General features: G+C 36.8%; 2 protein-coding genes across 2 annotated transcripts; one reads left to right on the forward strand and one right to left on the reverse strand.

Annotated features, from left to right (window-relative positions):
• The first annotated feature begins 9,311 nt into the window (after positions 1–9,311).
• Positions 9,312–46,331, forward strand: PPP4R4 (protein phosphatase 4 regulatory subunit 4). Its single transcript, XM_062494699.1, has 23 exons — positions 9,312–9,377; positions 15,974–16,121; positions 16,855–16,928; positions 17,541–17,647; positions 20,073–20,180; positions 22,227–22,348; positions 23,869–23,991; positions 26,205–26,374; positions 27,406–27,525; positions 29,304–29,381; positions 30,211–30,294; positions 31,286–31,468; positions 32,165–32,270; positions 33,017–33,164; positions 35,894–36,038; positions 36,922–36,963; positions 37,055–37,129; positions 39,044–39,119; positions 39,544–39,624; positions 39,962–40,055; positions 40,490–40,560; positions 41,327–41,462; positions 46,307–46,331. Exons 1-23 carry the CDS (start codon positions 9,327–9,329, stop codon positions 46,329–46,331), a joined length of 2,367 nt encoding a protein of 788 aa, XP_062350683.1. The 5' UTR covers positions 9,312–9,326.
• A 3,560-nt stretch (positions 46,332–49,891) lies between these two features.
• On the reverse strand, positions 49,892–56,198 carry SERPINA10 (serpin family A member 10). The gene is made up of 4 exons (XM_062495340.1): positions 55,475–56,198; positions 54,236–54,509; positions 53,382–53,529; positions 49,892–50,083 (listed from the first exon to the last, which is right to left on the reverse strand). The coding sequence occupies exons 1-4, from the start codon at positions 56,178–56,180 to the stop codon at positions 49,892–49,894; spliced, it is 1,320 nt and encodes a 439-aa protein (XP_062351324.1). The 5' UTR covers positions 56,181–56,198.
• Between the last annotated feature and the right edge of the window lie 15,891 nt (positions 56,199–72,089).

The following is a 72,089-nucleotide window of genomic DNA, read 5'->3' on the forward strand; positions in this document are numbered from 1 at the left end:
GATGTTCGTGTCTCACTTTACCTGTTTTTTGTTAAAGGATTTGAGTATTTTTCCATAATTGTTATTCCTTTGCCTTTCTTTCTTTCATTTTCTTTGCTGTCATTGCTGAGACTGAGAGTTTGCCTTAAGCTCATTATTTTTGGGGGACTGCACACTGAATACCAGCTGAGATGGTGTGTGTAACATCTGTAAAGACTATGTTAGCCCAATGGAGGTTGTATAGAACTTTGGAGTTCTTTATGCACTAGAATAACATTGATAGCTTAAGCACTGTGGGCTGTGTTTTTGGTAAATTCTGCCAGTCCATATCCATTTGCATGGATGCCTCTTCAGATAACTAATAAAAGTATTGTTCATGAAAATAATATATTGTGTTAATATGGCACCATGAGCATAGACTAAAAATTTCTTGTCCCAAACCTTTTAGTGATCAGTTAATAAAGTTCTTTTTCACTAACAAAAACCCATAGGGAGGAGGGCAGGGGAATGGCATGAAAATAGTATTGTATCAGTGGATGCTTTTCAACATAATTTTTCTTTTTTTCTGTGTTACTTTTTATTCCATATAATGCTATTGATATCTACATAGTAAATAGATAAGCCAGAACTTCTGGTGGTTAACACTGAACATATTTGAAGGATCTATGCAGCTGAGCATATTTCCTCCTCTGAATGCATTCAAAGGAAAGAGATACTTATTTCTTGAGATGATTCTGGACTAGTTTAGTAAATGGGAGTGAAATTACTGTTAAATGCTTATGTTTATTCTTTCCATTGCAGAACGTCAAACTCTTTCTCAAATAACTCTAACACTAGATGTAAGTTAATATGACTATGTGAGGAAAAAGTAGTGTAACAAAAGGCTATTTAAGATTATTGTAGTGATTTTGAAGATAAGGAATGTTACTAGGACTACAGTTGCCTAAATGTAATTGAGTAGTGTTGTGGATTAAACCCAGACAGCTGCCAGGCCCCATGCAGCCACTCACTCATTGGGGAAGAATCAGAAGGGTAAAGCTGGAAAACCTGGGGGCTGAGATAAAAACAATTTAATAGGGAAATCAAAAGCCACACACACAAGCAAAGCAAATTCACTGTTGCTTCCCACAGGCAGGCAGGTGTTGAGACATATCCAGGAGAGCATGGCCCCGTGGTGTGTAATGGTGACTTGAAGTGAAACACTGTCATTCTAAATACTCCCCTTTCCTCCTTCTCCCCCCTTTATATACTGAGCATGGTTCCATGCGGTCTGGAATATCCCTTTGGTCATTTTGGGTCACCTGTCCTGGCTGTGTCTCCCCCCAGTCTCCTCCCTAGCAGAAAAGGCTTTGGCTCTGTGTAAGCCCTGCTCAGCAATAACAAAAAATATCTCTTTATTATAAACCCTGTCTTCAGCACAAACCCAAAAGACAGCCCTATACCAGCCACTGGAGAGAAAATTTTAAGTCTACCCCAGCCCAAACCAGCGCAGGTAGGCAGGTGGATTCTGATGGAGTGCTGATAATGATTTTAGGAAGAATACAGATATGGCTTAATTATCTGTATATGTAATGCTTATTTTTATCTACTGTTTGAAATTATTCTGTCACAGAGCTGGAAATTTGAAAGGCTTGTGTCACCACTTCAATTTATTTATTATGTTAATTGTATTACTTGATTTGATCATCCATTCCAACATGGAACAAATCTTAGGTTTGTTTGAGAGACATGACTCTTGCTCTTCTATTTAATTAAGTAGCTGAATTTTATCCTACTTTCCAAAGTGTACATAAAGCAAGTAAACCACTTTTTTGTTTGACAGAACATGAATCAGGAGCAGCTTGAAATTGAAGCAGTTTTTAGTTATTTGTGTATTTACCTCAGGAAGCTGTCTTCGGTCTCTGGTTGCTTTTGATATATGAGAAAGCACAACTAGAGTCAGCTGTTTGACGTTGTCTTGCTGATGCATGGAACTGCATCAGTTTGAAATAGCTGTCCAATATACCTGAAAATATGAGTATTACTGCTATGTATAATCCTTGAATAATGAATAGAATGTGAACTAGCAAAGCTTTCCACTTCTAACTTGTCTAAAACCTAGCTCTTATGAGGAGTAAGTTCACTGTTTTGTGTTAATTTTCTAGTTTTTTTTTTTATTTTTTTCTTTGGAGTCATCAGGCCCTTTGAGTAAAACAGCAGTAATTTGATAGAAATTTAATATGAACTGTTGGAATTCATTCTGAGCCCACAGTTAGATTTCCTTGGCTGAGAATAAAGCTGCTTCTTCTACAGCTAAAACTTCAAATTGTTTCTAGAATTTCAGATATATTTTTCAGTGCTCACAATTTTGCTCCTGTATTTTTCAATTTAGAACATAAACTTAGCTTGTATTATTAGATATGATGCCTATCTAGTTACACCATCTAGATATCTATATAAAATATATCCAAGATACCTAATTATGGTTTTCTTGCATATGGGGAAAATGCTGGGATCAAAAGCTTCAAACACTATCTTGACCCTTTTTTATTTCTATTTTCTTGTGGCTTTTCCTTCAGTCACTGTATTAATACCCTGTACTTTCATTCTGTACTCAGTGTTATTTATAGTGTCTCTGTGGGTCTTTTACATTTGCATTTTGTTTTAATCCAGTCTCTGTGATTTTGATAAGGGCTGGTCAACTCATTACAAAGTATGTTTGGTTTACCATTTGTCTGTGTTTTATTGTTAGTAAGATTTTGTTTTGGGGATTATAAGCCTATTCTGAAAGGTCTGAATTTTTTGAAAGTTTGGTAAAAAGTTCTACTTGAACTTTAATTCTTAAAAGGCTAGGGTTGTTCAGGCTTTTACCGTGATCTTCAACTCTTGCATATGCAGAAAGGTCTTTTTTATGAAGCCAAGCAGTTATAGGCACAAAGACCATTTAACAGTTGGTTTCCTAACCTTTAATGTGCTTTTCTTAATAGTATGCAGAGGAATTGCTAGTGGATTTAGCATAGCATAATTTTTTTTTTAAATGATTGAAGAGACTCATAGCAAGGGTTGAGGTAGAGTGAAAGCTTCTGTTAGAGCTGTCAATAAATCTTGAAAAAACAAACAATTTTTTAGACATATGAGTCAGTTTAGAAAGGAGAGGTTGAAATGTACAGCTACAGCTTTCTTTTTTTTAAGAAATTCTCATCAACTTTTATGACTATTAGGTTAAAGCTGCTATGAAAAAAAAGTATGAAATTGAAACAAGATGGAATATGCTATAGTCAGAAAGGCTGAGAAGGCATGATAGAAATACACACAGTAATAAAGTGGGAGCTTTGGGAACTGTTGTTTTTAATGCTCCACACGGGTAAGACCCACAAGCTGAAGAAGATTCTGAGTAGATTTTAGTGCTTATTAGGTCATTTAAAGTTTTCCTCTCTGTGTGCATGAAGTATACTGATAGGAAAAAAAAAAGATGGGAAAATGAAAAGATACTCTGCGTCTAAATTAGGCTAAGAGAAATTTAGGTGGACAGAAGAAATCTACCCTTCTAGAATTCAGTTAGCATCAGTGATTTTTTTTTTCACTTTCAGTGTAGAAAAATTACAGGCCTTGTACATTTTCAGAAGACTTCTTATAGCACATAATGCATGCTGTGAACATGACAAATCTTGTTGAATGTGAAAATTATAAATTCTGGGTCAGTGAATGAAGACTGGCAGAATGAAAGATAATACCAGCTCCTAGCTCATTTTTAATATATCACCTAGGAGTGGGGAATGGCATTATCTTGGTCCTTGAAGTAAAAAGACTGGCTTTACTTTCCACATTCAAACTCAAAATAAAAAATGCCAAAATGAATTCTACCCAGAAACCGTGCAAAATGCAATGTGTGTTATAAGCCCTCTAAGGAGGAAGAAACATTTGTCTTTTAGGAGACTGCGATGCTGATATTGTGGTAATATGTGAGAGGAAAAACGTGTTCCTTTGAGGCACTTCTTAAATTCTTGAAATTTTTCTTAAAATTCAAGTGAGAAAACCTCAGTGTTTACTCATAATAATTGATGTATAAACTCACAGAAACTGATGATATTGGGAAGAAAGAAATTATTGTGTCATTATAATGTATTTGTTTTGATTCAGAAACAGAAAGGGGTATCTGCATGAGTTAGACATTCTCCTTTCTGTCTTTGACAGATATTCAGCAAGGAAACAGAAATAAGGGACTTCAGTTGACCAAACCTGCCCCTGTAAACAAGGCTGTTATGAACACAAAACTGCTATGTCACTAAATCTTGGGTTTTGGTTCTTACTTTAATTGCAGTAGAAGTTTCACATGTAGTGGTACAAGTCCAGCTATGTACTAAAATCAGATTAGTTTCTTCTTATTTAATATATAGACCATGTAGATTTTATTCAGATGTGCTCTTAAATGAGCATGGGCACATATATCTTAAATAGAAGATCAGAATGAGAAAGTGGTTTTGAAAATTAGAATTTACTAGGAAAAGACTGCAGTTTCAGTTGCAAGGAGATATTCAGCCTATGATATTATTAGGACTTCTGATGTTTTGAAAATTTATATTATTATGAAGTTAAATTTTCAGATTAATTTTATTTTCTCTTATTTTCAGCAAAGGTACGGAAGCCTAAAAATAAAGTTTCTTCTCTTAAAGAAAAATCTTTAAGTCTCTTTTTCTAATTTACTCTGGATTTACTACAGATTTACTCCCTTGTATAGTTTCAAGGCTCTGCTAATAATTACATTACTCACAATTCTCTGTTCAACTGAGGGCCTTAAAGGAAGTTACTTTAGCAAAATGACAGACCTTTCCATGGGACTGAGTCTGTTTATAATATATTTAGTACAATAAATGTCAAATAGATGACACTCCTGCTACAGACACTCTCATTGCATAATTTATGTTTAAAGTATAATTGAAATGTAAGCATACCTCACATGAAATAAAAGGAAAGTTACTGCTTTACACCTGTGTAAAGGAAGGGTTGTACTTTTGCAGAAAATACTATTGTATTTTATCAAAGGAATATTCACTTCAGAATAAAATGAAAACTAGTCATGAAATGACATATCAGTATTTGTGATTTCATGACATTTTTGTAATGAATTTCTAGATTCCCCCCCCCCTTTTTAATAAAAACCTAAAATTATTCAATAAAAGAAGAAATGTAAACCCAAAAACACCTCAAAAAACCAAAAAATGTATAGAAGTGTTAATTTTTATTAGCAAGAGCAGTACCTAGAAAGCAGTGTAATAAGTTTGTGTTTACCCTTCTGCATAGGAAATATTGCTATGTAAAATCTTCACAATAAAGGTGATTCTCAAAGGAAGTCTTATGAGCCACACACTTTATATTATTGGGAGAAAGATTTATCTGGGTTTTGAGTTTGCCTTGGCAACAGTAGATTTTACAGGAAAACAGAAATCCTGGAGGGAGAAATTGTAATTGAATGACTCTGAAACGGCTAAATCCTGTCAGATACTGAGCTTTTATACAAATAGGAAATTAAGTCTAGGATTTGTGAATCTCAGTCACAGTATAGTTTTTAGGTGGTTTGGGACCTCTGGAAGTCATTTGGTCCAGTGCCCTGCTTTAGGCAGAGCCAACTTTCAAGTCTGATGCCATTGGATGTCAGAGCATGTTGCTCAAGACATTGTCCAGATGAGGTATGAATGTGTCCAAAGATTCCCACAACCATGGACACACTTTTTCAAGTTTGAGTGTTTGTAAATTCCATTTTCCTAATACCCAGTTCGTTACTGAATACTTTAATAGATTTATTCAATCGTGCTATTCTGGTACTTCACTCATTGAAATTGCTAAACTTTTACTTCTGTCTTCAACAAATTCAGATTTGGACAAACACAGAACATTACAGAATCTTGCACTGAAAACAATGTCACTTAAGGGGTGTTGAGTTAACACTGTAATTCCCTGCAGCCATTCATCACAACTTCTGTGTACAGAGAGCACAGACTTGAATGGTTGATTCAACAATGGCTATTCAACAAAACATTTTTGCCTAACTGGTGCAGTTACCACTAGCCATGGTGTGAAAGAAAAGCCTCTACACAAACAGAGCTTCAGTTAGAGCTTGGGTAAACATTGTCCCTTGGTCTTCTTTATAATACTGTATTCTGCTCCTGCCTTGTGTTTTGTAGGCTAGTGTGAATGAAGGAGAGAGGAATGTAAATCTGTCTTCTCTTTTTCAAAATCCTTTGGTAATACTGTTTTACAGTACATCCAGTGGCTAATCTTCATTCTTCAGGCTTCAGATGGAGTCGCAGTCCTTCCATCCACTTCCAGATAGAAGTGTTTCTAATTGAGTACCCAGGGAGTTTTAACATTTTCTTTGTTCTTATCTTGTAGAATCTGTTTTTAAAAACGCTTAAAAAATTAATGTAAGAAATCTTACTGTCTTCCTTGAGCTTCTTTCAAACTTCAGAAAGTTTGCAAAATTGGCAACACATACCCTGAACATAATTGTAGTTATAGTTGTGGGAAAGGACCTCTGGAGATCATCTGGTCCACCTGCCTCCTCAAAGTAGTGTCAATTAGAGCAATATATTCAGTCGTGTCCTGGACTCAAGATTTTGAATCCTGTAGATAGAGACTGCACCACCTGTGTGGGCATCTCATTCCAATATTTGAATACTCTGACATAGAAGAATTTGTAGTTTTTTTAAGGTTTAAGTGGAATTTCCTGTATATTGAATTTGTTCCTGTTGTTTTTCATCCTATCACTGGGCACCACTGGGAAGAATCTGCCTCTGTCTTCCTTCCTATCTCACATCAGAATTTTCTACATGTCAAATAAGGCTCCCAAGCTTTCTCCTCTCAAGATTAAAAATCCCTGTTGACCAAGCTTCTGCACAAATATTGCAATGAACTTGCTGCCGCCTGTCTGTGAGATTCTTGTGTTGAACAGAGAAGAATAATCATGTTCTTTGAGCTGCTGGAGATGCTTGAGTGCAGCCCAGGATGTTGTCAGCTACCCTTCCTGCAAGAATGCATTGTTGGCTCTGGGTCAGTTTTGTGTCCACTGGGACCTCCAGGTCATTTCCTGCCCAACTATTTCCCCATTGACTGGCCCCCAGCTTCTACTGGTGCATGGGGCTGTTTTGCCACAGCTACAGAACTAGCATTTCCTGCTGCTGATCTTTGCAAGATCCCTTTGGGTTTGTTTCTCCAGCCTGTTGAGTCTCCAGAGTCTTCTGGTCTGTCAACACCTCCTCCTGATTTTGTGTCACCTACATCTGAAGGTGCACTCTGTCCCATCACTCAGGCCATTAATGAAAACTTTATTGCCCTCAGTAGGGTAAACCATGAGGTAAACCACCTGTGGCTGGCTTCCTTGTCACTAATCACAACCCATTAGGTCCAATAGTTCACTCAGTTTTCAGTCCACATCACTTTCCATTTGTCCAGCTTGTACTTCATCAGTTTGTCTATGGGGATATAATGGGAGACAATGTCAACAGCCTTGCTAAAATAAGTTAAACAAGTTCCACCATCTCAGCCATTCATCATATTGTCAAGTTTTAGGAATGATTTCCCTTTCACAAATCCAGGCTGACTACTCACAGGCACGTTTTTGTCCTTCATATCTTTGTAAATGGTTTCTAGGAGGATTTGCTTCAGTCTCGAGACATCACAAATATTCTGTGGACTTCATTTTGTGGTGGTAGAAGAAACAAGTAAAAGCCAAGGGAAGGGTTAGAAGGAGAAGGCTTAGTACTGTGCTTGTGCTTGAGAAGTGTTTGAAAAATGCTTTGCAGTGGGTCTTGCAGTTAGACCAGGTCTGGTACCACTGGCCAGCTGTCACAGAGGAAGGAAGTATTAGGACAGGAGTGTTGGGGCTCAAGAGCTTCCCTCCCTGCATAAGGATTCCCAGCATTGCTAAGTCACTGGGATCTCCTGCAGGATGAACTTCCTTCTTGGAGGATGAACTTCTTCCTATAGAAGATGAGTGCTGAAGTTTTATACGTAAATGGTATGTGGATTTTGCTAGCACAAAAGAGGCTGAGCTAAATTGCTTCTAAGTATAGGGCTCTGTTGTGTTCTTCTATAGTTGGCACTGTTAATAAAGGAATAGTGCCTTCATAACACTGAGCTTACCATGACTCCGAAGAAAAGATTTAGCATTTATTTTAATTTGTTTATTAGTACAAAAATGTGTACATCTGAGCATTTAGCAATAATTCACTATAATTCTGAAATCTTCAGTATTTAAAGAAAATCTATGGTGCAGCTCATTTAGTAGAAATAGAATAAAAATCTGCTGTTGGAAAATTACAGATTGTGTAGGTGTTGAAATGCCTCCTGCTTCACATTGTTAGATGGCAGTAAGCCAGATACTAAGAATTTCTAGTTTGAAGGGAAATGCTTCCCCTTTTTTTTACATCTTCATATATAATGCATTTTGTTTGCATTGTTTTTAGCAGTTAGGGTTTCTTGCATCTTGATATAAAATGAATAAAATTAAATATCTTCTCCAGGTTGCCTTGGGTTTTTGCATTGCTGCTGGATAACACGAGATATGTATGCCTTGCCAACGGAAAAGGATGTGTTGATGTTTAGTTTTAATTTTGGCATCCAGACCCTCTTGCTTAATGATTCTATTCTAGGAGTTTATCCACTTGAGTAATTTTTCATTTCACCTCATATTTTTTTTCATTGCTGCCTACCGTTTTGTTCCATCCTGCTTTTTTTCCATTTCCTTTTTCAATTATGGGATACCATTGAGAGAGACAGAATGAGGAGAAAGGTACAAGGTCTGTAACTTAACCAAGTTTTTGCATATTTTTAAAATTATGTTTGTGTGCATATGATTATACATCTGACTGCTTGCCCTACTAAAAGGAAATGATGCTAGATTTCTGTTAAAATCTTGTGCGTTGTGTGTTGTTTTCCTGTATATCTGATATTTACCCCCTTCCTAAGGTTTATCCCTTGTATTGCTGTAAGGCAAAAGATTCCACAGTGAAAGCACTGCCTTGATCATCTGCTTTGAAAAGATCTTTCAAAAGTTTCATATTTTTATGCAAAACTAAACTAAAAATTAAAACATTCCCTGTGGGAAATTATATATAATAGCTCGATAGGTTGATATTTTAAAATGTGGTCTTCTGCCATGTATTATTAAAAAAAAAAAGCCTTTTTGCTTGCATGAAAAACCTGAATAGTCTAGGTTTATTCTAATTGTTGTTTTTCTTTGTTTTTTTGTTTTTAATGAAAGCCATGAGCTCGTAATCATCTTAGTGAGTAATGTCTTGTATGTTTATGTTTTTGTAAGTTCTGGTCAGGATATCCAAGGAACAAGTGTGGTGGCAAATCTTCCAGTTCTTATGCGACAGAATCCTGCAGAAACACTTCGTCGGGTTTTACCAAAAATCAGAGTAAGTTTTGGGTATTGAGGTTTGAATGTTACTTTTTCTGCCAGTTTAAGTACTTTAACAAAGGAAAAAAAAAATCCCACTTTTGCTGCAAACTCAGTCTTCAGGAGATGTGTGTCCAGATGTGTGTCCAGTTGTGTTCACACAACTTACAAAGTATTACAGGTATTATAGTTTAAAAAAAATTGTTAAAACGGGGTGGGGGGGGGGAAGCAGAATTAGTACTACTTAAATGTTCCAAATATTTACCAGTGTTTTGACAGCTTTTTGAGAATTCTTTTTGAGGAGAAGTTCATAATGGTTGAGTCATAATGGTTGATTCTGATGTTCTTGACCTCCTGTCATCCAAACATAAAGGTCTTCATGGTGCTGTCCAGAAGAGTATAGTTTGCGTTTAGCTGTCTGTGCAATTTCATGTTCTGCCTTACACATTTTTAATAAGTCATGGCTAGTTGTGATAAATGCATGCTGACCATGTAATGTTATAGAGTAATTTTATATAGAGATATGTATTTATAAAGGATATTTGGGTTGTTTAACCTGGAGAAGAGAAGGCTCTAGGTACACTTTATTTTGACTTTTCAGTTCTTAAAGGGGGGCTTATAAAAAGATGAAGACAAACTTTCTGGCAGTGCCTTTTGTGATCTGACAAGAGGCAGTGGGGTTAAACTCAAGAAGGATAGATTCAAACTAGATGTAAGAAGGATATTTTATAACATGAGGATGGTAGAACACTGCAACAGATTGCCCAGAAAAGTTATGGATGCCCTGTCCCTGGAAATGTTTAAGGTCGGACTGGATGGGACTCTGAGCAGCCTGGTCTAGTGGAAGGTGTCCCTGCCCATTGCTGTGGGGGTGGACCAGCTGACTTTTAAAGGTCCTTTCCAACCCAAACCATTCTATGATTCTGTGATTATGGAGAAGATACCTGTCTCTGTATTTCCACTCTGCCCCTATGAACCCTTCCCCAGAAGAAGTGTACAAGTTCATTTAAGGTGTGCTTTAAGGAGCAGCCTTGGCCAGGTGAGAGCAAAGTAAATCATAAATACAAATGCAAAACTTAATAATGCTAAAGAAGAAGAAGAAGAAGAAGAAGAAGAGGGTTGGAGCGGGCCTTATCAGTGTATGCAGAGCAAAGACACACACAGACAGGCTCTTTGCAGTGGTACCCAGTGACAGAACTGCAACTGTTGTTGCAGTGCACACAAACAGAAACACAGGAGGTTTCTTGTGAACATCAGCAATCACTTTTTCACTGTGAGGGTGGCTGAGCAGTGGCACAAGTTGCTTAGAGATGTTGTAACTTTAGAGAGCTGTAACTGGCCCTGCTTGAGCAGGGCGATTGGACAAAATGCCTTCCAGAAGACCCTTCTGGCCTCAAGCATTCTGTGAATATCACACATCGCCTCTCAAATACGTTATCTCCTGAAATATCTGTGATCTCAGGAGACTTCTGTTTCTTAAGAAGAGCTGTTACAACTTTTTTCAGATTATTTAGATTCAGCAGATGGTCAAGCAATAGTTTCCCTCAGGACTAAGGGCTGGTATAGCCTGGCAGATTGTTTAGAAAACATTAAAGTGCTTCTGGTTGCATTCTGTGCTATAGGATGGAGGTCAATAGACATTTTGCTTAAATATGTATGAGTTTAAGAGTGCTTTGAGAGGAATAACTTGAAGTTGCAAAGTAATTGGTAACCCTTCAACTTGCATGAAATAATCTGCATGTACAACCACATTGTTGTGGCATACATAATGTAGTCTTTCTAAACCAACCTACTGGCTTCAAGAAAAGTTGGTTTGGTTTTTTTATGCTTACCATACTGAATCCACTTCGGCCTCTGGTTTTCTACTTTTAGAGCAGAATTCTTCCAGAAACTAAGGAGGAATAAGAAACACGGAATTTTCTACCCTTATTTTTTAGAATGTAGATAAGTGCTGCTCTTGGCCTGTCTTCAATTAAAAAGTCTAATATGGGAATACAGATTTTGATTCTAGTTTTAAGGATTTTTATATAGGGATGAAGAAAATATTTGAAAGTATGATCATTTGCATGATTAGGGCCTAGAGCCTGGAAAGTATTTGTACAGTGGAAGTTGGATCTCAGTGTGATCTTTGCTCAGGCTGTACTTAATTACTTTGTAAAAGTATCTTCCTGTATAATATTAAAGACATTCAACTGAAAACAGTATATGAAAAAAAAAGCATGAGGAATTGAAGATCGAAATATTTGAAATGAGGCAGACAACTTTAATAATAAATGCAATCAATCTTTGAGCAAATTACTGAGAAAAGTAGTGTGCTTTTCATCTTACAGTGTCATTTAAACCTAAACTGGATGCCTTCCTAGATGATAAATTAAATGAAACCTAAGTTAATGGCTCCAGACAGAGGTAAAAAAGTAAAATATAATGAGGTCAGTCTGAATCCAAGCATTCCTTTCAAGTTTAAGCTTTATAAACTGAAACTTTTTGGGATGTATTGGAATTAAGTTAATTTGTGTGGCAATGGTCTTATAAAGTCAGTTCTTCAATGGTGTTCTGTTATGTAATATTACTTATCTGTAATTGAAGTAAAGTGATATTGTAGCCACATGCACTGCACTTTTAACTGCAAAACAGCATCTGACATCATGAACTTGAACTGGTTTTTTTCTTAACCTTGTTTTTATTGGAGGAATCATCCTGACCATTAAATTGAAACTTTTATAGACTGTAAAGGCAGAATTGAACTGAACTGTGATTAGAGTCTTGCAAATGTAATCTGCCATTGCAGGGAAATAAACTCATTTAAATTACTGCACTTGGTTCTACTTCTTTAGGTTGGGAGTAATCATTTGCGAAATCAAATTGGCACATGAAGAATGAATTGTGTAGTAGTTTCAGAGGGCTGCTTATTTGAAAGTATTGTCACCATATAATTGCATAAGGAAATTAGTTTACTTATTTAGCATACTTGCAGACACCCAAAGCAAAATTAGTGTTTTTATTAAAGCTGAGGGTAAAGCAGATAAAGAAAGAAATAAATGCAAGGAGTGTTCAGTCTGAATACATTGCAAATTTGTATTTAATTTGTGAAAAATTGATAAACCTGGCTACTTCTAGAAATATAGAAATGGTGTATGGAAATTGCTTATCATTCTGTGAAATCTAATTAAATTTAAATTGTATCAAGGACACATATATATATAAGGGTTTTAGGTCTGAGGTGGGTAAAATCAATGCAACAATAAACGTGACATACTTAAATAATTCTTGAATTAAGTGTCAGTATTTTGGTTATTCTATTTAAACAAACATGCAGTTTATAATTTAGATATTGGTGTAGGAATGAGATTAAGAAGTTGTATTTTTTTAATTCTGCTGTTAAAATGAAGTTGCATCCTTATATATGTTCTTTTGCATAGAGAAACCCACTCTGGATTTCTGCATGCACCTCCTCATGAACCTTGGAAGTCATTGAAATGAAGATTTAGGGGACGCTTAGCCATTCTTACAAGCATTTCTCTTTGTGCACAAAATGGCTCTTTTCAGAAGATGTTAATAGTATTTTTCCTGCTTTCCATCTTTGGGCTTTGCAACCAAAAGTGATGGAGGGAGATTGCAGGTGTCTGTCCAAATGACTAATAGGACATTTTTCCAAATGCTGTGATTGCAGCAAGCTATGCTTATTCTTGTTGTTGTGTATACATCAGGCTTTATTCAGTGTTGTCTGATTAGTTCCAAACTCATTTTCCCAGTTACTTATTTTTCTAATATATCAGCCTCCTCTTGTAAGCTTTTCTTTTCCATAGCTGATTATATAATTTAAGAAAAGGTGGGGTGATTTTCATCTTTCCTTATCCTTAATATTAATTTTAAGGTCCATTCTCATTGTATCCTTGAGCTTCTTTAATTTCCATTGCTTCTGTGTCTTTTGGTCTTAAATGAAAATTTCTATCATACCAATGCAATTACTAAAATTATTTGAGTATGTCTCTGCTTGCAGAATTCTTTCAAGAGAATTCTGTTGTTGCAGGACAAAATATGCCTTTAAACTAGAGGTGGATTTTCTTTTTTCCGATTAATGGAATAAACCAGGCTTTCTAAATTTTAAGTTTTGACGCCTGAGTTTAACTTGTAGACATTAGAATAGTTAAGAACATGCTAATACCCTTAAATTCCATTAAATACGCTTGTCTGAATAAGATAGAAAAGAGAGCTATTTTAATCTGGAGTGAAAATTTGTGGAGTATCCATGTATAGAAAAATGTATTACTTTCACTAAGTAAATTGAAGTTACTCAGTTTGGGTTCTATGAAAATGGAAAGAGGAGACCCATACGTTTCCAAATGCGGAACTGTACAGTTCTGAGTGCAAACATCAGTGCAGGCAGGTGTGTAAGCAGTCTAGAAATTTATATTTCAATGTCTCCCGAGGTCCATGAGGAGGCACATCCAGAGAATGTGTTCTCACACATGACTATCCAGAGTTATGTGGATCAGTGGAGGAGACTATTTGGGAACTTTGTTTGTTGGTAAGTAACCCTGTTTGTATTGCGTACAAAGTAAATATGTACGGAAAACTGAATTCAGAGAATCACAGAATTATTTAGGTTGGAAAAGACCTTTAAGTTCATCACATCCAACTGTTAACCTGGCACTGCTCCATAATTTTCTGGTCTGCACTTCTGTGTTAGCATCTACGGTGTGTAGATAGTGCTCTTGGTTCTCTTGATGATGTTTTTTTTTTTTGAACAAGCATAAGCCAGAGTCCCAGAAAAGTATGGACAGGTATTCTGATCCCAAAAATATTCAAAATACAAAATTGCTGGGTGTCCTTATTCTTTCTTTGCTGTGGCTGTGAGAGCAATACCAGAACAAGGACAGAGTCTGAGGAAATAAGAAGAAGGAGGTTTCCATGGGTGTTGAATGGAAATATTTTGTGAAAAGCAGCACAGTGCTGTCCTTTTTTTCATTTGTGGGAGCGTGGGCACAGAGATTCCTTTTAGAAAAAACATGGTTGTAAAATGTGACAGGTCTTGAAAGATAAGTTATGGTTATCCTTGAAATAAGATAAGCTAATAATTGTACATTTGCATGTACAAATTGTTTGACTTTTGTAGAATGAATTTTTTTTTGTTTTTACCAAGCAAAATAGTAATTTCTTAGATGTTCTCTACAAACTATTTTCTCAGCAAAATTCCTCTGATGTTCAATGCTTAGAGTCATGGAATTAAATTTGGAAAAGCCCTAAGATTATCAAGTACAATTGTTTACCCAGCACCACCATTTTCACCATGTTCCTATCCATATGCCTTTTGAACATTTCCAGGAATGGTGGTTCCACCATTCCCTGGCAGCCTGTTCCAGTGCCTGACCACCCTTTCAGTGAGGGAAGCCACTCTCCAGCCTCTCTGTCCCCAACCTGTAGCACTTCATGGGGTTTGTGTGACCCAGGTGTAGGATCCAGTGCTTGTCTTTGTTGAACCTCAGACCGCTGGCCTTGGCCTTGATATTAATTAAGATATTAAAGAGGACTGGCCCCAACACAGCTCTGGGGATCCCCACTTGTGACTGGCTGCCAACTGGATGTAATTCCATTCACCAACACTCAGGACCTGGCCATGCAGCCAGTTTGTAACCCAGTAAAGAGTCCAATCCATAAAGAACCATGCACTTAGATGCAAAATGAGTATTTTTATAATCTGATCCAGGGTTATTTTTATTTTCAATTAAAAGTCTGGCTTATTTTTGATTTTTGGCAGGTGATCTGAGAAAATTCTTTTAATATCAAGCGCTTTAAAAAAGCTACTAAACAGTGAACTTTTTATTTTCTCATGAAATAAGACACACTTAGAAAAGTAAACTAATGGAATGTTCACTTAGTTGATAGATATTTACTGTTATTAATACTTACAGTGAATGCTATGTCAAAGATTGCATCCTGCAAAGTCTGTGCATAGATCTGAATTTTAAAATATAAATTGCTTGCTTTTAAATTAAAAAAGAACAGTAATATTTAATTTAATTTCAGCATACTAACTTTGCTTAACTTTTGAATGGATGATTTTAAAGACAACCTAATTGATTACATTCTTGTGTGTCAGAGCTCAGAAGTCTAAAGGTTTTGTTAGCTAGATAAATATTCTAGTGTATCTTGCTTTATTCTTAAGAATATATATTTACTTTTCATTTGCATTCCTTGTTAATCAAGGGTTGAAATTTAAATTACCTTCTGCTATTTTAGTATCTCTTACTGGATGAATGAATGAATGAATGAATGAAATATTTCCTCTCAATTCATGTTCATAAACAGCAGAAGTGCATTTGTTGGCTGGACTGTTCCTACCTCTCATTTTGTAAAGTAGAAAAATTTTGCATTGATGAAACTTGAAGTCACAAAAATATAAGTATCTTATTTTTCTTAGAAGATTGATGATATGGCATAAGAAAGTCTAATGTTTGCAATAAATTGCGGTTAAGAGAAAATAATTTTTCAGCAAATTTTGTGGTTTACCCAGGTTGTTGCATATTAATTCTAAAAGTGAATGTAAAATTTTGGATGTTCTTTCAGTACACTTCTGCCTCACACTCTAAACTGTTACAATTTGTAATTGTACAGGAGGTTCTACACGTTGCAGGAGTGGAAATGCAGTTAACAGCTGCTGTTTCTTTTTTGACTGTTCTGCAAGAGGAGTCAGTGTCCATTCATACGTACTCCCACTCCTTCCTACACATCATTCTCCAGAACCTGGAACACAGAGATGCAGGTCAGGGCCCTACAGCTACTCTGATGGCTGATGACCTCTACATGTTTTGTTCCCTTAGTGACCCTACAGTACTGTGTCAACAGTGAGTGCAATCACTGTGACTTTGTGTATCTAGGCTTGCATGAGTGAAAAGATTTTTGCAGGACAACCACTTTCGTACTGATATTTAAATGTAATTCTGATTGAAGCAAAAAAACAAAAAAAAAACAAAACAAAAAAACAGCCTCTCACTTTGTCTAAAGAATTAAATCCCAAAGTTGTTTCTGAGTCTGAGCTTCTCCTGAAGTACCAACATTTTGTGGCTGTGAAAATGGAGGGAGGATGGTTGGCATTTGTTTTGTGTTGATTATTTTTACTTAATTTCTTTGACGCTAATTTTAGAATACAAAGGAAAAAAAAGGCCTGTTGTGCAGCTAGAAAGTTTCAGTGGGCGTAAGAAAAGAATATGCTTCTAAGTGAGGGAAATTAGCTTTATAAAGCAATCAGAGTAGTTACTAATTTTATATAGGAATTGGAAAGGAAAAAGAAATGGGGGCAGACTTTGCTTCTTACCTATCCTACTTCTTACTGTGAAGTTTTGAATGTTAGTATTTCAGTTTACAGATTCAGATGCACAGCTGCTTAAAGATGTGCGTAAAAAGTTAAAGCAGTTTTGTAAAACTGTTGTATGTTTTGGTTTAGCTGTTGTATGTACAATATAAGATATCATATATAACTCATTTCTTTTAAACAGGTGTCAGCAATGCATGGTTAGAAACTCTTCTTGCTGTAATAGAAGCTTTACCAAAAGAAACTGTCAGACATGAGGTAATACTAATCTCTCATGCTAACAAAGAAACATTAGGATTCTAAGATTGTAAGATGTATTTCCCTGCAATTTTTATTCACCTCAGTCAGATTTATGGCACTAAGTTATAATGCCAATCCCCTTTATTTAGCTAATTTATTCACTTTTAAGTATTCATATTTGTTAAGTTTAAAAGATTTGCAACAGACATATTGACTGTGTTTATAATTTAAAACAATATGAAGATTTAAATATGTGATTGTTTATATAAAAGTTCTCATTAAAATAAGAGTAAAATCCAGAACCACTTAAAAATCACTTTTAAAGGGTAAAAACTTAGGTTGGAAGAAACACAGAGAAATTATTCTAGTCACCTCCAAAATGTAATTACACTTAACTATAATAGTTAACAGTTAATTAGTTAATAATAAACTAATTGTAATTTTAAAGATGTTGTTTAAGCAAAATCAACTATTAATATGCATAGGCGCCATTATTATTAGTACTGATTAATTCCCTGAAAAGTTTAATTACGTTTGGAATATATTTTTCTATATCTTTTTAACGAAGACAAATACTTTATTAAATACTCAAAATTTTTCTGCTCATATTTCTTCTTTCTTTCTTTGTAGATCCTGAATGCACTTGTTTCCAAAGCACAGCTTTCTCAAACACTTCAGTCCCGCTTAGTTAGTTGTAAAATCATGGGAAAAGTAGCTAACAAATTTGAAGCCCATATGTGAGTACATTGTCAATATATTTTCAATTTATATTTGTAAACCAGTATTTCTTTGTTAGCAGACAAAAATTACTACAAGTAGATTTTATTGCAAAAATGAAATGCTTTTTTTTTTTACAGATTCCCTTAATTATTTAAATGTCGTGTTCAGACTTGCAGATGTTCATAATTCTATAACTTGATTTTTTTTATGTTCTTTCACAGATTTGAATGGATATCATTTCCATGCTATTCTTCCATATTGTTTTTCAAGCCACACAGTGGATTTGCCTGCAAACTTACAGGCACAAAACACAACTTCATCTCCTCAGTGTTTCTTGTCATAAAAATTCCATTCTTAACTTTTTATTATGTAACCAAATTAAGCATGTAGATCTTTTTTTTTCCTATCCCTAGTTAAAATGTAGATATATCAGGAACTACTGCTGTTCCCTCATATTATCCAGCCCTTAGGTTCAGCATCTGTGAGTCTGGACAGAAGAGGGTGCAATGATGGAAGTAAATCTGAGTCATTCATCTGCCCAAAGCAGTTGGTGTGATATTCCTTGGTCAGTTTATCCAGGACCACTTCACCTGTGGTTTCAAATGCGTTTGCTATCTGGGCAATCCAGCACAGCATGGCTTTGAATTACAACAGAAATCCACTGTGGGCCACTAAATCCCCAGAAACTGTCTAGCTGAGGAAGTCCACTCTAATAATGATTTTGACCTGCCCCGAAATGTAAGAATTCAGTATAACAGAAAAAAAGAACAACAGGACAATATGACAAGACATTTAGGAATAAATTTCTTTAGCTTATTTTTTTTTCTAGAGTAGAAAAAGAACTAGAAACACCCAAAAGGAAACTATCTAAATCTTCATTTGCTGTTTAGACTATACTTGTTGGGCATTCAGAAGTTAAATGAAAATGGTAGAGTAGTATTTTTTGAGAATGTTTCCCAATCTTTATATTCCAAATCTCTAGGACTCTGTCAGAATAGCAGTTCCATTTATTTATTATTATTTATTTATTTTGATGTTACATTTTCATGGAAATAAGTGATTTTACGGGTTATTTGGAATCTTGTGTGAAAGTATAGTAGTAGTTATTAGTAGTCATAATAATCACATCTTTTGTGGTGTTTCTTCAACAAGATTCCTTGGTGTTCCAGAGTAGGAATCCCCTCATTTCAGTAAACAGGTCTTGGCACCTTTTCTGCACAGCTACTACATTTTAAAAAGATAACTCAGAATTTTCTGGGACATGTTGTTCTTCTGGTAGAGAGAGCTGAGTGCAGTTCAGAGGCCTGAAAAGAGAGCTGGGTCCCCAGGTTTAGGATGTGGCAGACTGAAATTCAGGACACTCTCTTTTTCCACTTTCAGAAGGGCTCTTGGTACAAGCCCAGAAGACATATCTGTCCCCTTGAGTAGGCAATTTATAAACATATCTTCACTTTCTTCTACAGAGTGGCACAGTTTTTCCTCATAAAATTTGTACTGTAATTTAAAACTTTGTGTTTGATGTTACTCCCAGGTTATTTTATATCCTGTCCTTGTTATGGAGCACTAGTTTTTCTGATTCAGTGTATTCAAAAATGTTGAATTTCCAAGACTGTAACTTTTAGAAACTTGAAATTTTTGAAACTTGAGGCTAAATTTTTATGTAAGAAGTAAATTAATTTTCACTGGAATGAATTGAGGCTGTGCAAGCTGGCTTGAAAATTTGCTTGTCAGTGTCTACATGTTACTGTTTGTCTTGAGTTTTGCAATAAAATAAGGATTTTTATAGTGATATTTTATGAATACTTATGACAGAACCTTGGGCAGTGAAAGGAAGCACAATGGCTGATTCTGCCAAGTTGTGATATGTTTTTTTACTGAAGTAGGAATCAAAATTTTTATTTTGTATCTGCCATTGATTTACATGAATACTCGGTCTGCTTGCCTAAAGGCATTGCAATATTCAAGCTTTTAATCTTAAATTCTTTCTCTCCTTTCTTCCTAATTATGTCTTGGGTGATACCTGCTTATCAAAGATGAGATATTGCAGACATTTAATTGGGATTTGCATTTCCATTTATATAATCATTTTATTCTTTCAGTGGCTGTTCAGTAATTTTACTGAAGATGGTTATTAAATGAGGACAGCATTCTACTACAGTAGCCTACCTACTATTTTTGTAGTTTATAAGAAATAATAGATGAAATATGAGCAAATGATAATGACAGTAAATATTCCTTTTCCTGTTTCTTTGTAGCACATATTGGCATCCAATGTACAATATTCTTTTCTAATTGGTGATTATCAGAAAAAGTAATTTACTGTATGTGATAAATTAGTAATATGTGGGATAAACAAGTAATATGTGAGTGAAGTTTAGTACTACTCAATAGATTTTATATATTCTTGTTCTATATATTGATCAAAAATGTTCACATTTTTAGCATTAAAAGAGAGGTTCTTCCACTGGTAAAATCACTGTGCCAGGATGTGGAATATGAAGTTAGAACTTGCATGTGTCGGCAGCTGGAACACGTAGCTCGAGGAATAGGGTGAGTGCAGTTTGCCTTATTGATCTTAAATGCAAAGTATTGCTCTAAAATGTTAACCTAAAAACTCCTTATAAAATTGCTGAATTCATGAATACTCATTAATGAGTTGGGAATGTACAGATGTGTTCTTAGTAGTTGGCTCTTGGCAGTTGTCTCTTTTCCAATTTTAGATTTTTCTTTCTCTTTTATAGAAAAATTGCTGAACCATGAACCCAGCAGTTTTTTGTAAAGAATGACTTCATCTGTAGCTTCTTGAAATAATCTCAGTTATCCATTGGTGGTATTTGGCTTATTTAAAAATTCTGACAAGTGTCAGCAGTTTTAATAATTACTGTGCTGTGTTTTGAGAAAGGATGCTAAATGGCTTTTGTAAGCAAATTTCAGCTCAGTATCAACTTTTACTCGAAGCTTGAAGGCCTTCAATATTCACACATAGGATTGAAAAAGTCTGGAACTTTAATAAAAGAAAATGTTAATTACACACAGGATTGGTCTCTGAGAGAACAAATATTTTAAAATTCAAGATCTCTCTACCTGTTATTTTGTCAGGGAGGAAAAAAAGCAGTAACTTCTTTTACAGAATTGAAAATTTATCAAGTAACATTCCTTACCCAGTGTTAAACATTATGTAATATTAATTATTATAATATATATTATATATACTTACTAATTATATTATTGTACTTATAATACTATGTATTCTAATATTATCTTATTAGTATAAGATAAATACCCATACTGGAAATGAAATTTTCTTAATTCTGTTTAGTGTCTTTAAAATGAGCTAAATTTCTCTTATTCTGCCTGGGAGTTGAAAGTTTAAAAAAAACATAGTTATTGTGCAGTGGCAAATGACAGCTTTACTGGTAATTTACCCCACCTTAGAATAGTGGGCTTGATAGGGCTAAATACTTTGTTATCAGCTAGTGGTCTGTTCTGTGTATTTTTCTTTGATTCTTTCCTCACCAACTTTTATTTTTAGCATTAATGTAGTTTTTACTTAATCCCTTCTCAATGCTTTAGATGATTTAATCTCATGAGAAATGGTAAATATTGATTGCTTTCAATATGGAAGCTATTCCAGTGTGTCATGTTGAGGATCAGTAGGTAATAGGTAAATAAAAAATAACTAAACAGACATGAGCAAGTTTTCAGGTAAATATTGAAGGTATAATGTCACAACAGTCCAAATGCTTATTTTTTCTAGTTGGTGTTACTGCCACTAAATGTTCTATCATTTTCTCATAATTTTATTTGAATTTTTAATTTTTTGCTTTGAAGAATACTGTTAGCACCTTGATTTGCTGGTAGGTATAATAAACTCTGTGAAGTGCAAATCACTTTGATGCTAATGATAAACATTGGAAAGGATTATTGTTTATATTGACTTACAGAAGGGACAGTTGTTACTGCATTAGTCTGATTGGAAGGGATATTTTGAGCATTTTTATTTCAGCACCCTGGAGTTAAGTATTAGCAGTATGTTAGTAGGTCATTATGTGCCAGGGTAAAACAGGAGAAGCAGAACCCTTTCTTTACTACTTTAAACCAAAACCCAATGTTTAGACTAGTTGGGAAATCATATTTTCTCTGAGCAGTACATATTCTCTGCAAAGAAGGCTCATCTTTGATATATAAAATTTCCAGACACTCTAATCCAACATAGCTCATACTTATTAAATTTTGGCTTTGGATCATCATATTGAGCATATTTGATCATAAGAATTTTCTTAGTGATACAGTGAAATAGCTGGAACCCTTTGAATTTTTTCAGACTACATTTTCTCTAATTTATTTTGAGCTAATTTGAATGTGTTTTTAATGATGGAGTTTTGCGTTTAAAATGTTTCTTTGGTTGACGAAGAAAAGTTCTGAACTTGACTGGAGGTTTTTATTTATCTTCAATTTCCTTAGAACTTTGTCAGTTTTTTCTTCTTGACTACAAAAAAAAAAATCTAAATCAGTATTTCGAGGACGAATTCTGTTTTGCAGCGGCACTGTTGTTTCATTGTAAGTTTTCTTTTGACTGCTTGCTTCACGTTGCAGGACAGAGCTAACAAAAACTGTGGTGCTTCCTGAGTTGGTGGAACTGGCAAGAGACGAGGGCAGCAGTGTACGCCTGGCAGCTTTTGAGACCTTAGTGAATCTGCTCGACATGTTTGATGCAGGTAAGAATTTAATTTAGGCTTACTAGCCCAATTCTTAGTGCTCCAGTGCATCTTCTAATTGTATTTAAGTGCTTTTTGTTCCAAATGCATTATTCAGACATTTCTGATTTTATTTTGTTCATTGCTTTGTCCTTTATATTTCCTTATATTTCATGTCTCACAGTGCTTTATATGCAGAAAGTTTTAAGGGAGGTGAGCTAGTTGTCCATTAAATCAATTATTATATTCCAAGTTTCTAATTTAAATGCTGAAATGGAATGAGTAAAATTGCTGTATAAATTATGGGAATATTGTGTCACTAGTATTTAATTCACGTAGAGCTGTCAGTACACAGAATACAAAGTGTTAGCTCAACAAAAATGTACTGTACAGGAACTTGGTGATGAATTATTACAATATATGGTTGTGTTTAAGCCATGTAGAGGAGTGGGTAAGGAACGGAAAAAAATAATGTAGTTTTGGGGAGAATACTGTAAATAGACTTTTAGCAGTTGGTGTTTATATCAGTAAGTATGATAGTAGGTTAATTTTCTAATTCTTGAGCCTCTGTATTGATGCTATCAAGTTTGTGCCTCTGCACCTCTCAGTCTTCACTCCTCCCCCACTCCCTGCTGTAACCACTTTGAGTTACTGTAAGAAGCTTTGAGAAAGCAATCAGAGGTTATTTACAGGTTTTTAAGGATTGTTTCTAAAAATTTGGTTTGTGTGGGTTTTACTTTCATGGCTGAACTAGAAAATTAACACTTTTGAAGGTAAATGACCCAAAATTATATCCTAGAGTTTCTCTCCCACAATATCAAAATATTTCTTCAGGCCAACCTTATTTTGTTCAGCAACAATTATGTGCTGAATTTTGCTGTTGATCTACCATTAAAAAATCATGATCCCTTTAAAACACAAACATTTTAATACAATGGTCATATTTAAAATAAGTTCAAAGATGGAAATTTCTTCAAAAATTTGCTCCTTCATTTTATAAAGACACACAGTGTATGGATTTGGCATTAGTTTCTAAATTATTTATTTCCAGTGTCCTTAATTATTTTGTTTCTCTGTGAATTTATTGTATACCAAAAGATTTTGAAACACTTCTCAGTAGGTTTAAAAAATTAACTTGAAGCATATCCTGATTTTTCTATTTACTGTAACAGTCACGTTCAGTCTTGATCTCCCTGTATTCCTGCTGTTGTAGGAAATCCTGTTGCAGGAGTACTGCAGTATGCTTTCTCTCTATATATTTTTAGTGAATGGGGAAGGTAGTGACTGTTTATTTATTCTCTGTCTCATCCTTTACTGGGGGATGCCTTTTCACTAACAACAAACAAAGAAATGAACATAGCAGGAGAGGTACTTAATTTAGGATCATTCCTTCTACCTCTTGTACATTCAGTGAGTGCCTGCCAGAAGTAATCCTTAGACTGTTAAATGAAAATTTTCTCAATTTATTACAGAAGTTCAGTCTCTGCTCTTTTTGAAATGTTGACAAATGTCTAACTCTAAAAATTTCTTTTGTTTTTCAGATGATCGGAGTCAAACTGTTCTCCCATTAGTGAAATCATTCTGTGAAAAATCATTCAAAGCAGATGAATCTATCCTAGTTTCTTTATCTTTCCATTTAGGGAAACTGTGTAATGGATTATATGGTATGATTTAATTTCTTTTAAAAAATCTTAAAAATAAGGGAAGATTGGAGAATTTGAACTCCTTGGAAAATACCCAGATATGAGTGTATCAAATGAAATGGTAGTTAGTGAGAATTTTGGAAAATTCCTCTTAGGGTGACCATCTGCGTATTATTTGTTGTTGTTTTTGTTTTGTTGAGACAGGGTTAAAGATGGAAACATGGTGTTTTATTGGTTTGACTGATTTATTTGGGTATTCTGGAGCTTGTTATTTGGATGATCGGATTTTTGAAACTAGAAATCTTCAAAAACATTATGATAACTTTTTTTGTTTCTGTACTTGATCTCCTTTTTAAGGCGCTGTGCAGAGTGTGGCCCATAAGGAACTTCAGGGGAAAAAGGAGATTTAACACCTTGTGGATTCCCCAGCTTCAGCTGAGGCCAAATCTGTACTCAAAATTTTTATACCCATAATTTTTGCTTCAATTTTCACTTGAGCACAGCACAACTTTCCCTGATCATTCTGCCCACCATGTATTAACTGTGGAGGAGCAGCACAGAATCATGGCTTTACATTATAATTTCCCCCTAAACTCGTAAAACCTTTGATCTTTCCTACAGCTCTTTAAAATGAACCTTCATGATTATGTTAGAGACTATCGAAGTGACTGCTGCTTCACTACAGATTACTTGAAATGGCTGTTCCACAGTGTCAAAATGTTATTTTGAAAAACAGAGAGCTAGGACAGCCCTTGTTGTGTTTATAATGTTTTTCCAGTTTTCTTTTCTCTAGGTTGAATGACTAATTCCTGATCTTTCCTCACCTCTGAACTCCATCTGACAAGTTCACATTTTTCTTGAAGTGCTTTAGAACCATTGAATGAAGTGAAAGGATTACTTCACATGTCTTGCCAGATACATTTCTGTTAATATATTTCAGTGTGAAAAATTGCCTTTTTTTAAAAGTCTAGCAGCTAGTTAGTCTTTCTCTTTCCTGGCCTTGTGCAGGGGATGCAGATCACGCATGGTAGCTTACTGCTGTTCTAATGGAATAATAGTCTAAAGTTTTAAGACCATATGTCCAGTTATTGAAAATAATTTTAAATTCTGTCTTCTGAAGAATAAGCAGTCTCTGTCCTTGGTTGATGCTTTCAGAATACTGAATAAGCAGACTCTTGTCTAGCATCCAGAAAATCAATGAAAATACTGAATAGTATCACAACTAGGATAGACCTTTATAGAGTTGTCTGTCTTGTCATTAGTACATGGGTAGTTTTCTCTTAGTTGTTTTTCCAAGCAGTTTTGGAGTACCTTTATAGTTTTTAATCTATCATTCCTGTTCCCTTGTTGGGAAAGTCATGACATTTACTGCCTCTTGTTTCACAGGTCCTGTTATCCCCTACTAGAAGGAAATTGAATCACTTTGACAAGTTTTCCTTTTGCCATGTTGGCTACAGCTGGGATTTTTTTTGGGGGGCCGTGTATGTGGGTGTATGTGTATGTGTGTGTGTGAGTGTGTGTGTGTGTGTGTGTGTGTGTGTGTGTGTGTGTGTGTGTGTGTGTGTGTGTTGGTATTTAGTAGTATATGTTTTTATTTCTTTTTTTTGTTTCAACATTTTCAAACATGCAAAAGTACCCTGACTTACCTAATTATATGGCTTGTCCTTTCCCTCTCCAGCTATTAAATACAAGTGTCACTTCAGCCATTTTCTGTTCTGTTATTTGACTTATTTAAGATTTCAACAACTAGTAAAGTATTTTGAATACTGGAATAAAGGACATCTGAAAACATCTTGTTTGAGATCCACTGACCTCTTGCTTCTCTACTTGAAGCTTGAATCTTTGTCAGAGTTATTAATTGTACTCAGCCTGATGATACTAGTGGAATTTGAAAAAGAAAATAAAATTATTAAGCATTTCAGCCTTCTTGATACAAATCACTGATAGCTTTCCTCCCTCTCTGGAATAGAAAATTGAGCTATTTCTTGATTATTCTCTTATTACTAATGTACTTTTAGTTCTTTGATTCTTCTTGCGAGTTACTCCAGTTTGTTCTGAGTACTTGTGTGTACTGATTATACTCTGCTAGATTCAAGAGGGGTAGAAGAGAGAGGAGGGATAAAATCAAGATATTTGATAGATTTTAAAAGACTTGTTTGGGTAAATTATTAATAGCATTTGTAATGAGGAAAGTTTGTTGTTTTGTTTGGTTTTTTTTCTCTTCTTTTTTTGAGGCATTTTTACTCCTGAACAGCACTTGCGGTTTTTGGAATTTTATAAGAAGCTTTCCACGTTGGGTTTACAGCAGGAAAATGGGCATAATGATAATCAACTACATCTGCAAACTCTGGAACAGGAAAAGAAGTATATTTCAGTGAGGAAGAACTGTGCTTACAATTTTCCAGTAAGTAATATTAATTTAAGCTTTAATATTAATTTGTGCTGTGCATATAGTTCACTAAATAGGACTATACAAGTGAGAGAGGAGTTATTCCCAAATTGTTCATTGTTAGCTAGATTTTAGCTCTTTTCTTCAAAGTGTCAGTTAGTGAGGTTGTCCAAAAGAGTTAGCAGGATATACTACTCTTTGCAGAGCCTCAGAAAATTATTTGCAAACTTTGACTGAGGAAATGGTATTCTAAGAGTTTACTGGTCTTGTTCTTTCCTACATATTTTTTCCAAACGCTTAGCACAAAGGATTTGGGAAAAGCTGTATGAAACAGAGTCCCCAGTTTAAAACCACTTGAATCTACACTTCTGCATTCACTGCATGTCACATCATTCTAGGGAGTTGGAGATTGAAACTGAATGCTCAAGTTGATGTTTTAGTCGTGTTCCTGCCTGAGTACAGAAAGTCTTTTCAATTTTATGTGAAGTGTTTAAGTACACCAGTTATATTTCTGTAAATCTACTTTGTATTTTGACATTCTGCATTTGTATTAAATTAAAACACGTTTTTTCACCAAGAGCCAGTAGACAACTATTTTTTCTTCTGCCTTTTAAAGGCAAGCACACTCTATGTAGGTAGACATCTGTTGGTTTATTTGAGCAAAACCAAGGTATGTACAAACACAGTCATACTGAAATTCAGATTCTTGCTTTGCAGCGCTTGCTAAAATGTTGTTTGTTTTTGAAGTATGCATTTGCAGTTTTTGCCACAAAAAGAAACATTAACAATATTTATAAATCTGAAGTTTTGTATCTCATGGTTTTAGTCCTTCGGAAAAACAACATGCAGCATGTCTGGAAGATAAATAAATTCAGTTTGGTTCTCAACTCTGGGTTTTGTCTGGTGCCTGTCTTTTAACAAGGCCAACAAAACTTCCATACTTCCCCCTTAAAATAGTAACCTGTTACCTCTCAAGTTCATTTGATAATCTCTGCTGGTGTCATCCTTTAGCTGTGTAGTTTATAAAGGATTTTATCCTTCCACAGGCTATGATTATTTTTGTGGATCCAAAGAACTTCCATTTAGAACTTTATTCTATATTCTTCTGCCTTTGTCATGACCCTGAGGTTCCTGTCAGATATACCATGGCCATAAGCTTCTTTGAAGTAAGTCTACACTGGTTGTTTGTTAATGCTCCCATAGTTTTGTTTTATTTTGTTTTGATCTTTAAGCTTACATTTGTGACTGTTCAACCAAAATAAAAAGACTTGAGGAAATGTTTAGTTTGTCAAGGGTGTTCAGTTCCTTCTAACCTCTGTATATAGCCCATATACACACATTATTTTATTAAAGTTGTGTAACATGTGGCCACAAGAGATTACTGCTAGGTCAGATTGTAAGGAGCTAGAAGAAACTTTTGATGATATAGTACTACAAACATAAACAAATGTAGTAACTACAATATTTGAAGATTTTAAATAGTATTAGAAAACAGAAAAATGGTAGAAAGGAACTTCCCCCTTTTGTACCTGAAAAAAATTAGACCTGTAGTTTGCTGGTGTGTGTGAGGAATATTTATGTGGAACAAATCTAAATGAAATGCTCAATTTAATATGAAACTACTTGGAAATTTATGTGGATGTAACAGCATATGCATTTTTATATTTTCATTCAGCTTATATAAATTCTGTTATTTTCATAATTTTTTAAATGTACAAATGCATAGGCAGTATTAACTATATGGAGTGAATTCCAGAAATTAAAATACACTTTCCTGTATATAGAAACCAATATAGGGAAATCTTCAATGTTTTCATACTCTTTCACTGAGAATCCTTGTCTTTCAGTCTTTGAGCTCAGCTTTGATCCCATTTTGTTGCTGGGGAAATTGGTAAATTAAGAAGTTTGCTGAAAACGTTTAAATGAATAGTAGAGGGGGAAATGGCTTTATTTCCACCATTTTAATGGACTTGGGTTGATTTCCAGTTCACGTTACCTATTGATTCCTTGTTTTAATGAATGATAGTCCAACATAATTGTTGAAATTGTAAAATTAGCACCTAATTCTACATAATACTTTCTTTCAGCCCTATAACACTATTCAGGTACTGCCTGAGTATAAGGAAAGTATTTTAGCTCACTTAAAAAAAACTGTAAAATTATACCTTGGTCTAAATGTACATTTAGTTCTTGTTGATTTAATTTTAACAGCTTAACTAGTCAGACAAAACTGAGTAATTTATGGCATTCCCTACTAGCTGGATTATTTTCCAAAGAAGAAGAGCCCTTGTAGCCATTTCATTAAAGCTTCACTTTGATTGGGAGGAAGCTCTTATTTTCACTTCGCTTAAAAAAAATTTAAAAAATCATCTAAATATTTCTTGTGGCAAAAAAATCTCATTCCTCAAGTTTGTGTTATGTTTGCTATAAAACCTTTTTAATAGTGTGGAGATGGACTGCTAGTGTTTCTTTTTAAATTTACATGAGACTTATGAATCACATAAGTCATAGTCAAAACCCAAAAGAAGTAAGTGTGAAAAATTCAGGTGGAATGTTGGGGAAACTTAAAATCCAGCACAGGCTAAGAAAATTTTGTGTTTTATCTTCTGTAAATTATACAGCAGGCTGACTCTTAACTCTCCTAATTTACAACATTTGAATATTCCACAAGGAAATTTCTAGCCTTGCAGTGCAGCCATTTGGTAAATGTGAAATAGAGTTAATTCTAAAAGCATGTTTTGTAGTTAGGTAATAGACCTGTTATTTGACTCATGTTCTTTATATAAGCATATTTTTAATGTGATCACTGGGAAGGTACACAACTTTAGGAAGCTGATATTAAACACTTTTTTCTGTGTCTCTTCATGCTTGCTGTAGAGTAAGTAAGCACGGTTCCATAGAACTGAAGAATGTTTCACCTTGCTATCTTACTGTCATTTTTTAGGTTGCTAAGCTTTTAAATTCTGATGTGTATACAATACATAAAGAACTGGTAACGCTATTACAGGATGAGTCACTGGAGGTAATACACTTTTATTGGAACTTTTTTTTGCCTGTTACATCAAAGCAGATTATCTTCATGTTTAATAACTCTTCTCTAACACAGTAGAGTAACAATTTGAAATGATTAACAGCTTTTACTTCTGTTGCACAGACTCTGCATAAGGATGCCAGCCTTCTGTGAATAAAAAGGAGGAAAATAGGAAAGTGTTTGAATTTAGTAAACCCTGTCTAAATTAATTAGCTTTTAAGAATACTAATTCTAAATAGTTGTAATTGCTGTATTATTTATTACCTTACAGACTCTAAAAAATTTTGGGTTTTGTACCATTAAAATAATAGTTCATAGGATTCAAGGTCTTTTGCTGTGTTTTATTTTTATTGTCCAACTGAAGAGGAGATAAAGAAGTTGTATATATGGCTCGAAGATCAAGATTTACAGAAAGAGATTTGGTCCAAGATTACTTTTATAGAACATGAATGAGTTCTATTGCAGTTAACATGGTGAGAATTTTTTTGGATGGAAAAAAGAGACATATTTATATTTTTGAAAAAAAAATCATCATTTTCTATGATATCAGGTACTCCAGTAATAAGTTAGACTGCTCCAGTTAGAAAACTTGTCTGATCACATAAATAAAAACTGAGACCTGTAATGCTTATATTACTTACTGCCTTAAAGTATCAGTCATCAATCCAACTAATCAATGCAACTAATCTCCTTTTTTTTTTTTTTTTTCAACATGAGAGAGCAGTAACTTAAAAGGTGTCAGCAGGGATATGTTGGTGAGATTTAAAAATGGAGTTGAGTTCATTTACAGACCTCTTTCATGCAGCCTTTCTTTAAATAGGTGTTAGATGCCCTAGTAGGTCACCTTCCTGAAATCCTTGAACTGATGACTAATGGAGGAGAAAACAATGGATCGGAAAGCAAGGTGGGTATTCTCATAAGGTTTTTAATTTTTTTTTTCTAAATGAAGGTAGTAAGAAATTTCAGACAAATCTTGTAGAAAAAAGCTTTCATGATTAGTTTCTGCTTTGGAGAGATATGAAATTTCTGTTTGGTTTTTTTGATTGCTGACTTTATAAGCTTTAACATTAACAAAATGTTTGGAAATATTAGAGTTATTATGAAAATGAACAGTTACACATGTTCTTTTTCTAATTAACTACAGTTAAGTCAAAACAAAACTTAGTTTCATGTTAAGGGAATGATAGCTAATACCTATTTTAAATCTTTTTCATATTGATGTATGTATGTATGTTACGGGTGCCATTTTCTGGCTTCTGCTAGAAGGAAATCTATTTCCTGATGTAAAGACACTGAATTTAGAGATCTGTACTCAGCTCCCACCTTTTCTAATTCAACTGTATGTGGTTCTGGATGATGGTTTATTCCATGACTCCTCACCTCTAAGATGGAACAGAAGGACTTTGAATTTGTCCTAAGTTTACAGCTGTAAATGTATATAACATACAGCAAATGCAATGTCAGGTGTGGCAGTCTGTTACATTCTTCTTAATGCTAAAGGGAATTTAGCTTGGCTGCTATAAATTCTACTGAGAAAAGGTGCATAATTCCTACTAAAATTAATTCCTACTAAAACTAATTAGGGGATTGAGAACAATAACTGCAAAGATTAAGAGGATAAAAGAGAAATGGGATTCATTTGGTTTGAGAAAGAGAATGCTGAGGAGAGTTGCCGTAATGGTCTTAATATCTGTAAAAGGGTGTTAGAAAGAGAATGGTGTTTAGTTTTCCTTTGTCAGGAGAAGGGATTGGAGATGAAAGTGTATTTAATTAGGTACTGAAATAGCTTTTGGATTAGTCTTCCCTTCTTATATTGCTGGGATTTGCTTTTTAAGCATAGTGACAAGACACACAGCTTGAAAATGTAAAATCACTGTTTATCTTTCTGGTTCTAGTTACTCTCTATTCCTGACTTGATTCCTGCATTAACAACAGCAGAACAGAGAGCAGCAACTTCTTTAAAATGGAGAACACATGAGAAGTTACTACAAAAATATGCATGTCTCCCTCATATCATACCAAGTGATCAGATCTATTACCGTTTTCTTCACAGGATGTTGACAATCATTTTGACAAATGTGAGCCCACCGGTCACTTTCTCATTTGTTTTTATTTGTTAATGCAAGTTACACCACTGGATATTTGCTACGTGTAGTACTTCCTGTGTTATATTAAAGTACTCTCCCTTTCATATGATATACCAAACTGTGGCATTTTTTCTATGAGAACCTTTGCTGAAAACTTGCCCTCATTTGAGGAGCAAAATTTGGATTGATAATTTTCCTCCTACCCAAGACTTCTTCCTCTCCTTGTGCTCATCACCAGTTTGTTTCTAGTTAAATCAAAACTTTTTCCTCTGAAATAAGCCTTCTTTTTCCTGATTCCATACATTACATGGTGTTTGTTCTTTATGATAAAGAACTCTGCATTTCTATAATAAATTACATTTAGAGCTACTAGTCTGAAATTTTACTGAGTTAATTCAAGAACAAAACTGTTGTAAGAGAAGATGTTGCAAGTTTTATTTCTAACACCTGCAATACAGAAGGTGCCTTGCGAACGTGGACTATTTTAAGGTGCATATAAAATAATTAAATCTACGAGTTGGGCAGAAGGAATTGGCCAAACTTCCTAATTCTCCCTAACATTATGACATTTATTTCAGAATTTATAAAGTTAGGCTACTTTTTAGCTATTTTTTTTCAAATTCTATATATGTTTTTAGTCATATTCTTTCAGATACATTTAATTATGTTCCCATTATTTCTTTCAAGAACGTCCTGCCAGTCCAAAAAGCAGCTGCTCGGACTCTGTGCGTTTATTTGCGCTACAATCGCAAACAAGAGCAGAGACATGAGGTTATTCAGAAACTGATTGAACGTAAGACGGTCTTTCCTCGATTACTGAGAAATGAAAGTTAGTTTTGACTGAAGGTCTATTTACAGTTACATTTATTCAGTGTAATTTCCTTCCGTCATTGGAGGGACTATGCCTGGAAGACATTCAGTTGCTCATATTATCACCAGCAAAATGTGCTGTGCATATGTGAGGAATGTATCTGGAGCTTATCTAAATGGATTGGGAAAGAGGCAGTGCAGAAACTGATAAATACGCCAAGACCCCTCCAACCCTACTTCTCTTAGCCAAAATTACTAAGCTGTGGGTGCAGCAGTATAAAAAGCAGAGTTCCTCTGTAGAAGTAAAATTCTCTAGAGGCTTCAGCATAAGAAGTGCTGAATAAATCTCAGAAATTAATTTATTAATCAGTCACCTAAAGTTGATGTTTTGGTGTATGCGATATGTTTTAAAGATAACTTAGAAATTTTAACATTTCCCATTGACATTCCTCAATGTAATTATGTGTGACAAGGCTAGAAAGGCATACAGGACTTTGTTTAACACAGTAGCTAGTTCACTTGCTCTTTTGCCTTTTCAAGTCCTCACTGACAGAATTAATTGAATTCAGAATTATAGTTTTTAACTAAAAGACAGAATTGAGGTAGGCTGAGAAATTGTCTTTTGATGCCTGTGATTATCATCTTTTAAGTCAAAGGTCAACCTTTGAAATGTTTTCTGTCAGACATTGAAAACTTGACAGATAATATCTGCAAATTTTTATTTTTCAGAACTGGGCCAAGGAAAAAGTTACTGGAATAGACTTCGTTTTTTAGATACATGTGAATTCATTATGGAACTGTTTTCAAAATCATTCTTCTGTAAATACTTCTTTTTACCTGTGCTTGAACTTACACATGACCCAGTGGCAAATGTCAGGTATGAAAAATATGTAGCAGTGTACAGGAAAAAAAGCTTTAAATAATGTATTAAGAAATACTGTTAGAAATTATATGTTTTGCTTAAATAATGGGACTTGAGTAAAACCATAAAGAGCCTTCAGAATGACCAGTATTAAAGATGCTGGGGATTGTGGAAATGGTTCTAGAAAATCCAAGAAGCAGGTCAGTTCTGAGTGTTTGAGACAAAAAGCAGGAGTGAAGGGAACAATGAGGCAGAGGAGAGCGAGCAGTAGATGGGAAGAAAGAAATACACTGTTTCATGGGCATGGAGAGAGAACACAGCTTCAATCTCCATCAATTCCCATCCATTTCATTGTCACTATATGTAAAGTAAAACACTCAAGCAATTCTTTCAGTGATGTGAATTAAACAACTTAGACAACAACACAGATTTTATGTTATGGAAAAGGGGTATATACTTTATTGCTAAGGAAAATTGAAAAACAGTACAATATATGAAGGAATTTGGTCTGTTATTCATTTTTGTACTGTGTTTTTTCCTGTTACTTTTGTACTGTTTTTTTTCTTTTTTTTTTTTCTAAATGGATAGGGACCAGGCAGTTATTATCATTAGGAAAGTCTGGTTTTTGTCACATATTTTGTGTGATTTTACGCTTTTAATCCTGTTTCTGATGTGTGTCATTCATGATGTCATCATTTACATATCTGAACATCTAATATTAATGCTGCACAGAGATTTACGTAAGCAGAATTTGCAAGTACATGTGTGCACTCAGTAAGCTTCACCACATACTGTGTATTGCTAAGTGAAACTGTTTAAACAGATACTGTGTTTAGTATAACTACCACATTTTAACTCAGCAGGATCCTAAAAATTAAATCATTTTGTACATATAGACTAAAATTCATGTCTCATTTTCATAATCATGCAAATTAAGAGGATTATATTAAAACAATAAACTAAATTTGTATATAATATGAAATAGTTTATTCGCCTTAATAAATGCTTTAATTAAATGGAAACTTGAATGAACTTGCGATCCCTTAGCTGATACTAAAATTTATTTTGTCTTGATTCTTTTCTGGATTGTTTTTGTACAAAAGAAATTCACTGTCCCCAGTGGAGTGAAGTTTACGTGTTAGAAATTGTCATTAGCTGATGGTTTTAAAAGAGACTTAGGGAAATACTATTCTGGATTTCTACAGTGTGGTGTAACTTGATAATGGAAAATTGTAATTAATTTTTGATTAAAATATTTTGAAAAATGAAAAATAGTAAGATGAATTAATGTGATTTTTTTTTGAATGTTTATAATCAGAGTTACCGTGTCTGGCAGAGGACTGTCTGTGATCCAAAGCCAGTTGACTCTGAGAGAATATCACCATGTATTTTTGGTGTTTCTTTTAATCTATTTCTATTACAGTCTGGTCAAATGAAGGAATTTTTATTTTGTCAGATGTATGGAATATTTTTAATTTAGTCTGCAGAGTATTTTGGGTTTAATGAAATAAAAAGCAATGAACACATTTTTTTAATATAAACAGTTTAGAAACAGTATCTCAGAATCAAGGGAATGAACCACAAAATTGTTTAGGTTTGAAAAGACATTTAAGATCATCAAGTCCAACCATTAGCCTGAGATTGATAAGTCAACCACTAAACCGTGTCCCTGAGCACCACATCTACACATCTTTTAAATACCTCCAGGGATGGTGACTCCACCACTTAACAAACATTTTGGTAAAGAACTTGTTTATATATCCAATCTAAGCTCTCCTGGCCCTGGAGGAGCTTGAGATTGTTTCCTCTTGTCCTATTGCTTGTTATCTGGGGGAAGAGACCTACCCCAGTAATCCATCCTTTCAGGTAGTTGCAGAGAGTGACAAGGTCTCCCCTGAGCCTTCTTTTCTCCAGGCAAATCACCCCCAGTTCCCCCAGCCACTCCTTATCAGCCTTATCCTCCAGACCCTTCTCCAGCTTTCTTGCCCTTCTCTGGACATGCTCCAGCCCCTCAATGTCTTTCTTGTAGTGAGGGTCCCAGACCTGAACACAGCATTTAAGGTGTGACCTCACCAGGGCCAAGGTGCTATACAAGTACAGGGGGACAATCCCTGCCCTGCTCCTGCTGGCTGCACTGTTGCTGACACAGTCCAGGATGCCACTGGCCTTCTTGGCCACCTGGGCACAGCTGGCTCATGTTCAGCTGCTGTCAAATGGCACCCCCAGGTCCTTCTACACCAGACATAATCAGGAAGAAAAGGAAGGGGAAAGAAGGGCTTTCTTTTCTTCTTTTTAGACTATCTGATACGTTTTCATCCTTGCAGTTGTATGGAGTTGCAGTAACATAATTTTTTTTGAGACTTGGGTTCTTTCTACCAGTGGACTGGATTTCCAGGATATTTAGGTAACTGATAAAGTTGAATGTGGAGATCACTTGGAAAATCTGGAGTTCTCCTTATTTTTCTAGATTAAAAAAAAAAAAACAAAACAAAAAAAAAAAACAACAACAAAACAGACTAACCAGAGGTGTTTATGGACTGTATTCATGACCTATAGAGACTTTTTGGAAACAGTATGTCTGGAAACAACACATAAGCAACAATCACTTCTGAAAAATAAGACCACCTAACTTAATTATTTTGTGTCTAATGCTAGCATGCACTGCATTTAGAATTAATAATATATATTAAATATCTGCATCAAAAGGTGAATATTTGGGCTGTTTGTTTGGGTTTTTTTTGTAGAATGAAGCTATGCTGTTTGTTGCCAAAAGTCAAATCTACTCTGAAGATTCCCACTGATAAACATTTACTTCAGCAGTTGGAATTATGTATAAGGAAACTTCTGTGTCAAGAGAAAGACAAAGATGTCCTGAGTATTGTGAAAAGAGTAAGCATTTTTCTTTTTAAGCAGCATTTAATCATGGCCTTATCACTGAAAGTTAAGATTACTAAATTTATACTTTCTGTTGATTTTCTCAATCAACAAGATTGTAACAACAATGTAACAACAGGAGATTGAACAATTCCCTGTCTGTTATGCAATTTTGAACAATTAAAAGATGATGTAGTATAGTATGTTCTGTGCAATTTAGGAGTGTTGGTGTTTCCTTGGTTACTTATATCGCAGTTATTTTGCAGTGATTCAGATTCAGGATTTTGGCTCAATGGCCCTTTATGAAAAAATAGCAAATGATTAGAGAAAGATTGAATGTTGATTCTAGTAAAACTCGTCAGGCCTGTGAGACAGAGGTATGTTGTTAGTCTGTATATTTTACAATACACAGAAAAAGTATTTACAAGATTTTAAAACGTTACAAGTGTGTTTTTAATGTGAATATTCAAAAAAGTACATCTTGAAGGAATGCCCATGCTGAGTATCAAATTTAGGAACCATGAAGGGAAATAGCTCAAGTAGGTGGTTTCCTTACAGGGCCAGTCTGCAGGAGAGAGGCTGAGTGAACACCTGTGTGGAACCTTCTGAGTTAGACAGATTCCTCTGTTTCTTTTTTTCAGTCCTGGTTCCTAGTGCTATAGCTGTTCTTGCTGTGGTGCTTCCTTGAGTGTATTTTGATTTCCATGTAGATATTCTGTGAATCTATATTCATTGTGAGTCTCAGAAGGGCTCTGAGAATACTCTCTGACACTTCTAAACTGCATTTGTACCACAAAAATAAAAGCACAGGCTTCAAATATTTAGGAAGAAAAGACATTTTTTTGCTTCACAGTGTGCTATTGAATAATAATAAATAATATTTTAATTTTCTTTATAGACAGTGTTAGAGCTGGACAGAATGGAGATCTCTGTAGATGCTGTAAGTACTTACTAACTTCAGTACTTATCAACTACTCTTAGTTTCCATTTTCATGTAGTGATTTTTTATTTTTATTGATTTTATTTTGAAGTTTCAGAAAAGATTTTGTGAAAATGATTTATTGGATCAAGAAAAAGAGAGACAAGAACATCTCCTTTTGGAAATGGTATATTTTATCAGTACACTGTCATTTTTTAAAATAGTTTGTAGCTACATATTAATGAGGCAATAATTTTAAAGTAGGTGAAATGTGTATTTTAGAGAGACCAGACAGTTTCACAATCTGTGCGTGGTTTTATTTTGCACTTTATAATAGGAGAAAGTCCTTCAAAGTAACGTGTAACATTTTTTTCTTTAGTACTTAAATTTTTCTGTAGCAATTAGAAAGGCAAACTTGAGTTTCTTGATAAATACCGTGTATAACATGACAAGCTGATCCATGAAACACCCCAGAATTCACACACAGCTTCCCTAGGCAAAATCAATCTCATAACTTCTTTTGTCCCAAGGAAGCTGATGAATGCTATGTGTTACAGGCTTTCTTTCCTATTAGCCAGGAAAAAGAGAAAAGCAAAAGGTGCAGTAGGCACTTCAGCCCACAGCTTGTGTCTTCACTACATCTCCACAAAGCCTAGATTAGACCACTGCAGTCCTTTCTGCTGCCTCCCCTCCAGCCTGAGGTGGGAGAACCTGAGTCGCTGATAGCTGATAATAAAATTGTTAACATGGTTCCTCTGACTTGTAGTAAATGAACTTCTTTGTAGTGAACCAGGAGAGATTCGAGAGTGTTCCAAAAAATGTCATTGTTTCCTATGTTTGTGGTCCACTTTGATGTCCATAGATATTGCAGGTCACTATGAGCAAATAGATCTCACCCACAGACTTCCTTCCAATTCCCGTTGTCTCGAGCTCGGCTTTGTTCTCTGAACCTGCATCACACACTCAAAGTCTTGCTCTAGCAGTCTTCAGGTAGATACAGTTAATGCTTTTATACTGAAAGTATTTGCCTGCTGCAAAATAGTCTCCAGTGTGCTCTGTGTTACTGTGTACTGTGTGATGGCATCAATTTTTACCCTGTTTCTACAGCTATACTTTAGAAAAGCACGTGAATTTTTATTATATAAGCCACTGATAAGTGTAACCCTTCTGTATCACAAAGGCCTCATTAAGCATTGTCTGTGACAGGCATGCTTTTGGGGAACCTGAGATGGACACAGTGAATTGTGACATGTTGCTGTCCCAAACAGATGAGGAGCCATTCAGTCCACTTAAATGTATCTGACAGCTAAAGATTTTAATAGTGGATATGTTAGTAGGTTTCCTTAATTTTAGTAGCTGAATTGGTAGAAGCTATTTTCCAGCAACCCTGACCTGAATTAATTACTTCTTTATTTTCTTGACAGGGTAGTAATTAGAACTACGTGAAAAAAATAGATTAGAGCAATTATGGTTCACTTAACAAATTTTATTATTAAAATGGTACAGAAAATAAGCTAATGTTGTATAGTTTTTTGAAGTTGCAGTGATATCTATTCACCAAATGAAATATACTTTTAAGCTGGGTAATATTACAGAAGGGCAAATAAATTCATGAACCTCAACAATTTTACGTAGTTGATTTTGTTTTTCATAAGGATTTATCAACTGTAGACGTTAATTTTAGATCTTTATAGAGTTTGAATATCTGTGCACACCTTAAAATTTAAGAAAAGCATTTTCATTGAATTGTATGAAATAAAAGTCGTGCCTGTTCTATTTTCAGAGTGTCTGTGTTACAGAAAATTTTTACATTGCCAGCTGCCAGTGTCTATATCTTTTTGAATATAAAAAAACCCCAAAAGCCAAGCATAATTTTAGTTATAAGTTATAGATATGAACTTAAACTTGGAGCTTTCTTCAGACTGTGATTTCTAAATGAAATATGTACCCTGATTTCTTTCTGTATTACATAACTGGTTCTCTGGATATTCATCAGGGATTGTACTACTAGCAGGAGAGAGTAGATGTGACTTGTCATTTGGAAACACAATTTATTTACTTATACCTGAGTAATAGCTAAGAAAATTATTGATTCTTTTAGGAACAATTAGAAAAAGAGAAGCAGAAAAATGAAGGAAGATCTACAAATATTAATGATAAAATGTTGGAAAAGAAGCGTAAGTTTGTTTATTTGTATACATGTTTATGCATGCTTTACTCTTAACAAAGGTAGTAGAGAAAGGAGCAGGAGACACTATACAATAAATAGAGTTTCAGAAATTGGAAACAAAAGTTGTTGCCACATATTTCTGAAGTTATTTATAAAAAATGCCTCTTATATAATGCATAGTAATATATAATAATATATAATAATATTTTTTTTCTTTATTAGTAAAATACATTACAGTTTTAGTAATCTTGTTTCTTTTTATTGTGGGATATAGTGTAAATACTTTTCTGTGGTATTTCTAAAGTGCTAGTAGCACTGGATTAGATATTATTAGTCTTTGCTGCAGGTCTGCGATGTGTTATGTCCTCTCTTTTCTATAAATTTAAGTTTTAAGAGAGAAGGGATTATACTGGACTTCTTTTTTTTTGTAGGTAGAGACAGTAAAACATCATCAGTGTTGGCAAAAAGTATCAATCTCTCTATTTCTGGAAGCTCTTCTGGTACATCAGCAGGTAAGAACAGTTCAAAAACTCACCTGGAATACTTTGATCTCATGTCATCAGGTTAAACCCCAGCAAAGCTGCTGTTGACATGTGTGGACCCAAATTTCACCTACTGCACAGAGGAAAAGATTCTTCTCCTAGAACTAAATGTCTATTCTATGGTTTTTAGTTTTGTTTTACTCTGTAGTATATAAATAATGGCATAAGGTTTGTTTCTTTAATTGAAGAATTTAAATCATCTTGTTCCTACATTTACCATAGGTTGACAGAAAAATATATTTTAAAGTGTCCTTAATTACTGAGGAAATGCAACATTCATATTAAAAAATGTTCTTTATAATTTCAGGCAAAGAAGAAAAAAAATCCAAGCTGGTTCGAAGCCAATCTTTCAGTACTCAAGTACTGCATCCAAAATACAGCAACATAGACAAGTGTCCTAAGTATCTTTATAATCTTCATTGCTTACCTCATAGGCAAATGTTTGCTAATAGACAGCTCTTATGAAATTAATGCTTATAGATCTCTGAAAGTGATGTGCTCACTGAATGTGACTTATATTTTCAGCTTTCTGTTTAATTGATTAACTGAAGGAAGAAGAACCATCTAAGGCATGCTGAAGCCTAGAAATGGTTATGAATTCCTTTTAAGTTCATATATATCACCTTTTATAATACATTAAAAATAATTTTCAATATTAATTGCTAAATCTAATTTAGTACATTTCTCAAAGACATTTCGGTGTAACTTTCTCATTTAAGTTTTTCATATAAACTCAGAAATAACCTCCAATACTATTAAGTGGCAGGATGATACAATTGAGAGGGACACCTGGAAATAACCAGTTTGATTTTGTTTGGTTTGGTTTTTTTTAAAGTAAAAGGTCTGCTACAGGGTACACATCTTCAGTATCAGGAGTGGGAAAGAGTTGTATGTTATCCTTTCGTGGTAAGTAGATCATTGTAATGTATTTACTTCAGTTTTTTTGTGTGGGTGCTGAATATATGGGCCCAATTAGAAAGGCATACTCTTAAGATGTCATTCTCCTTAAGAAGGCAGAATAATAGATACCCAATACATTTGAGCATTTAAGTGCTTGTCTAATAAGTGTATTTTTTCCCTATACATTTGTTTTAATTTTCATTTAAAATTAGCAAAAATAAACTGAGTTTGTCATGTCCTGGTTGGAATTTCAGATATCATAAAAAGTTTTGTGTCCAGTTTTTCCCCACCTATTTTACATGAGGAGAATGAGTATTATGTAAAACTTCTACTGAATTAAGAGGGGGAAAACTACTGTTTCAAGTTCTGTCCACTAAATTATAAAGAATTGAGATGATTAAAGATAAGAGTGAGATGAATGGCTTCTTAGAGAAACCTGTTTTTCCATTCACTACCGATAGGCCCTAGGCAATTAAATTACATTAAATAGCTAAATTTTAAGCAGCTAAAGGTTGGCCCAAGAAATCACACTCTTTACATACATTAAATATACTAGTATTTTATTTTAAAATGTGTATTCCAGTCATTTAGTGAGACTTTTTCATAAAAATATTTGAAGAAATGTTAAGTAGGAACCATTCCATTAAAATTCTGGATTACTGCCATTGGAAATATGCCACTGTTGGCACAGGAAAAACATCTCATTGTGTTTACTTTCTGTGTACTGTTTTCAACCAAAATTCTTTGTCTAATCTGCACCTCTGTGTTCCAGATGATTCATTCCGGATTCATTCTGCTGGTAGTAGTGGGAATGCTGCCTTCCCTTCCAGCTCTTCTCGCAGCTTATTTAACTCAGCTGACCAAAAGAACAATGGAAGTAAGGAGAGTCAGTCCCGAAAGATGAGCGTGTAAGTTGTTGACAAGATGTTAAACTGAGCCTAGGGGGAACATTTTCAAAGGGAACTCAAAAGAGCCATGTAAAATTAGGCCTGTATTTATTACACTTGTGCACACAGATTTTGAAATACTGAAATAGCAGGGTGGAAATGTGATGTATGCAATTATAAGTGTTCCTAAGATGGCATTACCTTCTAATTAGTCTTTCACATTGTTTCTCCTGCACATATTTGCATTCAGCTGGTACATAATTGAGAGGGTGGAATGGGACAAAGTTAAGTTTGGTGCCTTTGATATGTAATAACTACAGTCACAGTGATTTAGCTGCCTGTATTTGGAGAAATAGAATAAAAGTATTTTTAGACTACTTAGTCTCTAATTTTCCTTCTTTTTGTGGACTTACATATGTTTATGTATCATGTCACGATTCCATGAGGAATCTTGAGACTTAGGATGAACTGGTACTGGTACTTGTTATGAATGCTGCCTTCTTTGCCTTACCATAGCCATTTAAAAAAAAACAACAAAAATTCAATGCTAGGCATCTCCCTCAGGCTTCTTTCCTTCAAACATCAGCCAGTGATGTTCAGCATTTTGCAAGAATAAAATCAAAGATATATTTTTTGCTCCTGTGCTAAAACTGTAAGTCATAGAAAATCACTGTGACATACACTCACCCAAATCTCTGTGGACTCTAGCAGCAAATTCCCTGCAGATTCCTCTTACACTGTAAGAAAATTACTGTCATTGGACTAGCTGTAATTCTGTGGGCTCAAACTGAGACTTTTCTTTGCTAGCAGAGATTTGCATTTTTAGCCAAGGCAGAATGGAGAGAGGGATGGAGCCAGCTATAGCAAGAAAGGGAGTCTGGGAAAGTAGACTTCAGTATAACAGAAACTACAACTGGAAGCTAAGATAGGAAAGAGGAAACATGCTGATTGGCCAGGTATAAAGAGGAAACAATAGTGATGGTCTGTTTTTGGTGAATTAAATGTCTGTATGAACATATTTTTCCACTTCTGTATTTTCAGTTTCTTTAAAAAACGTCTCCCCAGCTTTACTCAGGATTTTAAGTTAATAAAATTACTAAATTGTAAAATAAAGCATTTAAAAGTTTAATAAACAAAAAAAAGAAATTGTCAGGACAGTATTCATTTAGCTCCTTATGTACTTGATTTTTTTTCTGCTGGAATTCTGCCATCTTCACTGTACAAGATAAATTGCTTTCTAGAATAAACTCAAGCTTGCATAGTGACCTATAGTTTTTAAAACTGCTTTTATTTTGTAGAGAAGGTTGGAAGGTAAGTTGTTTATGCAGATGTTTGTGTTGTGTAAGTGGTTTCACAGGAATAGTACTTTAAGGTGCCAAATCACTTTGCCCTCTGTCCCTGTCTTTGCCAGTGTCTAACGGTTTCTCTTAATACAACCCACAGTACTTCAGACTTCTTATAGGTAATCATTAGGGGGTCACTTATTTCAAAGTGCACCATTTCAAAGTCAGCAGTTAGATTAGTAGACCTGCTGACATTTTCAGCTGTCTATAAAGTAAATGGGGCATTTATCTTGGGAACATAAAATGTCATGGAGTGCTATGTGGTTTCAAAAATTAGGTGTGCTCAAAACCTCATTTTCTTTCACCCTAATCACTGAATGCCTTCTTTCCTTGCTTTAAAACCAGAAAATTAGTTCAAATGTTGTAAATATTTTAGCAATCTGTAGAAATTCCAATTATTTGCTGTCCCACAAGGATTTGGGGAAAATGAATGGATTAATATTCATGAAGCAGTGAAGTGCAAAGGTTAGTTAGACATAATTTTTTTTTATCACATAAAACTTTTCCAAATTTCAAAGGTTTTTCTATCTTTCATTTAAAATAAAACTGCTATATTTTGTTTAAATACAGAGGGACAGGAAAAGGCTCACACAGAGCAGTTTGCACTTTTGTCTTCAGGCAGGAGAGTGGAATGTAAGAGAGACAGCTTCAAGTCTCTATGCACCATTCCCAAATGAATACCTTAAGAGCAGAGTGTTTGAAAGTAGGTATCTGATCAAACACAGTGATCTGGGTGCTTTGTCTGGTTCAGAAAGTCCCTGAACTGCATAGGGTCAGAAGCTAAAGAGGATGTACCAGGGGAAGAAAAACATTTTTGGGGAAAGAAAAGGAAGCTTAGGATGTCCTACATTTAGTTCTGAATAAGAGTTTCAGTGTTCTGTGTTCTTATGAGAGAAGACATCTCTCAAGTTGGTCTAATGTCTGCTGTGCTGTAGATTCAACTTATCTTTTATAAACTGACCCAGTCCTTAACTGTTTTCATAAGAAAATGAAGCAGCTCTGTAAGGAGATACTAAGAGATACAGATACAGGAATGTTTGGTGTTAAATTCATTCAATCATAGATTATGTTTAGCAGTACTTTTTTTTTTTCCTCAGGAAGTCAGGCCCGATGCTAAATATATGCATACTCCAATTAAAAAGAAACAAAACAACAAAATTTTCTGAGTTGATGGAAAAAATTAATATCCAAATATATAAGCAGCTGACAGATCACTCTGAGAGAAGAATTTGACAGTTGTATAATGAGAGGTACAGTTGAATAGATGCTCATCAATGAGTATCACTTTTGGTGAACTGACTAAGGCAGAAAACTCACTAAGGTGATACAATAATAGTTGGGGTTTTTTTAGACTATCATCACGCAAATTGACATATGTGCTGGTTAAAATTTGCACTGGCCATCTCAGTTCTGGCAAGACCTAACTTTTAGTTTGCTGGCTCTGCAGCTTAAGTAAGGTAACTTCTAATATGTTTCTTTTTCCAAGTAAATATGTGGGCTAAGCAGATAAAAATGATGATTCTTTGTTTGAAGTGAGGTATGTTTGGACAGAATACTTTTTAATTGCTTAAGCCTAGTATTTTCCATAAAATTGCTCTACAGAATATTGGGAAATGTTCACTTTTGACAATATAGTGCAGTTTGCAGGGATGAAGAATTTCTAATTTCATATATGATGGTACTCCAAGAATTTTTCAAAACTCGGAGTCTTTGGTGGAGAACTGAAGTCTTTTCTTACCACACTCATGCATTCATACATTCAGTTTGAACTAATTTGTAAGTGTGTGCCAATTAAAGTTTTATCTCTTTTTGAAAATAACATAGAGGCAAGGAAAAAAGAAGTTAGTAAATCATGATCCAGTGCTCACAAGCAGGTGAGAAGGAAGAATTGTTTTAGTGTAGGTGTCACTTACCAGGTCTTGGGTAATACTTAGGACATAGAAAATGCCAGAATTATGCTAAAGCAGCAGCCATATAACTTAATGAGGAATCACAAAAGAGGTAACTACCTGCTTTAAGAACCTGATGGAATAGGGAAGAATCAGAAAATGCACTTTGTCCCACAAGAGATCTTCCTTAATACTCAGAGCAGAGAAGTTTTTCTGACTTCCTGTTGAAGAGTTGCCAGTTAGATCATGAATCTTCCTAGTGCAGACATTGACATAAATCATGAACAGTGTGTTCTTTCAATCAGTCCAATCCTGTATCATTATGCTATATAGCTTCATTATATTATTTTGAATGTTTTCAGCTTTATGAGATTAATTTAGATATGTTTTGCTTGAGTTTATATTGTTGTAATATGGCTGCAAATGTTCAACATGCAATTGTTTAAAACTATTTAGAAACTATAGATTCGTCAATAAATATATGCACTGTATAGATAGCATTTAAGTATTTTGCATCTTGGCTATCGACATAGAGATATTGGCTGATTTTATTTCTCTTTGAATCAAAACTCTTCAAGGATGCATGGTACAGGTTTTCCATCTTGTAAAAAAAAGGAGTAGATTTATTGTTGCATAAAAATTAATTTTCTAATTTATTATTAGAAATTTCTAATTTATTATTAGAAAGTTAATTTTTATGCAACAGTAAATCTAGAGGAATACCAGTGTTTCATGAGATGTCCACAACTGACCTATAAGACATCCAGTTTGATGCATGACCAAGATGTTCCAGTTATATGTTTAAGATAAGTATCTTAAAGTAATGTCTTTTATCCAGTCATATAATTGCTTAGAAAGTTAAACACAAACTGAAATAGTTCTGTCCCTGATCTTCTACACTTTGAGTTGATTACTTACAGCTTTTAATCATGTTTTCATCATGACATGTAAAATGCAGGAAGTTCCAAGTTCCAGTGAGACTGGCATGTGTTTTGTGTCCCATTTCCATGATGAAGCCAGTAGGTATCCTGACACTGATACACTATCATATAATATATGCACTTTTAAAACAGTGAAGCAGAATAATATATTGTTATTTGTAAACTATGCTGTAAAATATTGATGCAAATTAATATTCTAAAAGTTACACCCCATTCTTTGAAATATTTCTGACTGATGCAAATGGTTGTTAACCAACACAGCTACAACACTTTGAAACTGAAAAAATAGTGTATCCAAAGATTAAAAAATCAAGGCATGAAAAATCCAGAAATTACCCAAATGACCTTGTGGTCTACAGAACACCTAGAAATCACAGTGTAGTGTGCCGGACTTCTGGCACTTTTGGTAGCTTTAAGAAGATGCTTGCACCACCTTAATCATCTCATTCAGATGGATCTCTACACAACCTTCTGTAAACAACTTAATGGAGAACTTTACCATTTTTGGGAAGAATGCCCTCAAAATATGTCCATTTAGCTTTTTCAGTGGGTTCAGTACAGCAGCTTGTAATTTTTAAAGTACAACAGCTAAAAGTTATGTTAAAATGTTGTGCACAATAGCAGTTTAATATGTTATGTAATTTAATAATACAGTAACAACGTATTATGTGTGTTTCTTCTTTTGCATGAAGGAAAAACAGAAAATCAAACTCCTAGATCATCTGACAGAGAAATGAGGGAACCAGAGACTGGAGGAAGAAATGTTCTAGTGGGATAAGGTGGGACCAGCAGATGGGACTCTGTAATGCTTGGACTGAATAAAATGCATCCTGCAATGTTAAAAATTTAAAATAAACATTTTAAGTACAATTTCAAGCTGTAAAATACGTTCTGATAAACAATGTAATGGTTACAGAATTCTGACATGGTAGTGAAACAATATGAAATACATCTTCAGCTATGTGCTCTTATCTCCTGCAGCTAAGGAGAAGATTTTTTTCTTCAGTTACGCCTTTGTAGTTTGAAGTCTTGGATTTAGAATGTGCATACCCATTATTTAATTGGCTTATTTACAATCTTAGCAACTCTTAGCTCCCATATTTTAAGCAAGAAATTGAAGGAAATTTTATTAATATGAAAATGTAATCCCACATTTTAAAGACTCTGCAAACCTAATTTAAGACCAAAGTCCAGAACCATTGATCAGTCTATACAGAGACATAGACTTTTGAAGCATTGTGCTGTGAATTTGGAATTAATGTTTTTACAGGTAGTAAGTTCATAAAAATTCTGTGTAAGTTTCAAAGCAATCTAAAACCAAATGTCTCCAGATGATGTAAAAAAAAGTTTTATTTCATAAGCTTTGTTGTATAAAGACTTGTTTCAATTTAGTATTTCAAATTGTATTTTCACTTTAATAATTTATAATAATGAATCTAGTTTTTAATCAGCTGCTAAGGCAAGCTGTCATGGTTCAGTGATGTCATCTGCATTTGTTTGTATTAATGCTAATGTTTCTATCAAAATCTATGTGGAAAAACATGCAATCATATTTTGAAAAGTTCTATTTATGCCAATACTTGGAGAGAGATATTATGAAGCTATTGTCAGCTTCTCTTTCAAAATGGAGGCAGCATAAATATATTGATATCAGAAATATATGGTTTTTAAAATTTATTGATGTATGATAAAGATGATCTGGTCTGTGTATGCATATGTGTGTGTGGTTACTTTTTATAATATAAAAACATGAATGATGATTTACTCAAAATAAAACCTAGGACAATGCTGTACATGCATGTTCTTTAAAAAAAGATTCTCAGGGCATCTTTATAATTAAAATAATTAAAAGGACTTGCCTGTGAAGGGTATTTATTTAAAATAGTGATAATGCTGGATGTATGCTGTCTGGTGTGAAGTACATAATGTTTCTTTGGATTAAGCACTGTCTGAATTCTTATTCTTCCTACACCACAGTTGGATTTAGCTGTATTCTTCATCTTAACTCACAGGCCTTGTTTGGGTTCTGTGGAAATACTTAATTTTTCAGTTTTTTCTGCAGCCAGACATAGGATCTTGTAAATAATGAATTTCTTTAAAAGCTTCTTTGAGTGCTATGATGTTTAACATTCAGTATTGATACAGGTGTACAGGTTACCTGGGCTGGCTCCTCCTGGGTTCTGCTTTTGGTTCATTAATGCAAACAGATAATCCCAGTTCCCCAGGCACAGCTGACTCAAGTGCCAGCTGCTCACCCGTGGGCCACAGCAGTCTGCTCAGTATGTTCTGACCTTTGGCAGGGACCAAACCAGATCATCAGTAGCCAGCTGTAGAACAGGACTCAAAACTGTGTTTGCCCTTTTGATGCCTTTACTAGAGCAATACAGAACAACCAGTAAGTCCAGAAATTTGAAGCTTTTTTCTCCCCTTAATTGTCATGTAATGAGTTCTGTAAACAGTCTGTCTTTCAATCCTTCTTGGTTGTCGCTGTTTGTCATTTTAAACTGAATAACTTATTTAATGTTGATCGCACATGCTGTACTCAATAACCCAAAATTCCTTCAATGTAATCTTTAAATGCTCTGTTTAAATATATTTTGGAGTGGACATTTTCCTTGTGCAATACCTCTGGTGTCTTGTGCATATTTTCATCAGTCCTTTGCACTACAGACCTCTGTTCAAGCAGTCTTTTTTAGGGGCCACTTACTTGTGGGCTAGTTCTGTCAAACAGCACCAATTGAAGGGGTTCACCATTTGAACCTTTCAGAGAGCTGTTTATACCTGCTGATCAGCTGTAGCTCTGGAATAACAGCTGAAGGTGAACTGTGCAGTGGAATTTGTTGGTTTCATAGACACCAGTGGTAGGAAGGAGTGCTTCTCTTTCTGGGTACGTTTGTAATGAATGCAGTCTGGAGTTAGGTTAAATGCACTTTCATAGTCTAGTCAGACAGTGGAGCCTGCCTCCTAGGTCCTTTTGTGGTTTACATCAGTGTCTGGGATGTTGTGGGCACAAACCAAATGGTATCTGAGGTGATTTTTAGAGATTTACCAGCTTTATGCTGTAATGAATATGTCTCTTGTAGCTTCTCTAGCAGGTGAATGTATATGTGTTTACTGATAGACACCTGTGAAGTTCCTTGCCAAATGATTTTGAAAAGTCTTCTGCTCCTTTTTGGGCAATTATTTTGTGAAGGTTGTATGAGCAAACAAAATAACATTGAGATCTGTTATTTGCATAAACCTTGAAGTAGCTTTTTGTGTTGTTTCGTACTTCATACATAGGACTCTGCTAATTAAAATCTTTTAAATGTTAAGATCTTGTCATTCTGTTGGAAGCACTGCTCTACTTGAATAAAATAATTTGTGTTTAGGTAATGGAAATATTTTTCTGAAACATCTTGGCAACACCCTTTCGATTTTAGGATCAACTCTGTGAACAGATTTATTCCACTTCAATGGAGGTGTGTTTTTTCCTGCCAAAGTCTGCCTTAGTTCAGTTATAGAGTTCTGTTTACACAGTTCACCCTGGTGTCTAGATGATATTTTAGGTAGAAATTCTGGGTTTAGGGAGGGCTAGCTTTGTGCTATGAAATAGTACAGGCCAGATTTTCCAGGATCAGAGTATGTTAAGTTATTTTTCAGAGCTATATTGTTTTTAATTCAAAGAATATTTTTAAGGCACATCATGTACTCTGAGAAGATGAGGTGATTTGATAGTCTGCGTAAAAACTTTGGAAAAGGTCACACTCACAATGTAGACTTACTGATAGACTTATTTGCTACAGTAGTAAAATAAAGATCTCTAGACAAAGGTTATGAATTCTCTTTTAGGGCTTGATACTGTGTCTGTTTTTATAACTAGAAAAATTCTGCTAACATTGAGGTCACTGGGCTCTTCAGTCTCTTTGCAACAGAAGATAATATTGAGGAATCTGCAGTGTTTGGGAATGAGCTTCCTGAATAATTTGTCATGTCAATGTCTGGGGCTTGTTACTCAGATTTGTAACTAAAATGCTGATTTTTAAAATTTCACTTCTGTGGTTGTTGGGTTTTCTTTTACCAAAGATAGATTTCACAAGTCCCATTTTTGTTGCTTTGAGCCTCAATGAAGTTAGCTTGTTATGTGGCATTAATAAAATACTGCTGGGACGACCTAGTGGTAGCTGGAGAGACAAAACAGGTTTTCCGATTTCATATTTCAGTGTCTTTTTATTCTAAAATAAATTAATAAAAATAAAGCCTCTTACATACCAAAGAATAGAAACTATTACCTTTATTCACATTTCTGTTGGATCAACCACCCTGCCAATGAACAGTAATGTTTTAAAAGTTTCTTCAAAAATCATGAAGAGGAATGGTCGGTCCACTTTGATGACAGGAGGCACCGTGAATGCAGTTATTTGTGACCCACTTGCAGCTGCAGCCTCGGTTCCTTCTTCATCCACTTCAATAACTGCCTTTTGGACAACCTGAAGTGCAAGGCAGAAATAAATACGTGGCAGAAGTAAATACTAACATGAAGAGTATTTTTCCAGGTGAAGGTATTCAGTTGAAGTAGGCTTCTGTTTAGGATTAAAATGAGCAGTTCAGTGCAGTGTGCCTCTGTTAGACTGGTAGAGCCCTGTGCTGTCTGCTTCAGCAGCAGAGGAGTCAGCACAGCCACTATGGCCACAATGCTCAGTGTGGTGGCTAGTTCAGGAGTCACTGCACTTTTCCACATTTCTGAGCACTGACCTCACTTAGAGACTGTGGTTTTGCACGAAGCAATCATTGCATTTGTGTAAAGTGCTGCTCTTTGACACCTAACTGCAAAGGAGTTTCTCAGTTGTAGGAAATGTGTTTTCACCAGTCACAAACACTGGCTGGATATGTCAACTTGCAGCTGATTTTGTGAGAGCTTATGGAAATGCACCAATCTTTGCTTTTTCCCCTGTATATTTCTAATTTGTACATTTGGTAGCACAGACTAAATATGTAGAGCAATGAGGTACAGTGAGGTACAGATTGGTTTGAAGATTTTCCTTTCCCACTGAAATTGCAGCCTGGCAGAATCCAATTTTTCATTTTTTTAATCTTTTCCATTTTATTCTTTCAGCCTGCTTATACCTCTGAGTGCTTCTGCTGTGTTAGTGTCAGTATGAACTGCCTGGTCATCTGTGGACTTTCAGTTCCTAAATTCCTAATTCTGGGAATTACTTATGTGAAAACAGTTGAAGGGCTTCACCATTGTTGAACTTTCTGCTGCATAATCTTAAATAATATATTTGTCTCTCATAATTCACAGAGACAGGATGCTCCTCTGGCACTGTGTAGCTGATGCACATATTGCTTCTAATATCAGTTAGCAGCTCCTGTTAAAGTGTGATTTTTTCATAACACAATAGAGTTAACTGCTGAGAATCAGCATGAAGATTACATGATCAAGAGGAAGGGAGAAAAGTGCTGCAGATTGCCATAGTATTTCACAACAGTGAAATAGTTCATACCAAGCTGAAAATCAGTGCAATTTTATCCATTAAATGTTTATTCTTCGGATGTTAACATCTTCCCAGGAAGGTTGTTTTGTTAAGCCAATGCAATTTTGAAAACCTGTAGGTCAAGAATGAGTTTTTTTGAAACTTGTATAGAAGTGTTTATTATACCACCCTGTTAACTGGCTAATCACAAAGGCTTCTGTAAGGATTTGGTGTAGGGAGGCTTGTAAGAGCAGCACCAGAAGGATTCTTTACCACAGGGTACAAATACCCAAAGGAAGGGTGCAAAGAAGGAGGAGCCAGGCTTGTCAGTGGTGCCCAGTGACAGGACCAGAGGCAGTGGGCACCAGCTGAAACACAGAAGGTTCCCTCAGCACTGGGAAATGCTTTTTCAAGTGAGGGTGACTGAGCACTGGCACAGGTTGCCCAGAGATACTGTGGATTCTTCCTCTTTGGAGATACTCAGAAGCTGTCTGGACATGGACCTCTGTAACCTTTTCTTGTCCCTCCTGCCCTGTTGTTGTTGGGCAGGGGAAAGTTTCAAGGTTTGTGAGTGCTGGCCTTTCAGGCACTCAGCTTCATGGTTTCTCACAGACACCTGTAGTTTCCAGCCGGCATAAAAAGACCGGAGAGCAGCTCGGACTTTTTCCACAAGCTTTATTATCGTCCGTGAAGGGGTCAGGCTACAAATCCAAAGATGGGGGATCACACGTGTACTTTTATAGGGTTTGGGGGGATCACAGGTAAACCAATGGAAAACAGGGTTAATACATTTTGGCCAACTACATTATCTTTCTTTCTTTGGGACAACCAATTATAAAGAACCAAACCTAACCAATAATATTCCAAAAAGATAAGAAGAAAAGCTTACATTTTTTCTAGCATGAGTCATTCTAAGCAAGTAGTTTTTCTTATCTCAAAGACAGTGCCAGGGGGCCCTCACAAGGGTGTCTGCAGAAGGATTTGTCTCCTCTACAGACCTCAGCAATTTGCTCTAGGTGACCCAACTTGAGCAGAGGAGTTGGACCAGGTGATTTCCAGAGGTCCCTTCCAACCTTAACCATTCTCCTGGAGGCCTCTCCTGGAGTTACAGTCCTGGATCGACAGAGCCATACAAACCTGTGCAACCACAAGCAGTTGCATGCTACGATTTCCTAAGTTTATAATGTTCCCTTACCTATGTTTCTGATTCCTGTGCCAGATGAATTTTATTTAGATCTTGTTTATAAATTCATCTTGTTTCAGAAATTTTTTAACTTTTACTGTAATGTATGAATTTGCATTCAGAATTATTTGCTTTTTGTCTTGTGTTCCACACACTCCATTCTTGTGGGCACAAGTGTCCCTGTGTGTTACGTCTTTCATCTCCTTTCTTTGACCATGCCTTTTAATCTTCTATTATCAGCAAATTGTCTTTTTTATAGACTAGCTGTTTCTTTTTCGTAAGACATCTCTGGTCACATAGACTTATTCCTTCTTAACATTGATGTGATTGAAAGTCCTTTGTCTTCCATTCATTTCTGCTTCTCATTCTGCTTCTGTTTTCTATCAGTTTTCTGAAATTCATCTGTACTCTCCCTTAAACAAAAAGGTGGTACAAAATATCTCTTCCTGCTCCTCTTTTTCCATGGGGCTGTGTGCTGTACCCCTTCTTGGTCATTCAATGTCCTTGCCTTTACCTGTTTAAAGGTTCCTTTAGAGTTTCAGCATACGAAGTGGAACATCTGTGTGGGTTGGAGTACAACTATATTGTGTCAATCCTTTGCTGTGAGATTCTGTTTTTTCCACGGTATGCAGAAGGAAAAGCAGGAGTGCTTTGACATCTCTTCCTCACTGCTACCTTTTTGAGATTTTATTACTTAATCTTTCTAAGGTTCTTTATTTTGCGAGAAGTATACCTGTCTCTGGACTGTGTATGAGGAGTTCTTCCCTTGAATTTCCTTCCTTGTCCTGGCTTTGGCCGTTTGACTGTCATTTACAACATCTTCCTTGTTCACAGTTTCTGTGAAATTGTGCTCATTCCCTGCCAGACATATTCCTCTAGAAGCAGAGCTTTTCTCCTGTGATGGGTTAGCTTTGGGAGGTGTTGAGCACCTATGAGATGTCACTGCCCCTTACCTCTACATACCCCATAGTTAAAGTGGGATCTGTCCTGATTAAGATGCGTAGATTGCATATACCTGGTAGATGAGGTACTTTGCTGTTAGTGTCCCTAGAAATTTATATGACTGTCTTGGCTGGGCCATTTATATACTATTCTAATCCAAACAGCAAATAATTTTAGTTGGCTTACCTGTGAAACTGCTACATATTTGTGATCTGTCAGATGACTCAGATCTGCTGAACGCGTAAAGAGCTTTTTAATTCCAAGACCTTGAAGCAGTTTCTTCATTTTGTATTTTTGCTCTAGTTTAAACTTTGGAAATGAAATATCCACTTTTCTGTTAAAAAAAAAAATAAAATTCAACGCAAACAGTAGGTGATTTGACTGCTGATATGCATGCTACTCAGGAATTAATAAGCTTTACACAGAAAAAGTTGGGGAAAAAAACAGAAGAGTGTCTGCTGGCATTTAGGTTGGCAGAAAATAATTTCTAACCTGTGGACTTCCAGTGATGCTAGAAATCATTTCATTCTCTGTATAAATACTTCCACCAGCAGTTACAGTGTCTTAATACCAGGGCAACACACTATTGACTGGTGAAAAGAATTGTCACTTCAGGAACTACATTTCACAGGAATCATTGGGGTTTATATTTTTATATTCACATTTATCAGTTCATCTGGGTTTCCCTTGGTCATAAATATTTAATAAATGTCTAGATTTATTGCAGCTTTTGCTCAACAGTACTAAATTTAAAGAGAGAGGAGACCTAAGGAAGAATATGGAAGGACTCGTGCCCTCACAGAGAGAGACGTTTTTAACTGAGAGGAGCCAAAGTTTTGTCCCCTTGGAGTCAAAACTTCCACATGCCACTGGGGCTGTGGATAGGCCATTTAAGGACCTCTACTCTGTAGATACCTCTTGCCACAGAGAAGCTGCCATGGGAGAAGGCTTAGGAAGACCAACTAATCCTTGCTGGGCTTTCTTGCTTTGCTGCAGTAGACATCAAAGACATTAGGGCCCCATGAGTGTCAAAGAAGTACCTGGTTTTCATGTTTCCAAGCCAGGATTCCACAAGCTCTGTAGTCAAATGGTCTTCAATTGAAATGTAGTCTCCCTCTTTTTCTGGGATAACAATCAGCATGTGGGCATTCCCTTTGTAAGGTATCTTTATCACAGTGCATCTTAAGTTCTCATCAAATGTTGAATTAATTTTATCTGTCTTGAACATCATGGGTACCTGTACACTTCTGTATTTGTTTATGTGGAAAGTCTCCATTTCCGTGAATTTGGAATTAAATGGATAGACCCACTTGCCTGAGGAAAGAAAGAAATTAAATAATTATGTGTGTTTAAATTTGTTCAGAAAAATGTTCTAAAAAGTTTAAAAAACTATAGGATATTTTCTGTACCTAGTTGAAGTGGATGTCAGTTGTGTTGGGGATAAGTGGATGACTTATTTTATGACAGTATATTTTATGTTTATTGTATGCAAATTTTTCTACAGAAAAATCCTGAACTAATCCACAAAATAAACTGCTTCATTTGCACAGAAAGAAAGGAAGTATTTTTCTAAGGTTGGTTAGTTTCCAGTCAAATTCAGAATTTATGTTCTCTTTGTTTTATAAATGCCTGGTGAGCATCTGACCTTTCATAACATGTAACCTTCTCTGAAATTCTCTATCAGCTCTTCAGTATCCTGTATTTAATTTAATTGTCCATTATTTTAAATGGGGATTCACTGACCTCTCCACAGAATGGTTTCTGCCCATCACTGGTATTTCTTTCCCTTCCCCTGTAAGGTAATATAATGGGGTGCTTGGTTTCCTCTGGGGCAGATGATTCTTGATGGAGCTAGAGAAATTGTTTTTGTTTCAATGATTTTGTGTACTATGTAAAATCAGTCCATTATTTTATGCCCAGTATCCAGCATATAAGATTATTGTGGCCAAGACTTTTTCATTTTAATGGGTGAATGAAAATAAAATATTGTTTCTTGTCATAAAGAGGGATAATTTGGTGACAGACTGAGATAGTCTGACACAGGGCTTTTTGTTCTCTTTGTGACTCTATTGTATGGAAGACAGCATAGAAGAATTGTGGTTCCTTGTCATGAAAAATAATTTCCTATTAAATAAGCTTAATAGAAAAAAGTAAACTTAGAAAGAGACATAGAGAAAACAGGACATCTAAATTAATTTAAACTCCCCTTAATGTAGCTTAAGCTAGAGTCTTCGTTCTCCTAATAAATAATTATTCTGCAAAATAAAAGCAACAATTACCTTTAAAGACAATGTAGTCCACAAGCACCAGTCTATTTTGGTGGTCCAGCTCTTCAAAAAGCCCTGGGATTTTTCCCTTTGTTGTTTTGTTAATATTTTGATTGATGAAAAGTTTTGCCTGTGTTAAGTTTTCAAAGTCCACTTCCAGGAATTCCATATCAAAGTACTGCTTAGATAAATTCAGGAAAGACTCCTTGAGTCTGAAGTCCTTCTGAATAAAAGAAAGCATGCCTTGCATGAGGAGAAACTCTTCATTCATTGTGATGTTACCTATCAGTTGTTTAAACAGAGCTGGTAAATGCTGGTGATCCACTCTGTCCTTCACAGCATGGAGGTTTAGACCTTTTACGATTTGTCTGTATGTTTCTCCTTTGGCTGCCATCATATAGACACTCATAAGAGCTGACACAGAGAGGGGAGAGATGATTACATTGTTATCATGTGTCATTGCAATTTTTCTGTAGAGGTTAAATCCAAAATTTGCAGTCTTTTCAGTGAAGTTGTGAAGGGTGAAGTCTTCGAGACCTTGGTCTTCAAAAGGCTTAGAGACATTTTTGTGATTATACCACTCTTTGGAAATACTGACATTATTTCTTTCCAAAAAATTACTCTCTTTTTCCTCCTTCGGAAATTTAAGTTTGATATCAGCATTGATGCATTCAAAACATAATTCACTTAAAAGAAGTATGTAGATTCCTGTTTTCATGTTGACATCCAATAGTGAGCTCTTTAGAGTTTGTTTTTTTCCTAGGAAAAAAGAATCAAAATTTCTTTTTAGTGTGTTCTTCCATTCACAATGCAAAAGGTCATAGATGTAGTTAAGTGATCTTTCTGCATCTTCAGGGTATATAGTCTAAACCTGGACAACAAAATGCTCAGAGAATGACTAGGCAGATCTTACAGGACACCTCAGGCAAACCTTGGCATCAGACATTGTGTAAATTTGCAAATGAAATGTACTTTGCAAGCATAAAGTGCAAATACGATTATCGTCCATCTTTCCATTAAGGCAATATGTGAATTCTCTTCCATGCTGCAGTGTTGAATTGCACCTTATGGAAAAAATTTGAATGGCCACAATCTTTGGAGATGCCTTTTCCCATTGCAAATAAAACAGGATGTTCAAGAACACCAAACCTTAGAGAATCCTTTTGTATAGCAGTGGGCAAAGGATAAATGCGATTACAAGATGGATTATATGGCCTGTCATTAAAGTAGTGAGTGATTCAACAGTCTAGAATCACATGGCAATCTGTTTAAGTTAAGGATCTGTATCAGCAAATTACGGTCATTGTATATTTTGTGATTTGGCATATGGGAAAGCTGGTTTCATCAGATTTATTCAGAGTTCAGCTGAATTTCACAGTTGGCTGATGCAGGCTGTGGGAGTTAGTCCTGAAAAGGTATGTAGATGTGAGTAGTGAGACATTTGGGTGCCAAGTCACGAGGTGCTTTTGGCAGTCAGGTGGTGTGCTATTTTCTTTTGAGATAATAGGTCACGTTCTGTACTTGCTGCGACACAGATGGGCTGTCATGACAATTGGGAGGCAGTGAATTTGGTGAATGCTATGCCTGCTCTCGAGTGCATGGCAGATAGAGAACAGAGCAAAACATGCAGCAAATGTGTTGTGAATATTTTTTTGTTTATTTTTCTTTCCCATTAACCCTTAATTTATTTTTAATGAGATTCCCAGTGTCTGGATTTTCAGGACTGGAGCAGGGAAGGGGATGACTTGACTTCAGCTCCTGCCTTGCTGGTCAAGCAGTGCATGTGAATTCTGGAGGGCTGGGATACTCACTGTCCCCTGGCAGGCTGAAGCAGTGCAGCTCAGAGCTACTGCAGTAACTGCTGAGCATTCCTTCTCCTTATGTAGTGACCCACTTCTGTGGGAAGTAACACAGGCACAGAGGTCCTGTTCCTGCCGCAGTGCTGCACCTGCCCTGGCAGCAAAGAAGGAGGTTCTTTCCTCTGGGAGTCTTCCCTACTTTGAATAAGCTTCCTTGGACACTGCAGAGTCAGCTCTAGCAAAGAGGCAGGAATTGGAAAAATTTGCTTTTGATCATATTCAATCACAGGGAAAGGATTTCCTGCAGCAGTAGTCTCTCCCTCTAAAAGAGCATCAGACCTATCTGCTCACCAGGCATTGCAGACTGCAAGCTCTTCCTCATCTTTTCTAGGCAGGGTGCAACTCCTGCACAACATCTGGCAGTGTTGCGTTTGGCAGATGTCACTGCTGCCTCTCTCTAGGAGGGCTGGGACAGAACTTGGCCCAAGTGGCCACCAGCTTCTCCGAGGAGATGTGAAGGGACTGACTGGGCAAACTGCTGAGCTGCCTTCCAGAGGGCTCTGCCTTCCCAACACACGTGGGTTTTGGACAGAAAGGGCAAATGCAGAAGCTCTTGTTTACAGGTTTATCCCAAACTATTGAACACTCAAGAAAACATTCCTGAATCCTCAGGCAAACACACACACTATTGCTACTGATTTGGGTGTAATGGACATGGGAATAAGAACCTTGCAGTTGTACTAAATAATCACTGCAAATCTGAGATTGCAAACATTTAAAGTTGACATTACAGCAACTGTATCATTCACCGTTACTAGGTAGAAATAGAGCATGAACTGGAAAAAACGGTTCTGGGAACAATAAAGTAGAATTTATGTTTATGTACATTATAAACTTGTATTTTTAGACCTGAGAGAAGCTTATTGCTAATTTTAGAAAACTCACTTTATTTATAGAGCAGTCAGTTCATTAATAAATGTGTGTTAGAGCAAAGTGAACATTATTTCCATTTTAAGAATTATTTATTTCTGGCAATATCAAAGAAAGAAGCTTCTTGTGCAAATGCCTTTTTCTTCTGAAGGCATTAGAGCGAGAGAGAAATCTATTAGAAGTTGATTAAAGTCTACAACCATTTAAAACATCACATCTAGAGAATCATTGATAATGATATAAAATTGCATTATGTATTTAAAATATAATATTTTTTCCTTTACAATCTATATGCTTCATATAAATCTTATCTTACCTGTTTAGGTAGCTCTTCTGTTACTTTTCTCAATCGGTTATGTTTAAATATGAGATGAAGATGTCTGTCCCATTTAGAAGTTTTTGAACAAATATTTGCTTTTCCAGAGACTGATAATCTGGTTTTGTCTGTTATAAATTAACTGCTTTATAAACACTGAATATGTGTTTCCTATAAATGGCATAATGAGGGAGGGTTATATTCCAGTAAATAAGAGAGGGTTATATTCCAGTAAATACATTATGTCTTTCATGAGAAACAAGAGAACAATAAATTCTTTGCATTTAGGCCTTCAGCACCCTGTGAAGACGTGGCACCCCACATCCAATAGCCCATGAGAATTATTTTTCAGGCAGGCTCTGAGCTACTCCATGGTGGAAGATGTATCCAATCCTGCTTAAATAATCGCCTTGCCTACAAGAATATGTCAATATTCACCAAGCCAGGGGGAGCACAAGGGAAGGAGGGAGGGACAGAGGGAGGGAGAAGGTACAGAACATTTGTAGGGGTGTTGCCATCTCCCTTGCCCTGCAGTTTGGCCACTCTTTGAGAGGAGAGGCCAGGGCTTCACTCCCTCTTTGGAGAGCTGCCGGGTATTTGTATCAGTCTGCCAACATCAACCGCCTGATAACCACTGAGGGATGTTTCTCCCATAAAATACAAAGTGGGCCAAGCTGATATTCCTGCAAAAGTTATACAGAGCTATGGGAGGCATTAATAAATTTTTTGAATTTTCAGTTGCGTGAACATATTTGAAGGCTGGCTTTGGGTCTTGAGCCTTATTAGTTGAGCAAGGCACATTCTTTAAGACAGTTCATTCAACAATTTCTGTAGCATGGGATGGTCTAAACTCTTCACTATTTTGATCACTGGCCTAATTCAAGATAAAACATAAACATGGAATTCCATATCTTCCCCTTTTGTTCCTAAATTATTTTCAAAAACACTCCCAAATGAAATAGAACATTTAATTTTGATTTGGATTGTAAAAGAAAAATAATTTGGCTTTAAAATGTGAGATAAGGGTACTAGTCTCTAATTTACCACTGAACTGAAAAAAATAAACATTATATGCAGTCTAAGTGAATATGTTGGACATTTTTGAAAGCCCATAAAGAATTAGGGCATCCAGGACTCAATTTAAAAAATTTGTTTGTTGCTGATGAGTATTGCTTCTAGAAGATTGTTTACTTACAAAATGCAAGATTTGATTAGGAAGGGCTTCAGAACAGAATGTCTGTCTTCCATTGTCTAACCAGATTTGTATCTGTGTTGTAAGGACACCATACTGGAAGAGAGTTGTGGGGTTTATGCTCTTAAGAAGTTCAAGGAGTCACAGGCTCTAGCTTCTTAAATTCTTGTTGGTTTAAATTAATTGGAAATATTCTTCCTTTTAGAAGCAACCCCAGTCATAATAGCCCCCCAGTGTAGACACTGTATTAAAGAATATGGGAAAATAAGATGGGGTTACAAACTGAAGGCCCTGCTCTAATATCAGGCAGTCTAGTCCTTAAGCATGAAAAGCTCAGAACTTCTGTTCTCTATCCATGTGACTGGGCTTTTTTTTTTCCTACTTCCTAGTCTATATATATTTGTGGTTAATTCAGTTGGATTTGAAATTCAAATGTCTTCTCATCGCATGGAAGAAATTTGCATCTGATGTGGTTGAACAAAGCTGCACTACTGTGGTCTGCCTCTGAATCTGTGTGTCTTTGGAGCCTGTGGTACTGTGGTTGTGGCCCAAAAGGAAATACAAGGAAAACCTGATGGACACAGAGCCCAGCTTTTGTGCTCAGCAAAATCAGCAGTTATTTGTGATGACAGTAGCAAACAAGCCTCTTCATCCTTGCTGAAGATGCACAACTCCACTGAGTTATGTGGTCACTGCTGGAAGCTGAGTTAAGACACTCAATATTGATGTTTTATATTGAAAAGATTAAGATGGTACTGAAAGGAGGGGTTTGAAGAAAACTTGAAGTCTTTGAATATCTAGGCTAAACCTTTGCTGGACCACAAAGTCCATATAAACCCTGTTTTACCCAGAGGAAAAAGGCTGTTATGAGATATATTGTCTGTGTACAGAGATGTGAGAGAATTGTCTTCCTCTCTAGTTACCCACAAAGCCCTTGCTAGTTTTTTATGCCAGGTAACACCTTGCTGAGCATATCCACCATACACTATCAGGAGTAACGTATTCCTCCCACAAACTCCTATTTATATTGTCAGTTGCCCTTTGGATTCAACAGAGCTTTCTGAGCAGTTAAACTCCACACAACATATGGGTAACACTCTGTCAAACTATACGTGTTCACTGAGTGATTTACTGGGAGAGGATTGCCAGTGTATGACTCTGGCAGAATTGCATTTTTCCACAGTTTAGGACAAAACCACCTCTGAAACCAGAACAAGCAAGGCCAATACAGGTGTGCTGCTGCCCAGTCGTGTCTCTGCTGGGAGCTTGTGCCAGTGCTGAGGCTGGGCAGCAGTTGAGCCAAAGACTGACTGTTCTCTAATAGACAACTGTTTCTGGATGCATATACAACTATGAAAAACTTGGCAGTGATGATGTAGTCCAGGTTCCCACCAATCTGTTTGACAAAACTCTGTAACTCTTGAGTACCTGGGGGTAGGTACTGCAGAGGCAGATTCAGCTGCTTGTTCCAAATAGAGAGTTTCTGTTATTAAGACAGAATTATTCCTTTTGCAGTTCTTGTGGGGCTGACAAACCTCTATTTCAGTGCCTGCTTTTTCTATTACTTAATTTCCTCAGTCAGTTTCAGGAAACCTTCTGTGACCATGAAGAAGCCAGTCATCCTAATATTTGGGGTTTGGGGGCTTAGGTTCCCTGTGCTGACTATGATTCCTCCCAGTTATGATCTCCTTGGAACAGCAATAGTGCTTGCCTAAGTAATGCCTCTGTTCCACATGCCATGACCCATTTTAGCAGCTGGTAACTCAACCACAGCTGAGATTCAAAGTGGGCTATGAGATATGGTGGGCATGATTGCACTACTGAGAGCAGGTTCCAGGAAGGACACCTGTGGTTTAATTAATTGAGCTGTACCAGCTTCCCAGTGAGAGATTTTCTGGAACTGAGTTCCTTGCCTTGCTCAAACAAGGTAGTATCTAAACAGACACATTTCACTCAAGGCACTGAAAATTTCTGTCCCCAGCTAGTGGCTACGAATTTGGTCTCTCAAGGGCAGAAACAGGGTATTTACAACTGTCTTCAGGGTTCTAGGTGGAATCAGTCAGAAATACTGACCATACTGGACACTGATGAGAAAGTAAAAAGTGTCAATTCAGGAAAATATTTAGGCTGAACGTGATCTAACCTCCTCCATGTTTCTTAGACTAAACAAAGTACCAGGAATAGTGCAGGGGATGATCTGCAGAGATCTGTAATTCTTCTGAAGTCTCACTGTGAAATTACTCATAACACATACACTAACATGATCCAACAGTTATAAAACAGCTCTTTATACAGTCTCTTGAACACAGTTTGTCAACAAGCTGTTCATCAAGGTGACTCCTGCCTCTCCCACTCCAAGAATGCACAGTATAATTGAAATAATCTGGATAAAACTGTGTCTCCAGGGCTACACTGTTTATAAGTTTGTCCCCTTTTGTACAGCTATGCCACTGGTCATGTGCCAGGATTCCTGTAGTGGAAAGCCTCTTTGGAAGGTACCTATTCCTGTATGTCACCTGGGGTGGGATGTGGGATCCACAGATGTACTACTGTACAAGGTGGACAAAGCAGTAAAGCTGTGGTACCTCATAAATAGGGCTGAAATACCTACAATATGCTTTCAAATTCACAGTCAAGTGCTAACTGTCCTTGAACACACAAATGAAAGTATAATTGCCTGTTAATAACACATCTTTCTGTGGAATGTTTTATAGGAAATGCAAAAATGATGAAAGACTATAACACTGTGTCCAGAGAAGTACTACCAATTTTCACTAAGAGGAAAAGCAATCATCCATCATGTAAGACAGAAGTAGCACAAACCCTGTTTTTTTCCAGGGGATGGAGTAAATTACCTTTTAAAGTTCATAGCCTTTTTTCCTATGATTTTCTGACTTGCAGCAATAACAAATTTTAATTCACAATTATTTATTTATCCTCCATTTTTAAATTGCAAGTACTGAAGCGCTCTAGAAGGGTCTGGCTGGTGTTTGCCGAGTCCCCATGGAGCCAGCAGGTGTCATCACAACCTTTAGTACTCACACGGGAAGAAGGATAATTTTGTGTGTTTGGACAGCTGCCCTTCTCTCTGCTTTACTAAGTTTGTGTCATGAGACAGGACTTGAACAGGCAGGAGACAGAAACGTTAAAAAATGGCACTGGTAGATATTTCTTTTCTCCAGGGAAGGCATCTCAAAATTTCTCCAGTAGATGTGAAATGGAAGTGCATGTCTATTTTAAATTCCTGGAAAAAAATCAACTCAAAAGGCAGAAATTACAAAGTATGTAAGAGATTGGTATGTCTAAAGGGAAAAAAACCCTTTTTTTTTGCACCTTCAGAATGGCAGAAAATTTTACAATCAGTAACTTCTGCTGACCTGAACTTGAAATATGATCCATTTCCCCACTACTTCTTAGACAAATTCCTTATTTACATGTACTGCACATGCATCTCCTTACTGCTGAAGATAATCAGTCTAAGTTCCTGGGACTTGCAGTGTTTGACTGTCTAGCCTGAAGCAATTACCTGATGTAATGAAATCTCTGCACTTTGGCCTCTGTAGCAGACATGCGAAAGGTGCCCTCTCGCACTTGTGAAATGTGCTGAGGTTATTAAGTACCAAATGAGTGCAAGTTAATGCTACCTGCATTGTCCAGAGTAGCTGGCAGAGAGCTTTGCATTGTGGGGTTGGGTACTTGTGTTCCTTAGGGTTTTTTCCATTGCAACAGAAATATCTATGCAGTAACCTGCTGCAGAACTGGCACTGAGCAAGTTCTTCCTGTTGGAGGATGCATGAATTGGATATTCAAAAGCAACACTTCTTCCTCAAGAAAGTTTTTATCTACCTGGCTGTGCTCTCATGGAGTACTTAAGCAGGAATTACTTTTCATACAGGACTCTGTGTCTTTGTTAAAGCTGCTCCAGCACTTTACACTACCTGTTCTTCCATGAGACATGTCTATGCCTCTCTGGTTCTACACATTTCTACATGCTGGTTTGTCACCAGGCCCTTCCTGAGGATTTTTAAGACCGTGTCTGTGTTGCTATCTATGTATCTATGTTTTGAAGACCGTATCTACAGTACCTACAATTCCATTTGTTTCTTTCACATAAGGAAAATTATTTAGACAGTGAAAGAATTAAGTGGACAGCAACCTCTGTCTATAAGCTGCATAAGTACTCAAATGTGGCTTTCTTTATATTTCATAAGAATATTGCATTTAATATGTGGGCAGTGCCAGATGTGAGGTGTTAATTTTTCACTTCCTTGATTTAGGTTAATGTCACTTAGCAACCTTACTCGTCTTTGAAATGGAACTTCTTAAGGATGCACATACATTGCTAGTGAGAACATAATTAGTATTGGAAAAAAAAATTGGCAAATTGTGCAAATGCATGAACTGCTTTCAGTCCTGATGGAAACCAGGTGCTATGTGTAAGGCTCTTTTGAGAGGTTTCTTTTTAGGCCACTGCAGAACTTGTCTTCCCTGTTCCTGATATTTTCTGGTTTCAACTTTGAGTCAGTAAATTTTCAACTTGTGTTTTCTGAGATTTAGGTTATATTTCATTTATCTCATTCTCTCTTGCCTTCTCTCAATTGCACTTTATATATTTTGATAATATACTTTTTTTTGTGTCCACTGTGACAAAGTGATGAGGGTCAGTCTGACACATGCCAAATTCATGATGCTGAATGACCTGATCTAGGGCAGACACTTTGACAGCATGTACTGTGGGAGTAATTGCTGAGTTCATCTGTGCCAGACATCAGATTATCCACACTAGAGAAGCTGTGAAAACCAGGTTTCACTGATTCTGTAGCCCAGATAACTCTTTGTATGTACCAAAAAAATGCAAATCTGTTTGCTTTTGGATGCTTTTTTTTTATGCTGGTAAATTAATCCTATCAATGTGTCAGAGGTAGATAAAAACTTAATATTCAATTCCAGGATAACAAAGAGTAGTGAGATATGTTCATGATTAACAGTTTTTATATAAGTATCCATTCCTATAGGGTGATAGGACAGCTAGAAGGTAGAGAGAAGAAAAGGATGACAGTCAGGGCTGCAGAAAGCTGAGACCTGATCAAACAGAGCTCAGAAAAGTAACCTTGAAGGCACTCAAAACCTGGCCCAAGATTCCATCAATACATGAAACATAACTGGCCACTCGAGGTCTGTTCCTTGGCTAGTAACAGCACCTTCTCACGTGGCTGGCATGGACAATGCAGCCTCTCAGTGAACTCTCTGGGTCACTTGGAGTAGAAAGTTGTGCTCCCAGAGGATGTGGACCATGGGTCAGCTCAAAGCACCTTCACTGTCAGGACCCCGGTGGTGATTCAGCTGCTACAGTCATAACTACAATAACAGCACTGTTCTATATGCCTTTTCTTGGAAAGATTCCTAGCCTCCTACAGTCAGGATTTTGTGCCAAACTGAAGCATTTAAAAGCCTATAATACACCATATATTATATATTCCTTTAAAGAGAGTGGTATCTCCAGTGTGGGAGCAGTCTTACTTCAGACACTTCCTGGGGCTGTGGCCAGATCAGAATAAATGACTGATTGCATCCAAGTCATCCTTCTTACCTCCCAGAAGGCCTCATCTAGCATCTTCACTTGTTCCTTCTTAGGCATTTTTGATTGAAAGCACCTATTTTGCTCCCTATATAATGAAACAATTTTTGGATCCCACTGAAGTCGCTCTATAGTAAATGATAGTAACCTTGGTCAGCATGTGATTATAGAATGAATGCAAGATTTCTGCATCATATAATTTGCTTTTGATGGAGGTATTCATTTTTCTTTTTGGCATTGTAATGAGCATGGTAGAATTTGCATTGACAGGAGGTTTAAATTACAAGCCACCACCCATTCTTCTTCAGGGAGCAGTGGTGCCTTCAAGTTCCCGTCACTGTGCTTCTAAAGGACAGCCAGTCCTGTGGTCAGACTTCTTGTCAGCCAACATTTCTGTTCAGTAGAAGATAAGCGTAGGGTGAATATGGTATTTCAGCTACATTTTATTGAGCAAGTGGCTATATTTAACAAGACTTTGCTCTCTCTGACCAAAAAGCAAACAAGTGCTCTTGTGAACACACAGTGCAATAATAGCAAAGAATTGAGGACTCTATCAAGAGACTGTAAGAGAACAGATTTTTTAGCATCATGGTTCATACACTTGCCACCCAAACCTGTGTCTTTTGCTTGACTGTAGTTATCTTACAGCTTAGGCACAACGTAGCCGCAGTAGGCGTTGGAAGATCTAAGCTTGGACACAAAGATGCTCCAATTCTAAAGGAAGAACATAGTCATTGCACCTACTTTGATGCTTTGTGAGAGGTCAGACCCAACGATAATCCACCCTGCCTATACTCCTGTAGGTTGTACTCTGGCAAACATCCTTGCTGCAGACATCCTGTCTCAACTCCTCCTTAGACTTGTGTACGAGTAACGTGGATCACATGTGACAATATGCTCAGATGCTCAGACTCCTGCTGTTGTGTACCAAATCAAATGACTCCTCCCAGGTAATGTGTAACAGGATGGGCTGCAGCAGATCAGCAGCACAAAACAGACCAAAAATAGAGAACTGATGTTCTTCATATGAAAAGGAAACATATAAGATACAGACTGTTCCAATAGTAAGGGGAGGAAAACTGCCAGTGCTTTCTGTGTGGATGTTTTATTGTTATATCAGTAAATTTTAACTGAAGTAGGGCTGTTTACCTGAGGAAATAATGCAGTGGAACTGTGATGGGAAGGTGTTACTATCCTAAATCCTTGTGTGAACTTTTGTTCTAGCATGAGTGACTTGGGTGAGCTTAAACTCTTCAGCAGATGACAAATAAAAAAAGATTTCTTATGTCATTCAGAAAATTTTCCATCTAGTACTGTATTATTTCAAACCAGTCCTTTAAATCATAGCAGAACCTTGGGTTTATGTGCGTCTAGTGTAATGGAAGATGGAATGATTCAGCACATCACTGAATATAATTTTGGGAAATTGATTTAACTCTTTCTGCCTTTTTGACCAAAATTCAACATATGAAGCCTTGTAAAACTCACAGCTTCCACTGCTAGCCAACACCACAGGATTAGGTCTGTTGTCCCTCTGGCTGTGTGACTCCCATACTTAGCTGACTTACAGCAGCTCTTATTCTTGGCAAGCCCAGACCTGCCATTGTGTTTTGAGTTCTCTCTGAGAGCTGAGCCAGTGGGAGACTCCCTGCATTACACCAATACAGATGTGCCTGAGGAGTGCAGCTCATGGTGCTCAAGGGAAGGGGCATAAACAGTTTCTGTATGAGACAGTGGTATAATGACATAACTCCATTACTCCACTGAGCAGGCTGTGGGTTTAACTGCCCTTGCTCTGGCAAGGACCATTTCAGTAATTACTTGTGGACATGCTGCATTTTATATTGGTAGCAGTGTGTCTAGTTTAAGTAGGTGTGATAGATTCAGCTGCTGAGGCCAGTCCACAGCATGACACTGAAAGGCTGCAAGCAAACAAGCTCTAACAGATGATGTTGCAAAAGCAAAAGTTGAAGCCAGGCTAGAAATTTTGTCCTAAGCACACATGAAATGCAAATGCCTCATCTTTTTTCCGTTCTGCTGAAAAGAAAAATGAGCTGTGCAATGGAGTCTTTGCCCAGAGTTTTATCTCCTAGTTTAAAATCAAGCAATAGCGAGTCTGGGTGGAAGAACAATGCAAAGTCAGCATGCTCACTGCAAAGCAAACACGAGCGTTATCTTAAATTTGCCCTGAGAGAGCAGAAAACAAAGGTATGAGCTAGCAAAGCATTTTCTCATAGGACCTCCTCAGTGTGCTGAGAGTGCCTTAGCTGCCATCTCCTCTAGAGTAATTTGGTTTAATTATGCTAACAGTGGTTAACACTTTGATGTCCCCAAACCATACAGTAAAGATCAGTGTGTGTCGGTGGGTGAAAGTGTATCTGTGTGTGGGTACATCTGCTAGAAAGAAATAGGACTCTGAGCCCCAGTGCCAGAACTTAACCAAACAAATGCAGAGCTGGGAGGACCTGGACTGTGTTTCTTTGTCCATTAGCCAGGGTTTGCTTAGGAAAGGTGGCAAACTGCAGTCACCCTGAGAGCAGGTCTTGGGAAGGAATCTGAGAAGACAGCATGCCTTGCTGGAGCACAGCCCACCTAGGGAGCCCAGCTGGAATGTCAAGCAGTGCCAGCACTGCTCAGTGGTGTGGGGAAACAGCCAGGAGGGAGCAGAGTCCTAAACTGCACTGTTGCTTTTCTCATCTCAACAGTGATGCATTTGAGCTGGGGAGAAATATGTATTATAAAGAACTGTCATCACAGTCTCCCAGTAATCTCAAAAATATCCAGATTTAGTGCAATCTTGATGTGTGGTTTTGTTCACTTCCCCAGCTGCATGAGCTGTGAGACTCATCTTTCCTGATGCACTTCGGTCACATTCTGGTGGCCATGGGCAGAAGCAGAGTGAGATTACCTCCTGTGCTAACTAAATTGGGTGAGCTTTTTTGCAGCCACTAGCTTAAACATACCCTTGAACTTTGCATTTATATTTTACTAAAGTCTGGAATCACTAGGAATTTTTTCTTCTGTGACAAAAAGACACAAACTTGACAAAGAAACATGGACACAAAATCTGCCTGTTTGGGAAGACTGCTGAGTCAGACAGGTTTTCTTGGCTGATGACACTGGGCTCCATGGGATGGCATCACCCCCACTGGCCAGCATGACAGGCTGAGCTCATTTCCACTGCAGAGCCACTCCAGTATTGTGTCTTTTCCCCATGACTGTATAAGGGACTCAGGATACATTTTGACAATATTTAAAATTAAATTCCCCAAGAAATAAAATGAATCTCCCAAGCTTCTGTTAAAGTTTAAATTGTTATACAATTATTAAGTCATGCTAGACTTTTACCTGTGGCCAAACATGTTAAATTGATTAAACAGTTATTTCCCATGCTTTGAAGTCAGCTATTTCAACACAGCAGGTTGTCTGATAATCTCTCTGCTGCACCATTTACCAGGCAAATAGCTTCTCTGTGTAAATTAATATAGCCAACCCAGGGATATAAAATAATGGATAGAACTAGATCAAGCTGGAATATAAGTGCTTCAAATTATACCCAGATAGCCTAGGGAGGGATGACAAAGAAAACCAGACTCTCATGCCTGTTTCCTACCTGCACAACCACATTCACGTGTGGCCTGCAACAAGGTGTCCTTAAAAATGCTGGCTGTTTTCAGTGCCCCAACACCAACAGCACCGGATGTTGCAGCATCAGTTCTGGTCAGAGGCTGGGAACTCTGACACATGAATGAGCACACAGAAGTTTTGCCACAGCAGCCTCTGTGTCGCTGTCACAGGATTGACAGTCATTTGCAGCTGAGAAGATTTAAAATAGTTTTTCCGTGTAACCATCAAGAAAGCAACCTACTAGAGTTTTTAGCTGTGATTTCATCTCTTCTCAGTGAGGTGCTTTCCTTTGTCAGTGAGAAGGGGCATGCTGATGCCTTCCACTAATCTGTAGCTGACTGGCTCAGCTCCTGAAGATAAAACAGAATAAATAATGATGACATCTTATTTCTTGCAGCTATCTGGGGGGGGGGGGGGGGGGGGGCGGCGGGGGGAAGGTGCTTTTGGTCAAGTTGCCAAACATCTAGTGACTGAATAACAGAGTATCACTGTAACAGATAAGAAAAAGAGGCAAAAGAGGCACAGAAAAGGGAGTCCTGATGCGAGTTGTACTGCTTTCTTTGGCTTCTGGATTAATAAAGAAAGCAGTGTGAAATTCTGTGTGTGGGACAGACCTCCTCAACAGAGGAGTGTTAGTGCCTGCTAGCCCCAGGACATCACCCAGAAGGTCCTTGGGCTGTAGATCCCAGCTCCTGCCTGGGGCTGTCCCCTCGTCCCTGTGTGATGTGGCCCTTTGCCAGCATTCCTCATGGTCTTGCTGCCCAGCTGTGGGCAAGAGCTCAATGTCCTGTGGCTCAACACACAGCAGCAGGTTTGGTGGGAGGGTCCTTGGGGGGAACTGTGACTGCCACACAGGGCTGGCTCCTTGCCTCTGATTCCTCTTCCCCCTGTTGCTCCAGCTTTTGCCTTTTGTCCAACACTGATCCACAAGGTTTGAAGCACTTGGCAGAGCTCACTGACTGACTACAAAGGGGAGTTTTGGGGGCATGTTTTCTTTCTGAAACATCAGTTCTTCCTCTACCATCAGCCTAAGGAAAGGGATCCATCCTTGCCAGGAGGAGTACAAGGGTCAGATGTAACCTCTGTGTTTCTGGGATCTGCTTGGGGGTCACTGCTACACATTTGCTCAGGTGTTTTTCCCCTTGATCTTTTCCAGTGTTTCACAGGTCCACAGCACACTTGGACACAGTACCAGTGCTGTGTGTCACATACATTGTGCACTGAACCTCTGTTCTCGTAGTTACTAGTTATGCCCCAAACTGCTTTCACCCAGCTCCCAGGTGTGTAATGCTTTGATGACCAGTGACTGAGCACTGGCCAGGTGATTTTAGCTCTGAAGTGTCCAGTATCATTCTCTGCTTGTACTCGCCAGTCTCCTGCTATCATCCGACCTTCATGTATACAATCATACAAAGCTAAAGAAAAAATTTAAACAAATTTGGTTATAGAAACCAACTGCTGGATAGTTACTGTTACAAACAAAGTAGCTAAAACAAAACCCTAGGCCAGCCTGGGTGGGTCCAAGCAGAGCCTGGCAAGCACAGAGAACCAAGGTCTGTGCTATTGCTTTAACAAAAAGCGGGCCACTGCATTACAAGCAACGACCACACTGCTGTATTTGCAAAGTTAGCGGTTTTATTGTCCTGTGTCTTTCCTCCTGCTGAGCAAGAGCTATCAGATCACACCTGCCTGAAGAGAAAATAGGGAGTTTTTCCTTGACTGCTCTCTGTAGGGAGGCTGAAGGGCGTGGGGTGGGAAGCGAGGGGACTTTTTGGTTCCCTTCCTCCAGGTAGAGCCTTAGAGATGGTGAGAAAAGAGCAAAACCCTGAACATCTGATTCAATAAAGTGTGTGAGCCCAGGAGGCTGCTGCAGTCTTGGGATGGGGTATTCGGAGCCCTTGGAGGCTAGTGCCAGTGGCATCGCCAAGGTGCAGTCAGTGAAACAGGACTGGCACCTGGCCAAGAGACAAGCACCCAAACCTGGGATCGCCACAAGCACAGCTGTGAGTTCCATCCTGACACTCCGTAGCTGTGTCAGCTGTTTCAATGGCTAATGAACCTGGTCATTCCCTGAGATGTGTCTCTGGCTCATCTACATTCCCACCTTGCCCATCACAGCAAATGGCAATAGCCTAGTGACCTGGAGCCCTGCCCTTCTGCTCAGCCTTCCTCACTGTGCTGTAAGTGCTGTGGGGACGTTTTTTGGAAGGCAGAGAACCCTGTTTGTGCCTGCCCTCCATTTTTTGGGAAGGAGAGAGGAGGACCTGCTGGCAGAGCCGGCAGCAATCCCCTCCTGCATGAAGGAGCGGTGCCAGCGAGTGGGAGGGACAAAATGTTCGTCTGCGGGAGGGAGAGTGGGAGGCTGTGAGCAAGAGCCGGTCCGGAGAGGAAATGAGGAGAGTGAATATGCAGTCAGGAAAACCTGATCTGTTGCTTGAAGCGACGAGGGCAGGATTAAGAGAGTAGGACTTGGCGGACGGGGGAGAGATGAGAAGGGGCCGCGTAGCAAGCAGCGCAGCGCAGCATGGATGTAGGCAGGGAGCAAGCTGTCTGCTGCTCTTTTGTGCTACGTGTGGTGCCTGCCTCTTCTTAACACTGTCTCTGGCAAATCCTGCAGTGGAAAATCACAGCATGATGTCGATACAGCAGGAGCTATTGCCTGATGAAGCAAGTCTAGCAAACGGCTCCTGGATCTGGAGTGGCAGGAAATGCCCTGCGGGAAGGGCAGTCATCCCTGCTCAGCATCACTCCGTGCTCCCATGGCTGCTCCTCACCGTCCCTGCAGCTCCCCAACACGTGTTGCACACACGGACGGAGCAGGGCGTGTCAGAGATGCTCCGAGGGGAGCAGCACGAACTGTGGAGCGCGAGTTCTTCACAGCACGGCTGCTCCCGTGCCTCCCTCCTACTGCCCTGTGTGCTCTTCTCCCTGGAATATGAGAGGAAAGCAGAATTCCAGCATCCTGCGTGAGAAGGGGGCACATCTATGAGAGCAACAAGGCACTGAGGGTAGGAAAGGAAGGAATCTCCTTCCAAGAATAAGGATTAACAGCCTCCAAAGCTTATGTAAGAAATTCTCTTCATCTTTAAATCTCTCCCAGAACTACATGGGGACAACTTTCCTCCTCCTATGCTGCATTTCTGTGTTTGTCTTCATCCACTGCAAAGTGATTTACAAGTGAGCAA

Source organism: Cinclus cinclus, chromosome 6 (genome assembly GCF_963662255.1).
Source record: "Cinclus cinclus chromosome 6, bCinCin1.1, whole genome shotgun sequence".
Classification (NCBI taxonomy): Eukaryota; Metazoa; Chordata; class Aves; order Passeriformes; family Cinclidae; genus Cinclus; species Cinclus cinclus.

Coding starts and splice junctions, on each gene's coding strand:
- PPP4R4 (XM_062494699.1), top strand. CDS start 9,327: ATGCGACAGAATCCTGCAGAAACACTTCGTCGGGTTTTACCAAAAATC. Junction 26,375..27,405: donor ACTGTGCTTACAATTTTCCA/GTAAGTAATATT, acceptor ATCCTTCCACAG/GCTATGATTATTTTTGTGGA. Junction 37,130..39,043: donor AACATCTCCTTTTGGAAATG/GTATATTTTATC, acceptor TGATTCTTTTAG/GAACAATTAGAAAAAGAGAA.
- SERPINA10 (XM_062495340.1), bottom strand. CDS start 56,180: ATGAAAACAGGAATCTACATACTTCTTTTAAGTGAATTATGTTTTGAA. Junction 53,530..54,235: donor CTTGGAAACATGAAAACCAG/GTACTTCTTTGA, acceptor TTTTTTTAACAG/AAAAGTGGATATTTCATTTC. Junction 50,084..53,381: donor AATATGTAGCAGTTTCACAG/GTAAGCCAACTA, acceptor CTTGCACTTCAG/GTTGTCCAAAAGGCAGTTAT.